This window comes from Phaseolus vulgaris, chromosome 1 (assembly GCF_051622355.1).
Source record: "Phaseolus vulgaris cultivar YP4 chromosome 1, ASM5162235v1, whole genome shotgun sequence".
Taxonomy (NCBI): domain Eukaryota; kingdom Viridiplantae; phylum Streptophyta; class Magnoliopsida; order Fabales; family Fabaceae; genus Phaseolus; species Phaseolus vulgaris.
In genome coordinates, this window is record NC_143498.1 from 4,153,868 (window position 1) to 4,225,355 (window position 71,488).

The window sequence follows — 71,488 nt, forward strand, 5'->3', positions numbered from 1 at the left end:
ATAGTGCCTTTGACACATAAATATTCATTTTTTTTACCTAGATAATTATATTCCAAGGAAGAATTTAAGATTTTCAAGATCTTTTAACCTAAAATGTTTATGAAGAAGAGTATTTTTTTTAGATAACATCATTTTTGGGTATAACAATAATAATATTATTCACATAAACTAAGACAACAACAAAATGCGAATTGATTCCTTTCGTAAATAATAATAATTAGATTTAGATTGTTTATAATTATGAAATACTTAATTTGGTAAACCAACTCCTTGAAGCTTGTTTAAGATAAGATATAAACTTATTAAGTTTACAACAATAGGAGTAAGAGAAGTTCTTATGACAGTGAGTTTATATCCTTGAGGAAATTGCATATAAATATATTTCTCAAGGTTACCATTTAAAAAAGCATTATTGATATCTAGTAGCTAGATGTCAATGTTGAGAAACTGATGTAAGACATTAAATTTGTATGTAAAACATAGTTACATACGGATTATATATGGACAAAAATTCATATGTAAAACTGTTGTAGGTAATTATGACATACGCATTCAAAATCTGGATGTAATTACATACCGGAATATTCGTATGTAAATCTAAAAGATATTACATAAAAATATATCTTTAGAAATAAAGATCTTATTGGTGGAAAGGTCAAGAAGTCTGTAATTTTATATCCCTTGGGTTAACTAAGAAAAATGGCAACAATAGTCTTACGAGTGGGTGAATTGTGTCAGCTAAATAATAAAGTAGATGCATAACATAAAGAACTAAAAACCCTGAAATCAACATAGTTAAGTATCTTGTCATATAATTTTTTTTAAAAAAAACTTAGATTGCATAACTAAAATGGAAGTTCTATTCATGAGAAACACATCAATTTTGACACATTCACCCCAAAACTTCAAAGGAACACTAGATTGAACATTAAGACACGAGCAATATTAAGGATGTGCAAATGTTTCCTTTCAACCACAATATTTTGTTGTGGTCTATTTGCACATGAATATTGATGAATGATACATTTCCTATAAAATAAATCAATGAAGACAAGTTCCTTAGCATTGTCAAATCTAAATTTTTTAATAGTCTTATTTAATTAAGTTTCAATACATGAGATAATTAAGGTATGACACCATCACAATTAAAATTCTTTTTTAATAAAAAAAATCCAAGTAAATATACTTTTATCAGTCAACCAAAGTTCCATTTTGTTGTGTTTATTATGATCAATAACAAAAAAAATTGTTAGTTTACTATTGGAGTTTATTGAGGAAGTAGGAGGAAGACCAAAACCAATTTCACTTTGTGCTTCTTCTTGAAGAACCAAGGAAAAGACATTACTAATTGGAGGTAAGGGATCTGATAAAAGAATTTGGCATCAAATTTGGGAAAACAAATCATTAAATCCCGTCAAGAAGGACATAAGATATTGTGATTCATTATAGTCTTGAAGATGTTGTAAGTCACCACATGTGCAAGGAAAATGAGGTTTGTATCCTGGTAACTCTCTCCAAATGAGCTTCAACTTGGTACAATATGTTCTTACATCATCAGTCCCTTGTTGCATATGTAGGATCATCCACGACTAGTTTCAAAAGAAAACCAACAACAAACAAGATTTTGTTCTTCAGGGATAGAGTGACCAACATAACACGACTCCAAGTAGTGTAATTTTTGTGATCAAGCAACTAAAAGATGAGAATAAGACTAAGATCGTTGAAATGATGAAGAAAAAGGAAATAAGTGGGATCTAGGGTTGGATATGTCAATTATGGAATAATAAAGAAAGCAAAAGCATAACAAACAATAATGGAAGGAGAAAAGAGATAACGCAACTGAGACAAAAATTTAAGAGTGAGAGTAATATCCTTTTAATACCATATTGATTTTATCACAATAAAAAAAAACATGTAAGAACGAAAGAAAGAAAATAATGAGCATATATTTAAGATAATAGAAAATACTAATAATTAACTAGAGTAAACCAAATATGCATCATTAATATATTTAAAAGGGATTCTGATTAAATTAACTTTCTAAAATCTAATTTATACACATTAATTAATTAAATAAGTTAAGTTAATCCTAAAAAAAACAATATCTAGTTTTAAATATATTTTAGTTACTTGGTTTATTTATTATTTGAAGATAACTTTAATTTTGTGTTAACGACAAAATTATAACACCAATTTAAAATTGATAAAAATTGTACCTTATATATTAACTATTTAAGTATTTTAATGTTCAATTATTTAGATTTTGTACCATTCATTCCCATTGGTGAAATATGGTCCCCTTCCAACCCTAACCTTATGCATTAACACAAGAGTAAGGACCACACTTTTACCCTTACACACAAATGTTCCATATATTCTAAGAAAAGTGGACCATAACCTTATGTATTAACACAATAAGGACCACACATTGCACATAATTCAAGAAAAATGGACCCTCATAGTGATCACCATGAATGATATAAGCCATAAATTATGCTAACAAAAATTTCTATGTCAGGTTATAAATCCAAACCTTGTTGGTTGATTGATGCACCATTCTTAGATATACTAAATTTCAATGTCATTTCTTAGATGTTTACATAAAACATTTGAAAACTAGACTAACTACTTAGTTGGTCCATTTAAATAAATAAAAAATAAGAATAAGAAATTATCGGTTTGAATAAATCAAAATTAGACAGCTAATCTATAAACCAGAAAATTACTTAATGGAGATTTTATCTCAATCATCTTGCTTTGGTAAGTTTAAATCTCTACTATAATTGCTTTGAAGATTTAAAAGAGAGTTTTTTTTATCATTCATGATCATTCTTATTCAATCGTTAGCATTTTAAAGAAAAATAGAGATATGAATGAGTTTACTTTATCATTAAATTGCTTGTGTTTGGAGTTATGAGAACGTGGGCATGTTGGTTTTGCAAGTTGAAAATATTTTTCATTTTAGAAATTTATAAATATTAGCAAACTAAATTTGAGGAATCTTTACATTATCCACCATTATTTCTTTCAAATGTCATTTTTTATTTTTTTCTATCTTCAAATTGAAATATTCAATAAAACAAATTCGCAAACATTTCATTGACGATTGTTTTTTTAGTAAAAAAGGGTTCGTGCTATTTAGCAAAGTTGCATTTCACATACGGGTTGTATTTTTGTTTCTTACACTTATAAAATAATTGATAGCTGTTTCAGAATTCAGTAAAATAACCAATGAAATAATCATTTAGACTTATAAGGTTAAAACTGCAAAATATATTCATTTTTTTCTTCTATTTTTGTAATTTTTATTCTCTTTTTCATATTTAAAATGACTTCTAAAAATACATCTACACAAAAAATATTCGTGAAGTAAAAACTAATTTTAAAGATATAAAATAATTAATTGTTATATTACTAAATTAAAAACTATTTTATAAACTAAAAAAATTATTAATTTTTATATTAGTTTTTATAATGATAAATGTTTATATATTGGTATTTAATTAATTCACAAGATTTCTTGTTATAAGGAAGATAAAATACGAGTTTGTTGTTTTAAGCTCAATCTATTTACTTGTTTAAATAATATTTTTTCTTAAACGGTGATACAAGATAGCGAATTTTCTTGTTTAAAAGATACAAAACTTTATTAACGAAACAATGAAGTTATAAACTGAAATTTAATCATTCTAATATTCTTATGAATTTTAAAATTGATTTTTTTTTTTTTTTTTTACTGTAATGAGGCGTTTCACCATTTTTAAAATTTCATTCTTTTAGCAAGTGAACAGAGAAAGTTGAGAATTCCAGTTGAAAATAATGTGTAACCATCTTAATTTTTTTTTCACTTAAACATGAATAAGTTGTTATATTTTTCATATCACTTTATATGATGTTTGAAGATGCTAATAACATATGACAAATAATAAGTATTCAATATGGTTTAAAAATTGTCTTTGTTTTTAAATCCTCATTATTGGAAAAAAATATTATTTATTATTTGTCGATCCTTTTGTACCTGGTAAAAGGTATGTTAGCTGGATCTATGCAGCCCCTTGGTTTCACTATTTTTCGGTGGTACACGCAGCCCCTTGATTTGCGGCCTCTGTTTGTTATTTTTCTCTTCTGTAAAACTTTTGTTATAATAAAAAACTAATATATATATATATATATAAATGATAAATTAATTAACTTTTTTTTTTGGCTTTTCTTATTGTTCAAGTTTTTCTTATTCTATTTGTGGTTTTGAGATTGGAGTGTGTGATAAAGTTCACATTAAAGTTATGATTCACTTGATGGTAGATAAAAAAAATTAATGATTTTACCAAAAAATTCAATTGCTTGAAATGAAATAGATAAAGTGATTGAAAATGAAGTTTATTTATTTGATACATGAAAATTAGTGTGGGAAGCAAATGAGTGTGAAACTATACTCTTTCTTTTTTTCTATTATTATCTTAAAATAGGAAATTAAAGAAAGAGTGAAGCATTAGTTTGTATATAAAAATTGACCCTTAATATTATTTAAAAAGTTTAAAAACTAGTTTTATCTTTTAAATAATTACAATATACTTCATTGAAATAAAAATGAAATATATTAAATAAAGATAAAATCAAAAAAAAATTATGTACACCAAAAACTTATTATCAAAATTAATTATTTTTTTATATGGTATAGATTATTTGCTATTATTGTTATTATTATTTATTAAATGCAACAACCAACAAATCTAAACGCATGGGAGAAATTAGAAATTAAAGAATAAGCCACGCTTTGCACGCAGAACGCGAGATCAACCCAAAAAAAAAACTCCTTCGAGAAATCAAGTAACCAATGTTTGCTATGACTATTTAATATTTTGAAAAAATTAGATATCAAATAACACAATAAAATTTTATTTTATTAATATGTTAAATACTTTTACTAATTCATGGAACATTTTAAAATTTCTCTTATACACTAAAAACTTTAAAAATAAATTTTAATCACGTTTGTCTTTAAATATGTATGGTCGTATCTAGTGTAAGTTAAATTACTATAATATCGATGCTGATGTTGTACATGCTCTACTTGTACCTTTAAAAAAGTTATCAAGAATTTTCATAAAATATTAATATGTATTTGAATGGTCCACATCAAATTTATTTCCATATATTAAGAGTAGATTTTATTATTATGAATGGATCCAATGGAATTTTCCATTTTATTATAAGCTCTCGTGTCGTTTTCTTTAACGTAACTCTTCAAAGGTACATTAACAAAGACAACAAATTAACTACGTAAGAACATGCACACAAGTAATCAACATGCCCCGCTTCATTGGTATGCATGCTCGAAGTATGTTGAGTAGGATTTGACCTTTTTTTATTTTGAGTATAAAAAATTATTGATAAAGATAAAACCATTTTAGTGATTTATCGAAGGAGTTACGTATTATTGATCAGGAATTGAAAGATACTTTTAATATTGTAAAAGATAAAAACTTATAGTCGAATGTGACCTAATGGTTAAAACAATAATCTTACAATTTCTACTTTTAAAACCTCTATCAGAGAATAAAATAATAATAATAATAATAATAATAATAATAATAAACTTAATCTCTTATCTAATAAAAAATGCAAACGGGAAAAAATAAATTATTATAATTAAAAATCAATATACACGTCAATATCTAATAAAAAAATCATTATTATTATTGTTGTTATACTGGTAGCCTAAAACCGAGAGGTATAGGCCGAGAACTACATGTCCAATAATCAAAGTGATAAATTAGAACCGAAAGGTCTGGACCGAAACCTGAAAGGATAATAAAAATCATAATAAAACCCAATTTAAATAAGGAACTTGCACAAGGGGGTGTAAAAGTAATAAAAAGGTGTGATAAGAAAGTCCAAAAGTACTGTAGAAGGCCCATCAACGAAACTCTATAAATAGGAGGTCAGCACAAGAAAAAGGTAAGAGTGATTTTATCTGAAAAACCATTACATTGTTTCTGACTTTGGCATCGGAGCGACTTGCAGGTACATCCCCCCACCTGTGATGAATACCAACCGAGAGGAGTAGCCGAGTGGTGCAGCCGAGAAGAGCAGCCGAGATGAATAGCCGAGAGAAGCAGCCGAGAGGAACAACCGCGAGCCTAGTCCAGTTGAGAGTCCAGCCCAAGAAGTAATCCAGCCCAAGAAGTAATCCAGCCCAATAGAAACCCGAGAGTATAGCCCGAAATCAGAAGATTTGTGTAAAAGGCCATCTTGTTTTAGTTCGAGTGTTCTTAGTCCCTTTTTGTAAGAACATTTTGGCGCCCACCGTGGGGCCGAGAACTAGTTAGAAAGAAAGGTAGGAGACAAGATGGATCAGAGAGAAGGACAAGGAGAGCAAGTAGATAACGTCAGTATGCCAATGACAATGTTGATGCAGCTGCAAAAAGAGTTCGAGACGTTAAAAAAGAGTAATGAAGAAGAGCTGAGTATGTTAAGAGCCGAAAATGCACGCATGAGGAGAAAACTACAAGAGGAGACGGTTTTGAATGCATCATTTGAAACTGTTCAGCCAAGAGCACAAGTCAATGAGAGGATTTATCATAATGAAAGTTCCCAAACGAAAAGAAGATTCCTTGGAGATTCTGAAGTTTTTGCAGGAGCATCTTCAAGAAAACATCCCTTCTGTGATGTTATAGTTGATACTCCATTGCCTGACAATTGGAGAAGTTTAACTATTGACAAGTATGACGGAAGCACAGACCCTGATGAACATGTTGCGGTATACACCACGCAGATCAGTCTATATACGTGGAACGATGCTATTATGTGCAGAGTGTTCCCTACAACGTTAAAAGGGACAGCGTTAAGTTGGTTCACACGCCTTCCGCCTTTGAGCATAGATTGTTTTGATACATTGGTGGAAAAGTTTGGAGCTCAGTTCGCAACTAGTCGTCCCCATCGTTTAACTTCGATTGCTTTGGTGAATATAAGGCAAGAAAAGGGAGAGTCGTTAAGAATGTTCATGGAACGCTTTGGGAAGGTTGCCCTGGGAATTCGAAACCTCAGCCCAGAGGTTACCATGCATCATATGATAACAGCACTAAAGCCGGGACCGTTTGCTGATAGTCTCTGCAAGAAACCTGCGACTAGTAGACAACGAGCGTCAAAGTTCATGCAAATGGAAGAACTGAGAGAGTTCCGGAACCAGGCAAGGATGGATGGAGGTGAAAAAAAGGTGATAGAAAAAGAAAGTGGACCTATGGCTAGAAGAGCCAGGGAAGAATTCAGAAGCCGAAAGTTCCAGCAATACACACCCTTAAATACAAACAGAACAAGAGTCTTACAAGAAGCCATGGCGGCAGAGATAATACCACCAACTAGAATAGTGCGAACACCGGAAAGGGCCGACCACACCAAACATTGTGAATATCATAAGAATCATGGCCACCATACAGAAGAGTGTGTCGGGTTGAAAGATAGAATAGAAGAATTGATTCAGGCTGGGCAGTTGAAGCGTTTTGTTCAAGGAGGAAATGTTAGACTGAGGACCAGTCCGGAGAGAAGATTGAAAGGAATTGAAACAGGGGGAAGAAGGGCAGACAGATTTGAAAGAGAAAAAAGAATAGAAAAAAGAGATGATAGAAGAGGTGGAAGATCAGAAGGAAGAAATGACAGGGTTTATCAAAACACACAATCAGTAAGGAGAAGTAGGGAACGAAGCTTGGGGAGACCTGTCAGGGGGTTTATAAACACTATTTCAGGTGGTTTCTCTGGAAAAGAATCATCATCAGCAAGGAAACAACATTAGAGAAGTATAAGGACCATTAACCACATTTTTAAAAGAAGAACTTTGTCACCAATGCTTTTTACAGATGAAGATTTCCAAGAAATTGATCCCGATCACGACGATCCTATGGTGATAACAGTTGAAATAGCCGAATATGCCGTCATGAAAACCTTGGTTGATCAAGGCAGCTCAGTTGATATTCTGTTTTGGGATACTTTCAAAAGACTGCATCTGAAAGAAGAAGACATTGTACCTTTCCGAGAACAAATCATTGGTTTTTCAGGGGAGAGAGTCAGCACGAAAGGGTATGTGGATTTGATGACTACGTTCGGAAGAGGAAGTAAGACTAAAAAGATTAAAATCAGATATTTGGTGGTGGATGCTTCTACGTCGTATAATGTGTTGTTAGGACGTTCTTCTTTGAATAAGTTGGGAGCAATAGTTTCAACGCCACATCTAGCAATGAAATTTCCAACAGAAAAGGGGGAGATAGCAATAGTTTATGTTAATCAAAGAGATGCTTGAGAATGTTATGCAGCCGGTCTAAAGATGAATTTAAAAACACACAAAGATACCGAAAGAATGGTGGCAATGGCGGATTTGGACCCGAGATTAAATGATGAAAGGTTGGAACCGAAAGAAGAGACTACAGTCGTGGTATTAGGCCGGGATGAGAAGCAATGCACTTATATAAGTGGAAGTTTGCCCGAAGAATTGTTAAACAAACTTGTCACATTGTTACGCGACAACAAAGACTTGTTCGCTTGGACACCGTCTGATATACCTGGAATTGATCCAAAGGTAATTTGTCATAAGTTGTCGGTATGCCGAGAAGCAAGACCGATATCTCAGAAACGAAGAAAGTTGGGTGAAGAGAGAAGAAAGGCAGCAATGGAAGAAACTGAGAAGTTAATGCAAGTCGGTTTCATTAAGGAAGCTCAATATACGACATGGTTGTCCAATGTGGTGCTCGTCAAAAAACCGAATGGAAAGTGGAGAATGTGTACAGATTATACAGACTTAAATAAGGCTTGTCCGAAAGATACATATCCATTGCCCAACATTGACCAATTGGTAGATGGGGCGTCTGGACAAGAAATGATGAGTTTTCTTGATGCTTATTCAGGGTATAACCAAATACAGATGTATGAGCCAGATGTGCCCAAAACAGCTTTTACCACAGATACGACAAATTATTGTTACAAAGTCATGCCTTTCGGCTTAAAGAATGCCGGAGCAACGTATCAGAGATTGATGGATAAGGTGTTCAAAGATCAAATTGGAAGAAACATGGAAGTATATGTGGACGATATGGTTGTGAAGTCAGAGAAAGTGGAGAAACATTTGGGAGATCTTGAGGAGGTGTTTTCACGCATAAGAGAGTACAATATACGTCTCAACCCAGAAAAATGTGTATTCGGCGTCAAAGGTGGAAAATTTCTAGGCTTTATGTTGACCAACAGAGGGATTGAGGCTAATCCTGATAAATGTGAAGCAATTATGAAGATGGGGAACCCGAAAAACCTGAAAGAGGTGCAGAGGTTAGTGGGAAAGCTAAATTCATTGTCAAGGTTTTTACCGATCTTAGCCGAAAAAACTAAACCGATAATAAGCCTGTTAAAAAAATCTGAAACCTTTGAGTGGAATGAAAAATGTGAGCAAGCCTTCTCTCAAATCAAAAGCATGGTAGCTGAACCACCAATCCTAATCAAACCTGAGTTGACCCAACCCATCATAGTTTACTTAGCAACTTCCAATGAAGCCATAGGAGCAGCGTTAATCCAAGAGAATCCAGACTAGAAACCAATATACTTTGTAAGTAGATCCCTCCAAAATGCTGAAACCAGATATCCCAAAGTAGAAAAAGTCGCCTTAACCTTGGTGTACGCCGCAAGACGTCTTTGGCCATACTTTCAGAATCATCAGATAATTGTGAGGACAGATTATCCAATATAAAAAATCTTAAGAAAACCAGAACTTGCAGGTAGGATGGTGACATGGTCAATGGAGCTTTCCGAATATGGAATCAAGTATGAACCGAGAGGACCAATCAAAGCTCAAGCCCTTGCAGATTTCATCATCCAGATGCCGACAACAGCACAGCAGGAGCAGTGGATATTGTATGTAGATGGCGCGTCAAGCAAAAAAGGAAGCGGAGCAGGGATAGTACTTGAAGGACCAGACAACTTCCAAATAGAGATGGCATTGAGATTCGAGTTCAGAACATCCAACAACCAGGCCGAATACGAAGCTCTTATTGCAGGACTACTACTGGCGAGAGACATGGGAGTTGAAAACGTCATTTGCAAAAGTGATTCTCAGCTCTCAGTGGGACAGGTACGAGGAGATTATCAAGTAAAAGATCCATTATTGATGCAATATTATCATAAGGTATTAAATGTCATGCAATGTTTCAAACAAGCTGAAATAAAATATATTCCGAGAGAGCTAAACATGAAAGCAGATTCATTATCCAAATTGGCAAGTCAACAGCGGCAACTCCAACACAATTCGGTTATACAACAAACCCTCAGTCACCCGACAGTCGGTTTCGAGGAATGTTGCAACGTCACCACAACAACAAATGAATGGATAGAAACATATTTGGAAGCCATAAAGAATCAAGAGCAAGGTGTTCAATTGGATACAAAAATGACCAAAAAAATAGCTAGTTTTGTGTTAATTGGAGATGAACTCTACAAACGCGGATATTCGATACCTTTGTTGAAATGTCTCTCAAAAGAGCAAGCTCAGTATGTAGTGAAAGAAATTCATGAAGGAATATGTGGCTTACATTGTGGAGCCCGAACAATGGCAACAAAAGTTTGCAGAGCTGGATATTATTGGCCAACACTCCGAGAAGATTGTGAAATTTATGTTAAAACATGCAAGAAGTGTCAAGAATTTGGAAGTTTGAACCATATACCAGCACAGGCGTTACAAGGAATTACTTCTCCATGGCCCTTTGCAAAATGGGGAATTGATATACTCGGTCCATTTCCACTTGGCCGAGGACAAACTAAATTCATGATAGTCGCTGTAGATTACTTTACAAAATGGATAGAAGCAGAAGCACTGACTAAGATAACAGCTCAGCAAGTTCAAACATTTATATGGAAAAATATAATATGTCGATTTGGAATCCCACACACCATAATAACTGATAATGGCCGACAATTCATTGACAAAAAACTTATGGAATTTTATGCAGATTTGGGAATCAAGTCAACAAGCACTTCAGTTGAACATCCGCAGACGAATGGACAAGCGGAGGCTGCAAACAAAGTTATTTTGGGACAATTGAAGAAGAGGTTAGGAAATGCCAAAGGTTTGTGGGCAGAGAAGTTACCAGAGATCTTATGGGCATATAGATGTACACCACAAACTTCAACTGGTGAAACACCATTCAACCTCACATATGGGACGGATGCAATGTTACCTGTAGAAGTGAATGAACCAACGTTACGAAGGCAGATAGAAGACTGGAATATTAACAATGAATGCTTGAGAACCGACCTTGATCTCATTGAAGAACTTAGAGAACGAGCAAAGATAAAAGAGGCAGCAGTAAAAAGAAGAGCAATGAAAAGGTTCAATGCGAAAGTAAAATTCAGAGATTTTAAGGAGGGGAACTTAGTATGGAGAATGCGAACTGATGCACGAAAAGATCCGCGACATGGAAAATTGGCCTCTAATTGGGAAGGTCCATTCAGGATACTCGAAAATTTGCAAAATGGAGCATACAGATTAGAAACTCTAGAAGAAAAAATAGTACCGAGAACATGGAATACAAGTCATTTAAAGTTTTATTTTAGTTGAAATTCGAAGATGTACAAAGAAGGTTGTATATATATCTATCCATCAATGAAGAAGCATTATCCATTAACAATGTGTCGTTCATTTACATAACTTTCGGTCTTGGATGATTTCACTCTAAGTGAAAACCCACCCGAAAAGAAACGTATTCATAAATCTTTCGGTCTTGGATGATTTCACTCTAAGTGAAAACCCACCCGAAAAGAAACGTATTCATAAAAATTTCGGTCTTGGATGATTTCACTCTAAGTGAAAACCCACCCGAAAAGAAACGTATTCATAAAACTTTCGGTCTTGGATGATTTCACTCTAAGTGAAAACCCACCCGAAAAGAAACGTATTCATAAAAATTTCGGTCTTGGATGATTTCACTCTAAGTGAAAACTCACCCGAAAAGAAACGTATTCATAAAAATTTCGGTCTTGGATGATTTCACTCTAAGTGAAAACCCACCCGAAAAGAAACGTATTCATAAAACTTTCGGTCTTGGATGATTTCACTCTAAGTGAAAACCCACCCGAAAAGAAACGTATTCATAAAACTTTCGGTCTTGGATGATTTCACTCTAAGTGAAAACCCACCCAAAAAGAAACGTATTCATAAAAATTTCGGTCTTGGATGATTTCACTCTAAGTGAAAACCCACTCGAAAAGTAACGTATTCATAAAACTTTCGGTCTTGGATGATTTCACTCTAAGTGAAAACCCACCCGAAAAGAAACGTATTCATAAAACTTTCGGTCTTGGATGATTTCACTCTAAGTGAAAACCCACCCGAAAAGAAACGTATTCATAAAACTTTCGGTCTTGGATGATTTCACTCTAAGTGAAAACCCACCCGAAAAGAAACGTATTCATAAAAATTTCGGTCTTGGATGATTTCACTCTAAGTGAAAACCCATCCGAAAAGTAACGTATTCATAAAACTTTCGGTCTTGGATGATTTCACTCTAAGTGAAAACCCACCCGAAAAGAAACGTATTCATAAAACTTTCGGTCTTGGATGATTTCACTCTAAGTGAAAATCCACCCGAAAAGAAACGTATTCATAAAACTTTCGGCTTTAGATGATTTCACTCTAAGTGAAAACCCACCCGAAAAGCAATGTATTCATAAAACTTTCGGCTTTAGATGATTTCACTCTAAGAGAAAATCCACCCGAAAATTCGTATATTCATAAAAACTTGTGATCTCGAACGCTTCCATTTCCAATAAAAAATTCACTCGCATACCATACTTTTGTTGATAATAAATTGGATAAAACCACTAATAAATTATGAATCAATACCCATTATGATATTTTACATAAATTTGATTTCATGCGTTCATAGATTACAAAATCCGCAAAGAATCCGTTATTTCGAAACCACTTTCGGATAAAAACCGACAGATACTCGGCGTATGAACAAAACATCATCGCATTAAAAACAGTACAATTAACTCGGTAGGTGACAATTATGTAGAATACGACCAATAATGCAAAACAATATAACAGTTGACAATCTAACAAACTTTATATGTATTAAGACTTTCAAAAAGACAGTACATTTAACAAAACGAATCCCCCCACATGGATTAGCATATCAAAAAGCATCCATACATGGATTTGTAGTTCAAAATAAATCTACTTTCGGCAAACACACCTACGCCTTTCTAGCTCTCAATATTGACATCTTCAGCATCTGTGTCTGGGATTTCATTAGCCGGCACCAATTCACCCTTGTAAAAATCCTTTTTAACATCAAAGTTGCCTTCATCAAGTGGAATCTTATAAAAATATTTGGCTTGTTGAAGCGCTTTCTCAAAACCAAGTTGATGTTGTTCAAATATAAAGCTTTCGGCTTCAAAAACGTTGGTCCTCAGCTGACTTATCTCTTCATCCATGAGTTTGATGGCATTTTTGTCGGCTTCGTTCGTAGACAATAACGCTAACACCTTCTCATTCAGCAGTTGATTCTCTTTACGGAGTTGAGCGTTTTCTTCACTTGACCTCGAGCTTTCATTCTTCAATTCAACAATTTCTTTTTTAAACTCTTCCTTTGCAACTTCTTGTTCACCTTTTTGTTTCTTCATTTCTTCTAGTTGCTCGAACAAAGAGCTCGTTTTCTCCTTGTATTCAGCAAGGTCAGTCCTCAATTTCTCAAATTCAGATAAAGACACACAATTTCCATTTTTCTCCTTCATCATTTTTCCAATCAACAAACTTCTACTCGACAATTCAATAATCGAATCAGCCAATGAAGCAGCATCCATATTTTTCAACATATTGTAAGACGATTCATTAAAAGAAGTTTGGACAAACTTCGCATACTTAGTTGATGCACAAAAATGGTTTCAGAAAGTGGTTCCGATGACACATTCTCAACACGACGATGACGCCGAGAAGAAGAGTGTGATCTCTTGCTGCTTCTATCTCGTTTCTTTGATTTTTTCGAAGGCCCAGCAACATCAACATGATGCGCAACTTCAACCACTTCAACAGGTGCAACACGCTCTGCTTCTTCCGTTTCAACAACAGGATTCACCACATTTTCGCGTCGAGGAGTTACATCACCTACTTTGTTTAGCAGCTTCGAAAAATAAGACCGAGCTTTCGGATTTGTGCTTGCCATCAAAGCTGAAAATCAATAAAAAACTTAGCAAAGTTAAAAAACACATCCTATCAAACAAGTACATGAAGAACAACCACCTACCAATAAGATCTTCTCGTGGATGGGACGAAGTGTACAATTGTAGCAAGGCGCGAGTGGGAACTTGGTACGAGAGGTGACTGAAAACTTCAATAACATGACAATCGGCCGCCCCCATTGAGTGAAAAGATATTGAATTAAACTTCACCGGATCTCTTGTCCAGTAAAGAGGAAATTTTGGAGACTCTCCATTGAAAAAATACTCTTTCCCTATCGGCTCTATTAGAATTTTGAAAAAACCTCCCTTAAAATCCTTATAAGATGATGTAAAAGGTTTAAGGAAGCAAACGTTGGATTTACTAATAAGAGAAAGCCATCCTGGTCGTTTACCAGGCCGAGAACTATAATAATACAGGAACGAAGCTGGACTAGGAGAAAGCGACAGTAATTTACACAAAATACTAAAAGCTTGCATGGCAGCCCAACCATTAGGGTGAAGCTGAGTAGGGGCAACATTAAGAAAATTAAGAACGCCTATTTGAAAGTTGTTCAAAGGCAATCGAATATGAAGGTCTCTAAAAAAGCAAGCATAAAAATAGAAAAATTCATAACTATCATCTTCTCGGCCATGGCAAACATTATCAACATCCCCAACACGCCGAAAGGAAATAATATCGTTTTTAATATCAGAATAATAAATCTGAGAATGAGAAAGAAAACTACGAAGTTCGGTAGCAGAACGATACTTCGAAAAATATTCCCGAACCCTAGGGTTAACCCACTGATAACCTGGACGAAGGTTTTTCCGAGGCAACATAAAATCGACTTCTTGAGGAACATCAACAGTAGGAGCTCCATTAGAATCATTCATGCAAGAAGGGGTAGCAGATGAAGACTTTGAGTCTGGATGATCCTCTTCCCGAACCACTCGCCCAGTTGATTCACCACCCGCGCTCGAACAATCATCACTAGCAGAAAAGCTTGAAAGAGACATTACCTTTCCAGAATCAACTGAAGATGAAAAATGAGCTTCTGTTAATAGCGATAAGTTTCACAATCATAAAAAGACTCAGAAAGGAACCTATTTATAACCCACGCGAACCCTAGAATTTGAAACGTTATGATCGCACAAAATTATTCAAAAATATATATGATCTAACGGTTAAAATGGACATCTCGTGTCAAATCATGTATTTTCAGAAAAGTATATTACGAAAACCAAGGCATTAAATACCAAATCAAATCAACACACAAAACTATTATATTATATTAAGACACAAATCATTTCAATCTAAATCAATTATTTTTGTCTCGGGGGCCAGTGTACTGGTAGCCTAAAACCGAGAGGTATAGGCCGAGAACTACATGTCCAATAATCAAAGTGATAAATTAGAACCGAAAGGTCTGGACCGAAACCTGAAAGGATAATAAAAATCATAATAAAGCCCAATTTAAATAAGGAACTTGCACAAGGGGGTGTAAAAGTAATAAAAAGGTGTGATAAGAAAGTCCAAAAGTACTGTAGAAGGCCCATCAACGAAACTCTATAAATAGGAGGTCAGCACAAGAAAAAGGTAAGAGTGATTTTATCTGAAAAACCATTACATTGTTTCTGACTTTGGCATCGGAGCGACTTGCAGGTACATCCCCCCACCTGTGATGAATACCAACCGAGAGGAGTAGCCGAGTGGTGCAGCCGAGAAGAGCAGCCGAGATGAATAGCCAAGAGAAGCAGCCGAGAGGAACAATCGCGAGCCTAGCCCAGTTGAGAGTCCAACCCAAGAAGTAATCCAACCCAATAGAAACCCGAGAGTATAGCCCGAAATCAGAAGATTTGTGTAAAAGGCCATCTTGTTTTAGTTCGAGTGTTCTTGGTCCCTTTTTGTAAGAACAGTTGTTATTATTAGTTGCAGCTAGTAATAATAATGTGAGTTTTTATATTACAAAAATGTTGACCAAAGATAAATTTAGGCTTATGTTTTTATATTTACTTGCATGATTCTATCTATCATATATTTTCTTCATCACATTATTTTATAATATAAAAACTCACATGATAAAAAAAAAGTAAAAGTAACAAATTTAAAAAATTAGAGTGAAAGGTTTTATAGGAGTGAACAATTTGAACTTTATACACGATGAAATGTTTAATTTCTTATATCTATTATTAAGTTAAAATTCTATTTACTTGAAACTTGTAGTTTGAAATCACAACTCATCTCAACACAAAATGAGAGTGGAATTGTCACAAAGATTTCTTTAGCCCGACATATGAAATTAAACATGTTACATGCTACCTGATATCTGTTATTTGTTACTTCCTACCTGTTACTTGTTACTAAAACTGTTTTTGATTTTTTAAAAATTTGTTTTGTATCCAAAATTCAGTTTTGTTCACATATTCTATTTTTAAATAACCAAAGGTTGGTTATGTTAACATCAAGTGCATTTTCAAAATACAACCTTATATTTTAAGCTTTAACGTATTGTTTTATAACCGTTTTCAAAATTGTTTTGAGAAATCTGTTTTGATTTGAGTCCTATAAAAAGGATAGTTATATCACAATTCAAATCATTCCTACAATTTGCTTATTAATTTCAAGAGTTTTCTTGTGAGGTTCTTAAGTGAGTTCTGTTTTTTAAAGTTTTTTTTAAAAGCTTTTGAAAGTTCCTGTGTTGTTTTCACATTGGCTTGAGATTAGAAGTTTCATCAAATTGTTGCAATTGTGGAGATCCGGTTTGAGTTTCTAAAGTCTGCATAACACGGTGTTTTCTTTCCTTAAACTCATTTCTTTGTAAAAGTGCATTCATATGCTTTTTTATAGAGTTTCTTGAAGTAAAATTTTTGCTGAAATAGAGTTTTTCAGCTTGTATCATTGGTTCTTGAAGGGTTCAAGAACTGGTTTGTTTGTAATCTTTTGTAAAAGATTGTTGTGTTTTAGTGGAATCCATCTTGGTGTGAAATGGGATGGATGTAGCTCAATATTGAGTGAACCAATATAAATCTTTGTGTGATTATTCTTCTTACATAATCATTGCATCTAAGATTGAAAAATCTGCTACCTGCGTATTCAATTTATTTAATTTTATTTTTTATACATTTTTTCGTTTCAAAATTAAAACAAAAATTGTATTAACATATTTTTATTTTGTGATGTTATTTTTTCATTAATTCATGTATTTATATACCAGTAAATTAATTATACTAATTTTTTACATGAATCATACTGCTTCTTATTACATTTTTTCTTATAAAAAACATAATATTTCAATTTTTTTAGACGAATCATCATAGTACCTTTATGTATTTATTGTTGGAAAGCTCTATGACTATGAACATTTCCATCATTGGCAGTAGAAGACAACGAGTGAAGAAAGAAAATCATAATTATGCCAAGTTGCATCTCTTTCCAGCAATAACAGCAGAGGGCTGCGAATCAAAAATAAAAGTAATAATGGTGTTTACATCAATCTTCTTATGTTTTTGAAGCTGAGTTATTTCAAATTGTAAGAAAAAAACACATGAAAGCTACTGCTATAGTACCTTCCACTCCCATATAAAAAATTAAACTTATTATATTAGAGAGAACAAAACCATATTAATTTTGTGAACATTGAAATTTGGTAGGTGATAAAAAATCAAAGTAATATTATAAACTTTAGTGCTTTGGCTTGACTATGAGATTAATTTAGTCCCGTTGAAACTTTTATGTATTTTTAAAAATGCATTTTATTGATAACGAAATTTTCCTACATATCAAACGTTAATGGTGATAAACTCAACAAACAACAAACTCTCCTTATATGTCTATTATATTAATAATTTTTTTATTAATACTATATTAAAAAAATTAACTTTAAGTTAACTTTATAAAATCAATTTATATTTTTTTAGTTCGCATCAACTTGTATATAAAATTTTCAACAAAATTTTAAATTTATTTTCTAAAATTAAGTGTTATATACTTTATATAGTTTTATTAGCTTACTATATTTAAAAAATTAAAAAACTGTCGTGGTAAAATCTTTTAAATAAATTAAAAAAAATAAAGAACTTATAAACAAGTTACCAAACTTAAGTTTACATTTAAATAGTAGAGCGTTATAATAAAAATAATAAAGGAACAATAATGGTATAAATATTATTGGCCTGAGTTTTAAATGCTTTTAAATTATTTGATAAGGAATATTAAGTTAAATAATTTTTAACATATTTGAAGAAGATTTATTGAATAGAAAACCTTTGAAGTTTCAACCCCTATTAATCCCATCCACAAATGATGTGCAATTTTCTTTCCGTCTTTGACGGGATGAACAACGAAGAAAATTAAAGTAAAGCCAAAATTATTATGCATGAGTATAGTACACGTAATAGTGAATTACCACTAATAAAAATAAAAATCAACCGAATAAAAAAATATACAGAATACTTTCACGTGTTATTCTTTGTTGAATTATTTTATTAATGAAAATTATGTTATATTATTTAAAGTATTTAGTTTATCTGGTCTCTTTTTTATGTAGAGGATCGTCTAATGAGAATGTTTGTTGTGTTTGATATTGAGATTATCGTTAATTTTATATTTTGTTTAAAGTATTGGTGTCAGTTTGTGATTGTTGTTATTATGTAGTTATGGTATGCTTTTCTTGATCTATATATACACCAGTGTAACTATATTGTATCCTTATAATTTACTTATTATTGTGTAAGTGTTTGTACTTTATTATTTTATGTAATCGTATAAAAATATTTAGAGAAAATAATTTTGTTTTCTTATCTCTTTTTTTTAATTATGTCTTAATGATGAATTTTAACTAGATAATTTATTTAATATATTTTTATTTACGAGTTTTTATTATTATTAACAAATTAGTATCATAGATTTGATTCTGATTTGTTTCATATTAGTAGGTAGTTAATCTCTTATCAAGATTAATCTTTTTTATTTGTTTTTTTCACAAAAAAAATCTCCAAGAAGATAATCAACATGATAAGATTGAGAAATTTATGAAAAAAAAACAACTTCAATATATGGTGTATGAAGATATGTGTTATGTTTAAGAAACAAATTTAAACACTTATTTGACAATATCGAAGAGACAATTATAAAAACTCAATTGGAGAAATTATGTTCCTTAACTCTCTTGTAGAAAATATTTTATGGGTTGTAAATGAAATTTTTTCTTATATTACTAAATTTATTACGTATAAGTTTCATTTAGTCGTTAAAGAATATAATTTAGTAGCAGTAGTAGACTATAATAAAAAAAATTATCACCTTAATTGATTAAAGATCGATTAAAATTTTATTTACTCTTATTATGTTCATGGATATAAACACATAGTAGCTTGGTGTAAAACCATTATCCTTTATGAAAATATATTTGAAGACAAATATTAAGAATTTCACATGACTCTAAAAAAATTTCAACGACTCATTTCTTATCGCCATCTATATATAGAATATCTATTTGAAGAAAAAAGTTTGACGAAAATCACGACAACAAAACTTTTATAACCTTTAGTAATCCTCAAGCCTGAGTTTGTGAACAAAAACATTGTTGTGTTCATTAACAACCTAAAAGAGTATTTCCAATATTGTCTTATGACGTTAATTATCTTATGGTAGTCAACAAACTCGTGATCGTTTAGATCACACTTTTCATGTAAACAAAGATTTTAGTTAGGAGTGATAAAGTAAAAAAATACTCAAGTTTTAGCTCAAAGTGAATGCATGTTTAAAGAATACTCAGTGTTTAACTAAAAATGGTTGTGTATTCAAAGAATACTCAGTGTATAGTCAGTAATGACATTGATCCAAATAATACTATGTGTTTAGCCAAGAGTAATTGAGGCTAAAAAAATACTCGTCTTGTATCTTGCAGTATTAGCCTGTCAATGAAACTTGATCATATTGATCAAGAAGTGAACGTAGTCGGAGACAAACAAGTATAAACCGACCTAGTATAATTTTATCTTTAATCTTATATATTTTAATTACATAATATTAATACGCAATTAATTATAAAAGGAGAATTTTGCTAAAACAATTTTTTTAAAATACTTTTCACAATGTTTATCAAATTTAAGTTATATTTGATAATCTTCGTCATATTTGTTTTTCTTACAAAACTTTTAGTCCATCTATCAAATCACTTTTATCAATTTTCAACAATTTTAAGCACACAAGTAATATTTATAATTTTTTTAAAATACACATAAGAAAAGAAAAAAATGAGAACCCATTTATTTTATCTTAAAACATGTTTTTAATGGTTGAATTTCACATACTTATCTTTATTCCTTAAAAAAGTGCAAAAATTAATCTTCCAAAAATCATAATTAATTTTAAATCCTTAAAAAATCAATAGATTAGTCCTCTATAAAAGCCCATGCTCTCATTCATTAAACTACTCCAACTTTTAGAGTAAAACTCACGATTCCTTATGCAAATAAAACCTAGCTAATAGAAAACATGATCTTCACACTCATCCAACCATTTTCTGTTTTGAGAAAACAAATATAGTTCTTTTCTTTCTGAACATTAGAAATGTAACAAGAATTATAATAATAAATCAAAATTAAAAACTGAAAAGGTATATAAACACGCACTTTCAATGAATTGATTAGTCACAAATGACACATCGTGACTTGTTATCCGTCTTTTCATGCAAACAACTAGTTATAAATGACACTTTATGACTTGTCCGTTTTTTCATGCAAACAATAATATCAATGAAGTAAATATATAAACAAACATTTTTTTTTCTTAAATCTAACTTTTACAGATTATTTTAAAAAATAAAAAATATTACATTATGTAAAATATTAAATTCTATATTTTTATTTTAAAGCACCAAAAAATAACCTTATATTATTGCATATTTAAAACTTTTAAAAAGCTATTATCTTACTACTAAAATTTTACTGTATGATAGAAATTAAAAACATATTTAAAAGCTATAAGAAGTTAATTTTTTTACTACAAATTTTTTATCTAAACTTTCACGGACGCAAGTGATTGCGCGATGGGAGGTGGAATCGGAAAGAAAGGAGAGGAGTCAAAGCAGGGTGAGTTGCGATCATTGTTCAACGCCCACGCGGCGCAAATTAGCGGAAAACCATTCTATTTTATTTTCCATTATTTTTATTCCTTTTAATTTATATAAATTTATTATTTTTTTGGAGAGTTGTTTTGTTCGGAAATACAGCTAATGTGAGGTACCGTAGCCGTTGTAAACAACGAGCCTCATGCCTCGCATGGCCCTATAAAAGCCTCACCTCTCGTTCAAGTTCCGTTTTCTCTAACTGAAACCGTTCCAAATTTCCTCTGCCAGATAGGCAGAGAGAGAAAGTAGAGCGAGAGAGGAGAGAGAGCGAACAGAACCACACGCATATCTTTGTTCTTCCTCCGTCGGGGTTCGCGTCAGCGTCGCCGTCGTTCTTTTCTCCGATTTGTTTTTCCGAAATGGTGGATCCGTACGTTCTCGGCTGGATTCTGTGCTCCGTTCTGACTCTCTTCGCGCTCTACAGCCTCGCCTTCAGCGGAGAGAGCCGGCGTCGAGCTTCGCCGAAGGCGGAGAAGAGCATCGAGCTTTCGGAAACCGTGACCACCTCCACGAGTGAATGCAGATCGGAGAAACGCGACGCCGACGTTGACGTCATTATTGTCGGAGCCGGTGTAGCCGGCGCGGCTCTAGCGCACACTCTCGGAAAGGTAGTTTTTGATCTAAAACTCGCGTTTCGATATTGCTGATCCGTTCTTATTGCATGTGATTATTATGAGTAACGAACATGAGCACAGACACGGCATATTATTTACTGGACAAATTATTTGTTGTTTTTTTTTTTTTTTTTTTGCGTTTGTGTTATTTAGAATTTTGTATTCATTTGAGAGGACAGAGTGGTGTTGAAAGACCTGTTTCACCAATGAAAGTGTGAAGCTGCATGTTCTATCCCTCTCACTTTTTCTATCTGTTTTGAGAAACGGAAAACTAGGATGTTACAATTCGTTGCTGTCGTTTGTCACGTGGTTATAGCATGGTTATGTAATTGAACATTCTGAAAGCTTTTATATCGGAGTTCTGAGTTTTTCTCTTCTAAGCAGCGGAAGTCTGAAGATATAACATGTTCTGATTTAAAACGAATAAGATGTTTAGTGCTTTATTTTGTTTTTTTAGAAATAATATATTAGAGGACAGAGTCAAAATTGAATGCGAAATTTTATTTCGTTAATATCTATGCGTACAACTGCAGCCTGACAGTTCCAGCGTTATAATGATATGTATTTGTTGAAACTTAGAAATCAATTGTTCTCTGTAAAATATTTATATTTTATATATTAATTTTTGTGCAGTTAGTTGATTTGTTTCTACGATTCGAAATCACACAGGAGTGTGTGATTTTTGGATTATTTAATCAAGTAATTGTAGGTATTTAATGGAAAATCGTTGATATTGTAACATCTCTATCATTTGTTATGCTTGTGTAATATTTACCGTTTTTTCTTCAAAGTATGAGATTACACATTATCTTATGAGTTGTGTTGCTCACTTTTGAGGACCCGGATCAATGATTTATAGTGTTACTTTATTGTGTTTTGGATATAAAAATGAGGTTAGGCAGCAGATCACTGTTTAAGGGAGTTTTTACTATTTGATTATTCTGTTTACAATCTTTGCGTGTCTGGTTTGGTTTTTATCCTCATACCTTTTAATTATACTGTATGCTAAGACAACTTGAAAATCGAACTTCATATGGGTAATTTATTCGGCCTTCGCCGTTTATATTGTGTGTTGTGTTGTTTATCAGTGAGATTCAGGACATAAATATTTTGTGGAAGTTTTTAACATACGAATGCCGTAGAGGTTGAATATTGTTTTCCGATAGATATGGGTATTGACTACATAAATATTTTGTTATAGGATGGGCGTCGAGTACACGTCATTGAAAGAGATCTGAGTGAGCCTGATCGTATTGTTGGAGAGTTGTTACAACCAGGTGGCTATCTCAAATTGATTGAGCTGGGTCTTGAAGGTAATCTAAATATTAACTTTATGCATGCCGTTTATTGTACTTCTAGATTGCTGATATGTACTGGAGATTCTCCCTAGAATTTTTCTAAAGTTTTCTGCTGTGTTTAATTGCAGACTGTGTAGACAAAATTGATGCTCAGCAAGTGTTTGGTTATGCCCTTTTTAAGGATGGGAAACATACTCGTCTCGCTTACCCCTTGGAGAAGTTTCACTCAGATATCTCTGGCAGGAGCTTTCACAATGGTCGCTTCATTCAGAGGATGCGGGAAAAGGCTTCCACCCTTCCCAAGTATTGATTTCTTCCTTTGTGGATTAGACCTTGTAGCATATGCTTGTATATCCTTCCTTTAATAGTTCTTGTTTGTAATATATTAAAAAAGTTTGAGATCTGGCGCTGATTTGGATTCTAACTTGGAATGTTGTGGTTCCTGGCGATCTAGATGTAGGATAATCAGGAATAGAGGGCTTCCATGCCCTCTTTTTTCTACCCGACTTTTTCCTCTTAAGAATATTGATTTTTTAAAATGAGTGATTGTCCTTCTGAGATACTACTGTCTGACCTAGGAGCGGATAACAAAAGCGTTCTGCTTTTCGAACATGGTTCTATGGTGGATCCGCGTTATGTATTACATTAATGCTATTTAAGTTGATTTGGTTAGATGTTTCAGTCTTGTTATATGAATCAGTAATTATTGAATTTATGCTATTAGCTGATGTTTCCTACAGTGTATGATCTCATCATCATACAGATAGCCAATTGATATAAATTATAATAATACTATCAGAATTCAGAAGTGATATGTGAATTAAAATGTGATTTTAGTTGTTCAATTGAGGTTGAGATATTTACATTGTGTTTTTCTTTTTAAATATTCTGCAGTGTGCGATTAGAGCAAGGAACAGTCACTTCCCTTGTTGAAGAGAAGGGGACAATTAAAGGTGTGCAATATAAGAACAAAGATGGCCAGGAATTGACAACATTTGCACCTCTTACCATTGTTTGTGATGGCTGCTTCTCAAACTTACGCCGTTCTCTTTGTAATCCTAAGGTGAGAATCCCTTCCAGCTTAATTCTAATAACAAATCTCTCAACTTCCTATCAAATCAATAACCATACCGTAAAAGATATTTTGCTATAATTTATTCAGATATATTTTTTGGTTTACATTATTCAGACTTTTTTTCCTACCAAGGTTTTATTCATCGTGCTTGTAAGAAGAAATGCGTAGAATTCTGAATTACTAATATTTCATAATGCTGTATTTGCAGGTTGATGTTCCCTCATGTTTTGTTGGTTTACTTTTAGAGAACTGTGAGCTTCCATGTGCAAATCATGGCCACGTTATACTGGGAGACCCTTCACCAATTCTATTCTATCGTATAAGTAGTACAGAGATTCGCTGTCTGGTCGATGTACCTGGTAAGAAGGTTCCTTCTATTTCAAACGGTGAAATGGAAAAGTATTTGAAGACAACAGTAGCTCCCCAGGTACTCCATTTATGATCTAAGTTCTATAAATTGTGTTTTATTCTTTGCATGTGAATAACCTTTCACTCTGAATTTTATTGGGCTGTTTGACGATGAAGTGACAAACTATTGCAGATTCCCCCAGAACTTTATGATGCCTTCATAGCTGCTGTGGACAAGGGCAACATAAGGACAATGCCAAACAGAAGCATGCCGGCAGATCCCCTTCCTACACCTGGAGCCCTTCTGATGGGAGATGCATTCAACATGCGGCATCCACTAACTGGAGGCGGAATGACTGTGGCATTGTCTGATATTGTGGTGCTGAGAAATCTTCTAAGGCCCTTGCCTGATCTGAATGACGCACCCACTCTCTGCAAGTACCTCGAATCCTTTTATACCTTGCGTAAGGTATTGTTAGCTTTACCCCTTTTCTGTTATCTAACTTCTAATGTATGATGGAGCAGAACTTCACCGTTTACTCTTTAATTTTCAGCCTGTGGCATCCACAATAAATACATTGGCAGGTGCTCTTTACAAAGTTTTTTGTGCATCCCCTGATCAGGCAAGGAAGGAAATGCGCCAAGCTTGCTTTGATTATCTAAGCCTTGGAGGCCTATTCTCCGAAGGACCAGTTTCTCTACTTTCAGGATTAAACCCTCGTCCCTTGAGTTTGGTTCTCCATTTCTTTGCTGTTGCAATATATGGTGTGGGCCGTTTATTGTTACCGTTCCCTTCACCTAAGAGAGTATGGATTGGGGCCCGACTAATCTCTGTAAGTTTTAAAAGCTACTTATACACCCTTTAACACATTCTCTACTATTAAAATTTCATGAAAGTTACAAAATTGTGCTGTGGGTGAATTCTACCACTGAATTTGTAATTTTCAAAAAAATTTATCCAACTAATAAAGTAGTGTGTAGTTTTATATATTTAGTTCAGTTTTAACGTCTGAATAAATATCATGGAAGTTAACTCGGTGTGACCAAATTTTTTCTTTTGTTAGGGTGCTTCTGGAATCATCTTCCCCATAATCAAGGCGGAAGGGATTCGTCAAATGTTTTTCCCTGTGACTGTTCCAGCTTATTACAGAACTCCCCCGGTTGGACAATAGTGAGTATGTTTTTATACATTTTCAGAAAATCAAGGTGCTCTCTGGATGAACAAGTTAGCTTTCTTTGTCTTCCATTTTTCGGAATTTGAGGAAAGGTTGAAGTTCCTATTTCTTTAAGCATTTTGGTTTCTTTAGTGTGTATTCTTTGTAGTCTGTCACTCATACACTGTTTAAGTGCATGTAATGATATCTCTTTCCCTTTCCGCTCCTCTAGAAATCAAATCCTTCATTGATCTTAAACTAAACTACCATCCAAGTGAAGCAAATGAATTTAATTATAATCTCCATTCTCATATTATCATTTAGATTTAAGTACATTTAAATATGTATTTAGTATCTATTTTTTTTTAATTTTATATTTAGTACATGACAAAAAAAATTTCTTGACCTTTTACATCTCGTTTCTGAAATAATATTTACTCATAATTTATCTTTACTACTACTTTAATTTTTTTAAGTAATTTTTCAAATATTTTTATATGTTTTTTGGTGTATAATTTTTTTATCACGATAATTTATATCTTTTTTATGATAGTATAATGATGAATATGAAAGCCAAATAAAAAAAAATTAAACACTGAGAATAAAGAAATATCTTTAGACTAGATATAAAATCCTTAAATTTTTTAGGACCCGTACATATTTAATACTACAATATATATGCTTGCAAAATGGTGATCCACATGAAAACTAGTTTTACGAAGTCACGTGCAGTAGGCTTTGCTTATTGATATGCACTGTTACTTTCTTGCAAACTGCATGTGATGCATACAAACAAATTAGATAAAGTTGGTACTGAAAATAATGTTGAATATATTTGGGATGTGTAATATATTAACTAAGATCAACTAACTTGTAATCACGTCGCTGTTCATCCATGCCAATATCCACTTTGTTTGGGTTGGCATTGATAGTGACATGTTGGTTAGGTGAGTTGCGATTTGTCTAACTAGAGGCCGAAACACCTCATTAAATTTATAACATTGGTGTAAATTTTTTCTATATTTACCAAAATAGATAAATAATATTAAAAAGGTTAACTAGATGAGTAATCATGCTTGGATACAAACAAGGAGTGCCAAACTTATTCATTTGTCCTGAATAATTAAGTTCAGATACTTGTAGTATAATTATTTATTATAAATAAAACTAGAGATTTTTGGAGTTTAAAATTTAAAATAGACGTAGAAGATAAAGTGACTTGATTTAAATTAAAAATATAAATAAATAAATAGGTATGTAATTTAAAAAATAATTATTAAGATGACAATTCAAATAAATACAAAATATAATATTATTAAAAAAAGTTTTCAAATTTTGACAAAATTTATCAGTATTTTTTAACTAATTCTTAATTTAATAGGATTCTCAATTTCAAGTTAAAATTATATAAACATGCATTAAGCATAAAATAGAACACAATTATGTGAATTAGTTTGTTATTTGAAAAGAGGAGATGAATTACATAAGTTTAACAGCTCTATCAACCTTTAACAATAAGGTGATTAGTTACTCACGACTTAAGAATTACACCATTCTTTCTATTTGAAAAATAATTAATTGAATTAATCAATTTATATTAAAAAATAGGTGAAGAATTAGTTGTTCATCACTTAACAATTACATTAATCATTTTGTTATTCTCTCTAACTTTAAATGTCCGACAATTTTAGTGTCTGTGTGAGCCCAATAATTTTGACTTGTTATTTTAGAGATACATGACTCTCACTAAAGTGCTCTCCAGGTTCAGGTTTATTTATGCTCTTCAGGTTCGCTCAAACACTCTCTAAGCTCAGACGAAAGTCCTACTTTAATCTTGTTCGGTTTGTTTAAGTTCATTTGATCAAGGTTAGCTCAAGTAAGCTTAACTCTCATTAAACAATTATCTTGTATGCTTTTGAATTCTTTAAATTACTTCGCTCAACCGACTCCAATTTTTCTTAAGTAAATGCTTATAATTTTTATGTAATTCTATTAAACAAGACTAGAAGAAAAAGTAAAATTTTAATATACTTATAAAATTTAATAAAAAACTAATAAAAGATAATGGAAAAGAAGGGTAAGTGGTCCAAATATTACTATAAAAATATATAGCATTTATCTATTGCAATATACAACTTCGATTTTTTTTAAAATTTTAATAAAGAATTTAAGCTTTGATTTACCATTTAACCTTTTTTTTATATAGACTACGAAGTTGTGTTTGATTCGCAGTTTATCATTTTTTAATATAAAGTACAATTTAATCTTTTATTTTTTATACATATATGAAAATGGAGAAGAAAATACGAACTCTATTTTTTTTTTCTAAACCATGGAAGTCATAAAATTTCATACAACTTTTAATTGTTTATTTATTTTTCATATAAAAGTTATATTTAATCGTACACCTTCTTTAACCATTTTTTAAATATTTGAAATTTGTATATCTAAATATAACTTCCCTTTATTTTTTTTAATTGTTAAAGCTAAATTTGCATATATAGCTTTATTATTTTTTTGTTATAATTTCAAATGTAGAATCACTCCCGAAATTAAAATGATATTTTTTTAAAGATATGATCGTGAATATTTTACGTTCGTTCTAGGACCAACCAACTTAAATTATGTAACGTTGCAGACATTCTTCTTCATTAACGTTTTTATAACTACGAACTTATTTTCTATAAAAGGTGGAAGAGAGATTAGTTAATATGTTCTTGAATTTTTATGTCATGTAGTCTAGCACTTATAAAGTTTTCTTCCTACATAATGTACATTAGTGAGAAACTTATAGTTAGCACAATAAACTTGTTATTCTCACGTATTTATAATACACTAGATTACCATAATAAAGCATCTCTAATGCTATTAGTTTAAGATACATACTTTATCTTATACTATACAATTTCATATTAAAAGTAAAAAAATTAATTATATTCTACTTTATCTTAAATTTTTATATTTTTCAACTAAATTGTCACCTGGCGTAACTATTACCTCACATTGTCATAGCTTATGTTTCTACATAAAAAATAAAGATTTTTTAATATATAATACAAAAATTATTTTAATAGAAATCCCATTAAAAATATTCAAATCTGTAAAAAATTTTAGAAATTAATTATATTATTTTTCAATTTTTAAGTAGAGACACTTAAACAATGACAACAGAAGACGATGACCACCTCACGCATAAATTTTTATTAGAGACTCGATTGAATATATTTAAATTAATGAGGAATTTAAAACTTAATTAAGTTTATATTTTTATAATTTTTATTTATGTTTAATTTTGTATTAAATCAAAATATTAATTTCACATTTGTAATTAAAAAATAAAAGAACTTTTTATTTGTAGGCAGGAGTATCTTAATACTAACTTTATTAAGACACAATAATATTGAACTTGATCTCTTTTATTAAAGTTTTAACTTTGGGAATTGTTAATACAAAAAAACAAATAAATAAATTCCATGTATATAAATTTGCTCTGATGAAAAAAAAAATTACTGCATTTTAAAATAAGCTACAACAAAGATAATCTTATCTAATTAAATTGTATCTTCTTTTTTATTGAATACATTTCCCATAGTCTTTATACAAATATCTACGAGATTTTAATAAATTCAATTAGATTATTGATTGCTTATAAATGAGATTTATATTGATTGGTCAGAACTCAACACAACACCTCTTCTTTACTATGAAACTATAGACCAAATTTGTTTTCTAGCAAAGTTAAACAGTACTGTTTTAATCTATCTAACCGACTGCTGGATTTGGTTAGGAGGAAAACAAAGAAAGAATGGCCGTAGAGAATAAACATAAATAATTTTAAAAAATGTAAGAAATAAAGTTAAATTTGGAGTTTTTTTATTAAAGAAAAATAGGTAAAAATTAAGTGAGAATAAAATTTGAAAATGATTTGGTTTGAATAATCTGAGAATAGAGAAGTTAGTAAAAAGAATAATTATACTATTCGTTTTGACACTGAAAACATAGAAGTATATCCTATTTAAATAATTATATAATTGATTAAGACAACAACATAATCAACTGTACTGAAAATAATTGATTAATGAATTTTTTTGAAACATTTAGTTGTCATTTAATAAATTCAAAATCAACAGTTTATTAAATAGGGCAGATAGTGAGGAAAAGCGGATGAAAAAATAATCACTGAATCGATTAGTGCAAATGAATGATAGATTAAAGTTTAAGACCAACTGGAACAAGATTAAAAATTAAGGTGAAATTAAAGGTTAAAGTGATTTTGTAAAGGATGAATGGTTTAAAGAACAATTAAGTTGAACCAATGTTTAAATATCTATTTATAAAAGAAATAAAGTTTAGATAATCTTTTCCTCTATATATGTACTGTGACTTGGTTAAACTACACCCGCTTCTACAGCATTGAATGGAGAAGTAATATCAAAGGTTAAACTAAGTTGGTTGATGTTAATAATAGTGTTTAATCCACAAAATGTGAACTTCTCGTTGCAAGTAAAAGTTTCTCTAAATAGTTCCTATCAGAAGTTCTATTGCTTATACTTTTATACATTAAGAAAGTATTATTTTAAAGTGTTTTTCCTAAATTGTGTTAACTCGACTTCTCATATTAAGAAGCGAAGTTAAAAATTTGGTAGGATATAGTACCTAAATCTGCTACTGACATCAGCTATTAATGCAGGTAGCAATGCTGTATCCTCCATTGAATAAAGAATAAAGTGAAACAAAGCAAAACTGTCATGGCTTTAGCTTTTAAAGCTGTCAATGTTCTGTGCTAAGTTGAATTTTTTTTATTGCAATACATTTAGACCATGAAACAACAGGCATGCCATCACTTTTTCTTCCTCAATCCTATAAAAATAATCTATACCTGTTTTCAGTATGGTAGGTCAATTCAGAATAAAGATTTTACAATCAAAATTACTCAATCCAACATATAAAGGACTATTTTTTTATAGGATACAAAGAGAAAATACCTTAAATATATTGCAATTATCAAGTCATGCTGCCTAACTATTAATATTTAATTATGAGAAGGGGACAGGGAAGTGTATTTGTAATAATCGGTATAAAGATATACATCTAACTAAAGTTCTGACTCTTTTTGAAGCCCATGGGCACAGTACATCATCCTCCGAGAAAAGGGCACCAGGAAAAAATCACTAGAAAAGAAAACACACAATGTTTTTTCTTCTTTTTACATATAATAATAATATCCCTTTTACCACCTATCCTTTTATTAAGGAAGCGAAGTAGATACTTTTAAGGAATAGGAAAAACGTTTCAGATGGTAGGTGGTAGCTCGTCTTATTATTAATCACTATCAAAGCAAACATTAGATAATGATTTGGTCACATTCAAAATGAAGGGAGTAACTTATGAGTTAGGAAAAGATTAGCTGAGCGGGAACAGTTGAATCACAGCTCGATGGAACTTATACTATGACAAACACTTTCGTAAGTATTTAGAAGACCTCAAGAAATAGCTTACGATATGTTCATAAAATATTTTTAGCTTATATCAATAAGCTCCCTAAAATAAATTATGAAAGCAACTCGTTACTTATATAAAGAACGGTTTAATCTTGCTTCCTCTTTGATTATAAAAATAACTTTTAAATGCAAAGCTTAAGTTGTGTTAGCAAAGTGCTATTAGTATTTAATCATGCTTCCTATTGTTTTATAAAGAGCTTAATTAATCTATTTATCTAAATGCACTTAAGTTGTGGTAGCAGAGTGGTATTACTCCAATAGTCCTTTCCTTCTAATGTTCTTCTTTTTTAATTATTCTTAATTAATCCATTCAAAATCATTGTTAAGATACTAATAGAAATTTGTTCACTCTGTCTCAAATAGTTTTAGTTTTTAATTTTGTAAATTCTTTTATTCTAATTTTTTTTTTAACTCTTCTATATAAAGTGTATTTTTATTCTTTTGTGGCTTCTCTCGTACATATAATAACATGTTTATATAATTACTTTATAACTAGTTTTATTGTAGTTACTTTACACATAATACCATTGGGAATGGGGTATAAAATGGCCTTTGGCTAACCCCAATGAAACTAAGCCTATAAATAGCACACACTGTGTGATTAGAATATTTGGTATGGTAAGTCTCTTTGCTATATTAATAAAAATGTTTGCGAAGTTGTGTTGAACAACTTTACAGAAGAATTTCTCCGAGAAGTTCCAACAGTATTCAGCAAATGAATTAATTGGGTAAAAAATAATTTAAAAGACTTTAAAGAGGCCATTGACGTCTGATTGCAATGCTTATTTATTAATTAAATATGTCCCTGGACAATCAATTTCACAGGAAAAAAATTCAATGCATCCAAGGACAACAGCCTTATAATACAACACATCAACACCATCATTATTAATTTATCATGCGATAATTACCCAAAATTTACAAGCAAGAGAATCATATTTTAGCTGGATGATAATACTATTTTAGAAAAGCTTAAGAGGACTTTTGATGATTAATTTGAATACCTCATCTGCTTCAATGTTCCTGGATTGTTGTGCGGAGTTGGGCAATTACAGATTCTGGTTCTTCCTTTCCTTTTGTATAGCCTCATATGAACAAATTACTTCTTTGAACTTGGCCTCAGAAGCCTCTATCACATTTTCACATCCAAGAATCAATAATGCTATGGTTGGAGTTAACAAGATCTTATTAATGACTAGTAAAGGCATACCTCTATTATCATGGTTCTGATCAGGATGATACTGCATTGCCTTGGTTCTAAATGCTATCTATGAAAGAGATAAGATAAACTTTATAAAATGAAACTAAGATCCAATAGAGCAATATACATAACAGAATAAGCAATTTACATTAAGATGTTCAAAAACTAAGGCAAAAAGGTATGAACGCTAAGTACATCCTTGCAGCAAACTAGATGTTACAGAAAGAGTTACACTAGGGTTTATAGTTAGCTGTTGGCCCATCATAAATATAATTTATAGTTTGAATATGTGTGATACAAACTCCTTTATTCGATAGAGCTTTCCAAAGGAATTTTTGCAACTTATCATAGGGTTTTGCTAGATCAATATCCATCATCTGAACAAAAATAGATCACAATCTCTATAGGGAGGCCAATCGAAATACTTGATAAAATAATTGCAAATGAAATTAAGGCAGCCTTGTAAGTTGTAACTTTAATTGATCACAAACGATAATGATGTTTTTTTTCACATGGTTTCACTAATTTCCAACAAAATGATTACCAAACTAACTGTTTTAATAAATAAGAAGGGTGCAAAACCTACCACCCATCAAATAATATCTTAGCCCTTTTTAGATATCCGAAGCTAATAAGAAAAATACATAAAGATTATCACCACCATAATTTATAAATCAATCTCTTTATCAATACAATGCGGTTGATATAGTTTACAAAGCATACAGTAATATATGAAATGTGATAATAATAATAAAATGGAAATTTACCTTAATCTCAGCATCTGTATATGGTGTTGTTCTAAACCTGATATCCATAAAAGGGAACCGTTAATGACTACTTGAATGCAAAACAGACATGCTATTGCTAACTTATTATGTAGACTGTACAGGATTCATGCATGGTTTTCCTTAACAAATAATGTTCAAACAGCTATCAACAGTTACCAAAATTACATCCCCTTTTTATCGGGTCATAATCACATACTGCTCCAAATGAGACATATTACTCTTACCCTCCTGTTGTATCATATTATATAATATCTTCAAATATTCTAGTTATAGACATCTTCTTCCTAACACGATTCTCATATTTGCGCTATCTTGTGCTCTTTCATGTCATATAAGTGAGCTCGGTACTTTCTACCATAAATTGATAATCACACCTTAAGCAATCCAGTATCTGATATTACAAAGGCAAAGTTCCAATGCCTAACACTATATGCTGTAGGTGATTTTAAAATAAAACATGAAAGGACATTACCTTAAGAATTATGTGATTAAATATTAAATAAAGAATGTAATTTTGATAAACTAAGAGCAAACAAGCGCTGGATTATTCTAGCAACTATGATCTCACATGTATATAAGCGTTGAAATATTTTTTCAAACAAGTGCAACAACATGGTCTGTTGATTGTTTAAATAAGATCAAAGTTTAATCATTGTGAATATCAATGAATAGCTGAAAATATGGAATATATTCTATAATTATTACAACATGATGTTAGGCTCATATCTTGATTTTTACTAGAAAGACACAGAAAGGAGCTTGGGTTATAAATAAGGGGTCGAAAGGGTGGTTAATTAAGATCCAGGGAGGGAAAGATGAGTCAAATGATGAGGACATTGAGCTGGTGGAAGAAAGACAAAAAGTAGGAAATCTTAACAGAATGGGTGTCATGTCATAAACGGGATCACCAGTGAGAAGAGCAGAGGGTGGTTTCAGTGGGGTTTGCCATTCCTAAGGATGTGAGGTGGCTGTTCCTAAGACTGGGATTCTCTTGGTTTTCCTCTGACATGTTATTTCTTGCTGTTTTTGTTTTTTAATGTCCCAGAATTTCATAATACCTAATGGTTGTAAGGAGCTTGGCTCTATGTTCCTATTCAATAAATCCAGTACCTATCACATTCTGATATATCTATCTCCTGCTAATACAGGGCGTTAAATACCATAAAAGCTATACTATCCTAGACTCCCAGTGTCAAAGTCTCCTCAAATGCAAATGTACAAGGGAGGGCCGCTGTGCACGGCCTTACCTTTTCATATGCAAAGAGATAATTCGGATTTAACCACGTGATTAAACAATCACCACCAAGACACAACTTACTGTTGGGTCAGAGCTCACTGAATAAAGTAACACAATATTTCTGTAAGTACCTGTCAAGACCCAAAACTGAGTAGTGATGTGATAGCGAATAGTTTCTGCTCTCTCCTGGAGTGTGTTGATAATTGGCCCACTGCTCTCTGAAGGATTCTTCGGCCTTCCAGTACCAATCATCTCTTTGAATATGTTGATGATGTGAACCACCACCATTTCCCCTCCAGCTCTCGTAGCTTCTTCTACGCTTATCCCTTTCTCTATTAAACACACTCTGCATACGCTTTATACGTTCCTACAAGAAGCAACTTAGAATCAAGACACTGCCTAGCATCAACCAACCGATTAAAAATCTAAGCAAGCAAAGAAAAAACACATTTTCTTTGTCACTTACTATAATCAATAAACTAAAAACTACACACTTCAGTCAAATTTGCTTTCATCACAAAGTACTGTGCCTCAGGATCGTCAATCAGAAGGATCACATCACATCTCCCATTTTATTTTAAAAGGAAATTTTAACTTAAAAATAATATAAAACAAGAACAAAAGTAATCGATACTAGAAAGAATAAATAGTCTATGCAGAGATACATCCAATAACAAATTGTCGTGTATGCTACATTTGTTGATTTTTACTGTAACTATTTTCAAAATCACCAGTACCATGATTTATGATTTCTACAATGACCATACATAGAAAATAAACTCTACTAGAAAACTCACCACCCTCTCCACCTCCTCCTCATACTCCCCTTGCAGTCGTTTATGGTACCTCTTCGATGCTTCTTCTTGAAATGCTGATCGAAAAGAACTGCCACTCCCTCCTCTTGACTGCGACCTGGACAGCTACAAAGAGTTCAATAATAGCATGCACCATCAGTTTTACTATGATTCCTGTGTATCTCGAGCTTGTAGTTCAAACACACACAAAAAAAAGAAAAAAAGGGCTTTTCATACAAAGCATATTCTCTAAATACGTAAGAGGAAATATATGTCATCGAATAATAACATTACTAAAACAAATCTGCCACCCAAAATCAAAGCGATTCTGGTGAATGACTCATTCGATCAACTTCTTCACATGATGCCACCAAAGGCAACCATCACGAAAGCACAGTAAATTATTTCACAGTGGGGGATCACCAACCAATTTCCATGCAATACGATGAAAATTCTAATTATATGTCACTTAAGGATTGTTTAGAATGATACGAAGGAGGTAATAATTTCTCAAAAAACAAGGTTCGTGAGAGAATGACAACACAAACTAAAATTGAGAATAACACTGAACATGCAAACCCTAAGACCATTATTCTGTCAAACAAAAAATAGTAAAATAAAATTAGAATGAAAGTTTCACCTAATCTCTGACAAAAGTTTGCATGAAAATCAACATATATTATACATCATCGAAGTGAAATTTCAACTCTAATTAAAAAACAACGGTAACAGCAGTTAAGGAACAGCACGTAAGTTTTCTAATTAAAAACAGGAACATGCATACGATTCGAAGAACAATTTTGAAAAGGAAAAAAACAAACTAATGCGGAGAACTTACGGAGAAGGCAGTTACGGCGGCGCCGACTAATCCGAATAGGAAAACTCCCCAAAGTTTGATATCATGCGCTTCCTTGTCGTTCCGATCGCTCTCGTCTTTGTTCATTTATGAATCAAACTCAACAATATCACAATTCAACGACTCCAATCACCAATTTTCCACAATCCAAACACATTTCTCTCTCAATTTCTCACAGTTACAAACTCTGAACCTCTTTTCTTCTCTCTCAGCATCGATTGCCATCTATTTCTCCTCTCCTCGCTCTCCTCCAATTTCTGTTTGTCAAAACCACCAGAATCGGTCCGGTTCAGTGACTATTAATCTGAATCATCACTATGACGTGGCACAAATCATCCGGTTCAAATCAACCTTTCTACTTAGGCAGTTTCTTCCTGCACCCCCACATTTTTCTTCCTGCACTCCACATTCTTATGAAAAGACAAAATCGCCCTTATTAGTTTTTAAAATTCCAGAAATATTCTTAACCTAAAAAAACCCTAGAGAGGTGCAGGCAAGGATGTTCTTGCGCAGCCGTATCTTTCATGTTCTAGGCGTGCCTTTCATGTTCCAGCAGCAGTGTGACACCTTCAAATCCTTCTCCTTCAATCTCACATTTTTTTTTGTGATTTAGAGTGCTCTTGACAAAGGTAAGTAAATTTCTTTGCTTTTGAATCTGCACATCCGTTTTTTTTTTATGGATTTTTGTTTCCGTAAGTGTTTTCAGATTATAGAATCCGATAGAATTTTGGATTACAAAATACGGTAAAATCTTGAATTTTTGCTTCCGGTAAAATCCCAGATTTGTGGTTCTAGGAATATTCCGAATTTGTGGATCCAGGAAGGTTCCGAATTTGTGGATCTGAATTTGTGTTTTTATGGTCATCCTTTCTTCAACATATAAAACTTCATCAAAAGATTTTTTCTATCTTCAAATATGATTTGCAATGAGCTTCTTTTTTTCTTCTTTTAATATTTTTTTTTGTCTATAATTTATTTATATTTGTTTAGTAGAAATCATACAATGTTTTTTCTCTCTCTTTTGGTTTCAATAGAATTTTATATTTGTTGTTTTTTGTTTGTATTGGTTCAATATCTTATTCGTTAGTTTGTAATTTGGTTTAACTTAAATGGTGTAATTGAACATGGTGAAGACTAGGGGAGGAGGTTCACAATGTGATCATCTACGTCCACAACCTCTGTTAGAAGAAAACATGTTAATGAAGATGGAAACACACAAGAACATGGATAATGACTTCTCAATATCATCATCCCATATATCAACCCCATCATATAATTCTTGATAAAATTCATCAATATTGTTCATACTTCTACAAATAAAATAAAAAATGAAACAAAATCATTGCATTTCGAATCCATGAATCCATGAGTCAAAAACATTATTCTAGATCCAACAATCCATAGTTCAAAAAGACAATTCCGGATTCATAAATTCATAATGTGAGTGATGCATTCCGGATTTAGGAGTCCGTAATACAAAAAAAACAGTTCCAGATCCATCAATTTGTAATGCAATTTAGGCTTCCAGATTCAACACTCCGGAAAACAACAATTTATGACCTTTTACCTTCCAGAACACCCTTACCGGATCCCGATATCCGATAGCCCCTTTTGAAATTATAGGTCAAAGTTAATGTTGAAATATTTAAAATTGTGGGGTGCAAGAAGAAAAACGTGAGGGTGCAGGAAGAAGAAGCCTTCTACTTATTGAGCCACAATTGGCCATATCCAAAAAGGCATGACCCATTATAAAAAACTGGTTTGACACCGTTGAGACTGTTTCTTTCTGTACCTCCATATGTTTTTTCTGTCACCCCATACAAAAACATGAAAATATTTTTTTATCCTTCTTGTACCATTATCATATTCTGGATTACATAACTTGAAAGTTAATATGAGATTTGAAAATAGCTTACGGATTATGTAATCCAGAATATACTTTTAAAAAATGGTATTCTAATTTATATAATTTGGAAGTCAGGATTTAAGATTAACTTCCTTATGTAATCCGGATATACATTTGAAAAAAAGGCTTCTGAATTACATAATTTGAAATTTAATTTAGGCTTCCTGATTATGTAATCCAGAAAACTAATCATATATCTAAAAAAAAGTTTATGGATTAATAATTAAAAAATTAATTACGAATTTGAAAAAAGATTTCTGAATAATGTGGGAATATTACAAAAAGAATATTTTTGGAATATGAAAAGTTTATGGAGGTGGGAGAAGAAAATAAGGAGGTGTAGGAAGAAACAGTCCACCGTTGGATTCCACCAACCGACACCTCAACATACTCTTACTTTTTTTTGCATCAACATTGCCATTGCTATTGCCACGACAACAAAAAAACAACACACTCTGTTTTTTTCTTCTTCTGATTCTCTCTTTTCTTTCTATTTGTATTGCGTGTAACTCAGATCTAGCGTTTGCAGAATGCAAGTTCTGTAGGATTGTTTCATTTACCGGTAATTCGAGATTTTTGGTTCCTAACGTGTTTTCAGTGCATTGATGTAGCTGCCTTGCTTTCGTTGTGTTTTCTCGTCGGCATTGTGGTGAAACTGTGAAAGCGTTTTTCATTAACGTTTTCTGATTCGTTTGATGCAGATTAGTGTAACTGAAACTACGCGTTTGTGCTGTAAGAAGATTCGACAATAGAAAAGTTATGTCGAGGAGACCGGTGAATTCTTCTAGAAGGTTCGGTGATAGCGGCGGTGGATTGTTCTCTTCGAAATCTAGGTCGCCGCCGGTTTTGTCGATTGCACTCGTAGTTTTGGTGATTTTTTATTTTATTTTAGTTGATTTAATGAGGTGCTTTCACTTTCGGTGTTTTTTTTTCTGATTGAGGTTTTGGTAATTCTACAGGGAGGTTTGTTTGTCGTTGGCTATTTTTACCGGGGCTCAGGTTTGTTCTACTTTTTTCGTTTTGTTACTGAGATGTACTTCTGGCTTGTTTTGTTTATCTATGCAATTCAATGTCACTTGGTTTTTTGACAGGTGGATTTGGCAGCCGTTTAGATTCTGTTAGCAGGATTGAAGGTAAGTTCTAATTTCTTACCCCTCTTACTGTGAGAATTCATTACTGGTCCTAGATCACTATGATCTTGAGCAATTTACATGTGAGAGGCACCTTCAAATTTAAAATTTTGGCTAACTATTACTTTGAAACCGGTCGTGGACAGGTAATAGTCTTGGACCGTGTAATAATATCTCCTAGATTGTGGTTTGTTTCACTGTCAATTTCTTTGTCTATTTAAGATTCGAACAAAACTTGTATAGAGTTTCTTAAGTACTAATTGTGCTGATATCTTAATTGGAATGGAAGTTTTACCTAGACAGTTTGCGTAATCCTTTAATGCAATCCTTTATCATGTGAATTATGTGATTGAGTGAAGAATAACACAAAAAGTACCTAAAGAACTGTATTTTAGTTTAGTCTGAAAGGTATTGTGTTGGTATGCTATAAGTGTGTAGAGCGCAGAAGTACGTTGATGATTATGTGAGGTTAATTCCTAGTTAGCAGAGAAGTTTTCTTGACACTAATTTCATTGAAGTTGATATCTTAAGCAACAAGGCGAGGTTTTGTCATTTAATTGAACATGGTGGAGCTTTGTTTGTCACAAATTATCTTTTTCTCATTTCGTTTGAGGTTTGAGGTCTACGCTTGACTGATGGCTCTGCTGCATCAAATATGGTTTTGTTGTTCTTCTTGGGTTTTTTGTTATGTGATCAAGATTTCAAGAACAGTTTCTGCTCATTGGAATCGGAGGTGTTTGTGGTAATCATAAAATTTTTATGGTGTTAAGTCTCTTAATGCTTTTCTCTTATTTCTTCTCTGATTTGCGTTGTGATATAATATAACTAGTCACATGTGGTTCTTTTTGGGGAAAAAAATAGTATATATTTCTTTTTTATCAGACTTAATGCTTCTAGCAGATTAAAGGTGTTCAGTTGTTTCTCTTTATTGAAATGTAATTGGCTTTTATTCGTGTCTCCAAAGGTTGAAAATTCCACACCTGTACTTCCTTTTTTCTTGTGGTGGCATACATTTGTTGAGTTGTGATTCTTGAAAAGTAGCAATTTATCCCATAATATAAATTCCATATTTCTTGCTTGAAATGCATTTTCTATTGTCTTTTTCGTTGTTTCTTATTTGCATTACCGGGAAAAAAATGTTCATTTTGCTGGTGGTACCTTTTTGTTCTAGTTAGTTGTTTTATCTTGTCTTCTTGTTTAGTAGTAATCATGTGTTACTTTTGTCATGTGTCAGATGCCATCCTTTGAATTGTATTATAACTGTGACACTTCTAGTTGGGTTCATACTGGCTGTGTATAACTTATTATGACAACCATCTTCGTACAGTTAATGTAAGCAGTCCAAACATGTATACAGGATTAAAATAGTTTTAGCTGCTGACACTAACTGGATCTTACGTAATGGGTGTTCTATGCATTTGTCCTACCATGTAGTAAACATTGTTTTTCAATGATTTGCATCTTATCTTTGTGGTTTCCCTTTTTCTTGTAATGACATTATTCTAAAGATTTGGGGGTAAGTAGAATAGGTGTGATGACAGTTATTTTTGTATTACTCCAGTTTCCTTTGCTATTCTAATTTGTTGTTTACAATACCTGCAATATACTGGAACAGTGATAATTTTGTTAGAATTTGGGTTTAGTGTTTGGATGTTGGAGATAAGGAGAAGGGAATAGATCAAAGGAAGAAGAGAAGGAGGTGAAGAGCATGACAGATAGTTTTGATTTTCCTTCCTTTTGTTTGGATGATTAAAATCCTCCCAAGTTGGGGGAAACCTTTGAAATGTTCATAAAAATTGAATATACCGGTTAGAGGATCACATGTTAATCCCTTTCTCCTTTATCCAAATATAACTGAAAAACCATGACGTAGTAGTATCTATCATTCGTTTCATCCAGTGATCTTTGCCGTGAATGCACTTCTAGATATTCTTTTTCTTTTATTAGCAAAGAATAAATAAAAGAAAATGAGACACTTCATGAGTGTCCCAACACTTCTATATATTCTGTTATAATATACATTACTTCCAACGAAATGCAGGTGATTATTTGTGCAGTGCAGAGGTCCAACAGTCTATTCCCATTTTAAAGAAAGCATATGGAGATAGCATGCATAAAGTTTTACACGTTGGTCCTGATACTTGCTATGTGGTCTCTAAATTGCTGAAGGAGGAGGAAACTGAAGCCTGGGGAATCGAACCATATGATATAGAGGAGGCTGATAGTAGTTGCAAAGCACTGATCCGTAGAAGCAGTGTGCGTGTGTCTGATATCAAGTTTCCTCTTCCGTACAGGCCAAAATCTTTCTCTCTTGTAATTGTTTCAGATGCTCTGGATTACCTATCTCCAAGATACCTCAATAAAACTCTACCGGATTTAGTGAGGGTATCATCTGATGGTGTTGTAATATTTACTGGTAAGAGCATTTTATGGAATTTAATGTGGGTTCCCATCTATGAATTAAATTTATTCTTCTGTTTTAAGAATTTATTTTTATCTGAAACTTGCATTAAATGGTGTTAGTTGATTCATGTAACTGATTCCACTCCCATCTAGCTGTTTTTAAGTCCAAAAGTTTGGTTGTTATTGTTGAAGTCTGAATCACCTAGTATGATATTAATGTTTAGAGCATAAATGTTGTTTGAGGTAGTGTATTTGAGCTTATCTGAACTCGTGAACTCCCTCCCATTTATTTGTCTTAGAATTATGATTTGCTTTTACCGGTGTTAATGTTGATGAGTTGTCGGGAGCTTGCGCTTTAAATATACTGCTTGTGCTGTTGCTTAAAAGACTATCTTAGCAATAGTCAATAATCTCTTGGTTCTGTCACTGACTTCTGATAAAATCTATAATGAAGGTTTTCCTACCACTCAAAAGGCGAAGGTGGCGGATGTTTCTAAATTTGGAAGAGCGGTGAGTAGATTTTACATAAAGAATAATAGAATGTTATCCATATTTTTGTAGATGTATTGATGTCAATTACTGAGCCTGGATGAATAGAAGGTCTTGATCCTAGACTCTCAACCTTTTTGAAGCTAAAGATACTATCACCTGGATATATACACCTTTCATTTTTTTATATATAAAAAATGGGGAAAAATTAACTGATTCGTCTTGCTTCAGGCCAAGATGAGAAGTTCATCCTGGTGGGTCAAGTTTTTCCTCCAGATTAACTTAGAGGAGAACGAAGATGCTTCTAAGAAGTTTGAACAGGCTTCCACTATGAGTTCCTATATTCCAAGATGCCAGATATTCCACTTGAAATCACTCCATTGATGTATGGGATGGCACAGCATTGGAGATCTCTCTTAATGTTTCTTCTCTGTTTTCATTTGAAACAATTCATTCTATAAAGGTAATTTAATTCTTTGAAATATACTCGCCTTAGATGGTGTATCAATTCTGTTGATAGATTTTTATTCTTTGAATTCCAGCCCCTGGCTGCAAAACACAAATCAAGTTAGTATTTAACTAAATTATTAGTTGAATTAGGCTATCTATAAGTAAGTCGCAAGTAATATTGCTTCTTTTGTTGAGATATAAATTAAATGTCGTCATATGTTCTTGTAATTTGTCAAAAGGTTGGATACACCACATTGTTTTCATTTGGTTTAGGTCTATCTATACACCATCGCTGCTGTAAACAGTAAGAAATAATTCGTGATGACAAAATCAATAGTTTATATTCTATCACATATGTAATCATGTACCCCTAATACTTAACTAATGATTTTTCTGTCATCAATTGATTATTACTTTTTCTTATTTTGACAGATAATTCGAGACATAGTTCGAAAATATGAATAAATGGTAATTTTTTTCTTATTTTTTATAATATTTTTAATCGAACTGGTTCATTAATATAGTTTGATTGATTATGATTGGAGAAAATTTATTTATAAGCATAGGTTAGAGAAATACAAGGAAATCATGAAATTGGTTTTTCATGTGTTGAAAATTAAATTTAGTTTTACATTTTATATGAAATAGTTTATAGATTTTTTTTTTAAACAATGCATGTTGTGATCTTTGTTTATTTGCTTTCTCTAAATGTTTCTTTCCTTCCTTTTCAATAAAAAGACAGAATGGTTTTTGTATAATTTTTATTAATAAAATGCTTTATTTTGTTAACTAATTAAAATAAACTGCGCAATGACTAAAACAAATAGCATAATATTAAATCTTTAAAGCTTAAAATGTCTTGTTTTGTATAAATAATTTTTTGAATGACATTTGTATACATTTTTTACTTTTGTTAAAATTTAAAGTAAACAGTGCAATGACTAAAACTAATAGCATAATATTAAACGAAAATTCAAATAACTAGTTTGCGGGAAACTAATGGTGGCATGAGTGGATGCAATGTTATTGTTTGTAAAATAGTTTATTTGATCTGAATATAAACTTATTATTCTTCTTTAATATTATTTTTTTAAAATTTAAATAGATATTTTTAGGTTATCGTTGAAATGCAATTTAATTTTTAAATAAATGAACCAAAATCTATTTTAATAATATATAAAAACTAACTTTTAATGATGATATACATAAATTTATCTAGAGTGAAACATGTGAAATATGAAAATTCTTTTAATAACTTTAGGTATGTTTGATAAAATCAACTTCTAGCTGAAAGGTTTTAAATTTAGTTGTAAGCTGAAAGTTATTACTATTAGTTTATTAAATAATAAATGTCTGGTAAAACTCTTACTATATGTTAAAGTAACTTAAAATGTAAAAAATAAATACGGACGTATTTGTATGATATTTTTTACATTACGTATACGTTTATAACTTTTGTGTATTATAACTTTTTTTTTTATTTCTCTTCCAAACCGAATATGAAAAACTGAAGGAATCATCAAATCACAATACTTAAGAGTAGGATTTTAAAAAGCTACTTAATCAATCATGTCCATTTTTCTTAAACAAAATTTTAGGTACCCAAAACTGTTTTGTCAAGTCTCACCATTCATATTTCGTGGATTCATTAAAATCATAACAGAGGAATCGCTCAGAATCTAATGTCTCGAATTTCAGATAAAAAAATTCAGCAGCTTTAGAAATGAAAACAAAGTGATATCAGATCTAGATTGCATTAAAATAAACATGTATGAAGTGAATGACCTAATAAAACTGTCATTTTATTACATTTTTAATCAACTATAACATTATATATAAATTAAAAACATTATTTGTCACTTTATCCTAATTATATGAAATAAAATTATATAGTAATTTATGATATATTCCAAAGAAATGCAAAAGTGTTTGAAATAGACTATTAACCGATACGAGACTATGTTAATGTTAAATGAAATGAATTATAGAGGGAATTGAAGTTTGTGGTACTTATTATTATGAAACCTTATATAGAGTAACCCTTACTTATAATTTATCATATATTTACTATGTTTTTGGATGAATTTCTTTTATTGGATAATTTTCTTATAAAAGTTTAAGTTGTTTTATAATAATATATATTTTTTAGACACAAAAAATTTAAAATATTGAAATATTAAGAATTTTTTAGATTAATTAACTAAAAATTATAAATTCAAATTTCATTTAAAAACTAAAAATATCTCAAATTTATGTCTATTTTAATATTTTCCTTTTGGCTAAACCTTAGTTGGGATATTGTCATTTTCAATTTAATTAGGATGTCATTAATTCGATTAGGTTAGAGGACTTATAGACTCACTATTATTTTTTTCAAATAATATAAAAAATATATTTCTTTTAAGTTAAAGTTGGTTATAGTTTTTTTTTTCATCATTAATAAATTTTCTTTTGTTGATACAAGTCATTGTTATTATTTTTAAAACATTTTAATCTATTATCACTCATCATAATCAATTATCACTAATTAAATAATTAATTATATTTATTAAGAATCAATTATATTTCAAAATATACCTACCCAATTAATCAATTATTTATTATATAGTTAATTATCTCATTCCTGTAATGTACATTTAATCAATTAACTGATAACATAATTAATTATATATTGTTTCAATTATATTTCCATAATGAATAAAAAAAATCATCATTACCTTTAAATGTACCACAATAAGAAAAAGAAGAAGTCATTTCCATCCTTCACACATCCTTTACTATATTTTTTATTTCCATTCATATCAAATAGATAAATTTTCTCGAAAGTTATTTAACATTCATCACATTATGACCCTATTCTTCAAGTGGGAAAGGTCGTTGCCTCTTATGAAAGCACATGTTATCGTGTGTTGATTTATTTGACTTTAAAGTGGTGTGTGATTTTGGACACAAGAATTTTTAGTACATTTGAACCAGATGGGTTCATTATATTTGACTTAACGCCATCATTATCCTTAGATTAATTTTCAACAACCCAATCACTAAATAAAATATTCTTTCGTTCAATGAATAAAAAGGTTTTTGTTGAACAACCATTATTCCCACATAAAAAGGTCTAAAGACACATAAAATAAGGGTCCTCAAATTTCCCTCAAAATTTTTAAATGCAAAGTAGATAATTCTTATCCAAGTTATGAAATGTGTACAATCCAACTTACTCTAATTTTTTTTTATTAAAATGTGTATTACGAATACTATATTATATTATAAAGTGAACTTTAAGCTTGACTCAACCTCATTAAATCAGTTCGTGGGGTGAGGTTTGCACCCACTTATATATAATGAAATATTTTTATCTCTAGTCGATGTGAGATCTTCAACACACCTCTCTCACGTCCAGAGTGACAGCTCGTGCGTGAGACAACATATTATGGATGTCTGAAAGCGGGTGGCACGATAGGTCCAACAACCACTCGTTAGGATAGGTTTTAAATGACCCTGATATCATATTACGAAGTGAACTTTAAACCTAACTCAATCTCATAAAACCAACTCATGAGATGAGGTTTGCACCCACTTATATATAATGAACTGTCCTCATCTCTAATCGATATGAGATATCCAACCATTTGAACTCATCGTAAAGAGATAATTTTTAATAAAATAGAATAATAATTTTTGTGTTCCATGATTTTATGAATAGTTTAGGAATGTGGAGAGCCACCGAATTCTTAAGGTGGGGGGAAAGAGTTCTAAACGAACACGAAAGCCCATCTCCTCTAATTTGTTCACTAGTGGGCCCACTGGAAGCGTTTATGACCGACCAACATGTGTTTTGAGCCCACAACTTAGCCATTAAAAATAAAAAGCACTACGCTACGAGAAGGAACAACATTTTTAACCAAGGCCAGAAGCAAGAAGCCAATAGCATCATCAAGATCCACGTGGCAGATCAGTGATCGCGCGGGTGTATCGTCGTGTCGTGGTTTGCGATTCATCGAATAGAAAACGTTCTTCTCTGTAGCATGTTCGAGTGGGTTAGTTACACACTCGCGTCACGCACTTGGGGTTGGCATCTTGGTGTCCGCCACGTGGCGAAGCCGTTACTCCCGCTTTCGAATTTCATTCTTTTTTATCTATCACAATCATTACAATACGCTTCCCAAACGCGATTTCGTAACGTGGCTTTTTCTGATTATTACGTCTGCGCATTAAGCTATTTACGTGTTGGGTGGCTGCTCAGGAAAAATAGAGAGAGAGAAGGAACCAATTATGCACTGAAAAGCAAAAAAGGAAGGGAAGAGAAAAAGAATAAAAGAAAAACAAACAAACACTCCCCCAAAACTCAGGGATTCATTTTTGTTCGTTGCCTTGGAATCAAACCCTTTGTTATATTATTGTAAACGTGCGTTCTTGTGAACTGGAAGCAAAAGCAAGGCTCGCGGCATTGCTCTGCGAGTTTTGACTTTTAAGCGTCCCCTAACCTTCTTCATCTTCTTCATTTTGCTTCAGCATTTTCTCGATTCTTCTATTATTCCACCGCTGTGCGTCGCTGTTTGATCTTCGTTGACGAATTGCTAATGCGCATCGCTTTGCTGGTACATTATGTCTCTTCCTTCTTCGGATTCAGATTCGGTTTCGGAATGTTGCTTCCTTCTAGAATCGTTTCGATTTATTCTCTTTCACCGATTCATTTAGAGTTAACCGTTTTCGTTTTTTTTTTTGTTGCTATGGATTTTTGTTTGATTCAGAGTTTTTTTTTGTGCCTGTTGTGTTTGGTTTGAAAGTTGTATTGGCTTTGAATCTGTTTTGGCGATGTGTGTGAAATTGTGAATCTAGTATTGTTGGTTAGACGGATAATAACTGTAGGATTTGAAGTTTGTTTTATTTTACTAGTTAGCGAAACTGATAGTGATTTAGTGAACTGGTTTTGCTTCTTCTCTTTTTTTTTTCTCTGGCTTTTACACCCTGCGTTTTAGTTTGTTTACTATTCATTTTTATCTCCTCTAGCATGGGAACTAAGTATGGTTTTGCGAATTTGATATCAGATAAACTAATTAAGTAGTAAAATTGAGCATTCAGAAGTGTGTTTGAGATAAAATATTTTGTGAATTGGTCTGATTTAGTTTTAATTGTTAGAAATGACTTATTCTCCTCCTCTTTTGTTGCTAAGTCGAGTACTTATTGTAAGTACGGGTAATTAAGTAAAATAACTGATATAATATCAATTCAAATTGTTTGTATTGTGCATTTGTTTTCTGAAGAACAATGGAATTTTATTTGTAAATAAATTCAATAATATGAGTTGCAATTTTTAGTGATTCTAAAGGCAACTTTTAAATGACCTTTTTGTTAGTTTCTGTTGTTAAGTTGGAAAAGGTATTGAGATGTTTATGAAGCTTCACTCTAAGTTTGCTCTTCTCAAATCCTTCGTAAATTGCAAACGGATAAGGTTATGGAGGTTGAATGTCATTCAGCACTAGTTCGTATTATTGTTATTTTTAATTGTTCCCTCTCAAAGAGCAAGTAATGTGCCAAGATAGTAGAGTGTTGTCTAAATAAATAATTCTTGCTTGCGGTTATTTAAGGTTCACTTCTGAGAGTGAGTCTGTTTCGATAGAACTTTCAATTCAAATGGTTTATCCTTTTTTTTTTCATTTCGATCTTTTGTGTCTATGTACTGTTGCATATTGTGGAATAGTGAAAATCTCATAGTTATAGACAGATATCATTAACAAATTAATAAAAGAGATCTTTCAATTTTGCATTGTTGATCCTGCTCAAAGAAATTCATTTCTTACCGAGACAATGGTTGGAATATATAATATTTCAGGTGATAGGAATGATTTGGATTTCTAAAGTCTTTCTTACGGGGTAACGAGATGCGTCTAGTTTTGAAGTACAGTGAGCAGGGATGGACATCGCTGCTCTTTTAACTTCTGCTGGAATTAATATTGCTGTGTGTGTGGTGCTCTTTTCATTTTATTCTGTATTAAGAAAACAACCCAGCAATGTTAACGTGTACTTTGGAAGGAGAATAGCCTCTCAGCATTCAAGACGCATTGATCTCTGCTTGGAAAGATTTGTTCCCTCCCCTAGCTGGATCTTGAAAGCATGGGAAACGTCTGAGGATGAGATACTAGCTATTGGTGGCTTGGATGCTGTGGTTTTTGTGAGGATGCTTGTGTTCAGGTTGTTCAGTCCTTCTAAGATTCGAATAGCTTTATTTGTGTGCCTTATATTATTTTGATGAACGTTGTGATAGCGTGAATTGTTTTATTATTTCTTAATTTTTTAATCTGAAATCTACCAAATTCCAACATACCAATTACATTGAAAAGTGTATCAAGTGAAAAATGAAGTCTAAAGGAATTAGATTGTCCATTTCTGTAACTTTACTAACTGTAATGTTGCCATTGTCTTCTACAGTATTCGAATATTTTCCATTGCTGCTGTCATCTGCATTACTCTAGTTCTTCCTGTAAATTATTTTGGTACGGACAGAACGCATACGATTATACCCTTTGAGTCGCTGGAAGTATTTACCATTGAGAATGTCAAAGAAGGTTCAACGTGGTAAGACTTAAGAGTTATATATTACTTCTCAATTAAAGTGTTAATTATGTTAATTCAATTCGAATGGCTAATAATGCATACAAGTTGAGAAATACAATGGAGAATATATATTAAGTTACTTGAAGTTTCATAAGCAGTAATGAACTACGCCCTCAGAATAATGTGGATTTGCATTCTCATTAGACTTTTCCTCCTCATAGATGAATAAACTAAACTTTTCTTTATTGGGAAGTTTATTTGTATTGTTTTTTTCTCCAAAAACAAAAACATGAAGTGTGTGCAAGAATATTATGTTTTTTTTTTTCCTTTTTAAGATGTTTATAAAGTGGTAATTAACGACTTTATGCAGAAATGCACCCCCAAACCGGTTACTTATATACTGTTTTTATTCTTTTGCATGTTTTCAGGCTTTGGGTTCATTGTCTTGCGCTATACATCATAACATTCTCGGCTTGTACTCTTCTATACTTTGTAAGGATCTAAATTTATCTACAGGATAAACACCTCTACCTTTTTTAGTTTTACTTTCCCATTTCTTAAATACTGATTTGTCAGTATTTATGTTTAGGAATATAAGAGAATTACTAATTTGAGGCTACTGCATATTGTTGGATCACCTCCAAATCCAAGTCATTTCACAATTCTTGTCCGATCTGTTCCCTGGTCTTCTGAAGAATCATACTGTGAAACCGTGAAAAACTTCTTTTCACATTACCATGCATCAGTATATTTGTCACACCAAATGATTTATAAGTCTGGTACAGTTCAAAAACTGAAGGTGGGCTTCCTAACTCCTTTAAATATTTTCGATGTCATTTGAGCTTCATACCAATTTTAAATTTATGTAAAGTTTATTGCTTAGATTTCCATCACTTTGTGAAGTCATAACTGTCAATACGTTTTTTCCAGTAGTTTATCTGTTTAGGATGATATTTGGTTCCAGGGTACAGAGAACCTATGAAAATTAGTATCTACGTTTCATTCATGATCTATGAAAATTAATGTTAGGCTTTAAAGGGATAAGGAAAAAGTACGTGTAACCAAAAATAAGATGTTAAGATGATGTGTGGTTGGTCACACAAGAAAACACAAGATATGTTTTATTTAGGGAGATATGGTTGTGAAATTCAAGTATTAAAGTTTGTTGTTATTATTTTATTTTATGATATTTAGCGTCATTTTTTTCAAAAATATAAACTTGTAGTACTCTTGTTGACAGAACAACTATTTATACTTTATTCTAATCTTCTTCCCTCAGGATGATGCTGAACATGTCTGTAAGGTACTTAAAAATGCTTCACTGGAAAAGACTTGTAAGCCTAGTTTTAGGCATTGTTGTTCTGGAGCAGGAGGAACAAATTCTTTCAAGAAGATTTCTAATGAAATGGATATTGTTGATGGTAGAATGGGCAATAGTGACATGCATTTAGAAACAACAACGAAGGTAATTTTTTTGGCTGGACTGGTTTATATACTTATGACAGAATGCAAACTTTGTTTTTCATTATTTGACGTCGAAATGCCATGTTTGGAAATTGACAATGTGATCAAGATCCATTAACATAGTTGTATGAATATCAGTCATTACTATAATTCTTTATTTTTTCTTTTTTGTTTTCAATGATAAAACGTAATTATATTTATTAAAAGAAAAGAAAGAATAGGGTAAATCCCTTGTGTATATTGAACACATAAGGTTATGCTTATATAGAAAAAGAACCATATGGGCTAAGCCCATAAAATAGAAATATCTAACAATATCTATAATATCTCATAATATTAACCTTCTCCCTCAAGCTGGTGCACATAAATCATGTACCTTGCTTGTTACAAATGTAATCAATCCTAAGCTCTCGTAAGGGTTTAATAAAAATATTTGCTAATTAATTATTTGAATTAACAAAGTCAGTCTTGACTCTCGATATAATCTCTTCTCGAATGAAATGACAATCAATCTCAATATGTTTGGTCTTTTCATGAAAAACTGGTTTTGAGTTAATATGAGGAGCAACCTGATTATCACATATAAGTGTCATTTAAGTGACCACTCCAAATTGTCATTCTTTAAGTAACTGTTTAAGTCAAATAAACTCATAAGTAGCCGAGGTCATAGCTCTATATTATGCTTTTGCACTAGATCTCGCCACAACACTTTGTTTCTTGCCCTTCCAAGAGATAAAAATTATCACCAATAGAGACACAATAACCTAAAGTTGATCTTCTATCAGATGGAGATCCTGAGATCCTGCCCAATCAACATTTGAATAACAAACGACTTTAGTATGGTTATTATGACCATATAACAAACATTTTCCAGGAGAGCCTTTAATGTACTTCAGTATACAAATGACTGCATTCCTATGGTTTTCACATGGAAAATTAAGAAATTGACTCACCACACTGACTGCAAAGGAAATATCAGGACGAGTAACAGTGAGATAGTTCAATTATCTAACTAATCTTCTGTACTTCTCAGAATCTGAAAGAGGCTCCCCTAATTGGGTAGAAGTTTGACATTGGGATCCATGGGAGTATCAAAAAATTTTGAATTCATCCTGATTTGATTCCTTATCAATTCTATGCTAGTGATGGTCATGCTGAATGACAGTTTCATTCCTTTGGAGGACATTGTCAATGTGGGTCTTAAGGGATTCTAAAGCTGATGGGTCCATCTCCGTGTCTGATGTTGACGCAGCTGTTAGGCTTCTGGTGATACCATAGGAGTTGTGGTCCAGGAAGAGTTTTACCAGGATCTCACAGTGGGCACCGAATGTTCTTACCAAAGATGAGTTGGAATCATTTGAGGTGGATGTTTGAGCCATGTGAACGAACAAACTTCTATTCTAAGGGTTGTCGAACTTTATGATTGAAAACCAAGTGGTGGTCCACCGGTGCTTAAGTCAGTGAGAGTTTAAGAATGAGGAAGTAATGAAAATATATAGTGAGTCAAGAATACTCCTGAGGTGATATTTATAGGCTTTTGGCCCTGGAACTTATCTTAGTAACCGCGACCCTTATTGGATATTAAGCCGATTTTCATGTAGACACGAAATGATTACTTTCCAGTATTAGTGAGATAAGTGGCAACTACAGGTGGTTAATTCCCACTATTGCGGGTGAATCTTTATTGCTCAATGCTTTTCGGTATTGGGTAGTACATTCATGTTTCTTTTCTAAATGATTCCTTCGTGAATGATTGCGCTACAGACACCATTCATGTTGCTACTTAATAGCTGGAAAAATTAAAATTTTGGGAAGAACAAGTGATACTTACTAGGTCAATTGATGTTTTCCAAAATCAGGAGACATGAAGTGGTACATGCCTACATGGTGAAAAATATCTGAAATGTTGGTTTTTTGGGGTTGAAAGTTCACTTTATATTGTGGATTGATTTGTGACTCTTTCAATCTTATTATTTTGATTTTGAATTTATCTCAAATTTAATTTCTTGGGAGATTCAAAATATGTGTGATGTTTCCTACTTGTGTGTTAGCCTCATATGAAGCAGTTGCAGTTGAAAAAAATTCGGTCGTCTCATAATTATTGTTCGGTTCTTCTGTTACATTATTATCATTGTTTGTTATTTTAAGTGATGAATTCCATGCTATTGTTTTTTGTTTTCATTTTGTTGCTGTAGAAGTATTTCAGGTTGTCATATGTCAACAAAGTTTTTGTGTCCACTAGTTTGTGATTCATGTTTGGATCTTTGATACAGGAATGTGCCTCTGCTTTTGTGTTCTTTAAAAGTCGGTATGCTGCTCTTATGGCTGCCAAGGTACTGCAGACACCAAATCCTATGTTATGGGTGACAGATGTAGCTCCTGAACCGCATGACATTTATTGGTCCAACATTTGCATACCATATAGGCAACTTTGGATCCGTAAGATAGCTACACTTGTGGCCACTATTGCCTTCATGCTTGTGTTCCTTATCCCTGTTACATTTGTACAAGGATTGACTCAACTAGAGAAACTTCAGAAAATGTTCCCTTTTCTGAGAGGGATACTTAAAGAGTAAGATGTTGCTGCATCTATAAAGTGAATAATATCATGGAATTCCATATCTTAGAACCACTAATTTTCTTTTTTCTTTATTATGCATCATACTGCTTTAATTTACTTGATGAATGTACAACTTCATTTTAATAAGAAATAAAAAATTTAGTAATAAAAAATACAAAAAAGAATTTGATAGAAATATCTGCACTTTAGGAACAAGTAGCCTCTCAACTAGTAAATTATGTTGAGATATGTAACCACTTGAGGGGTCAATTATTCATAAACTAAGTATTTTTTTCGAAAAATGAAAACTGTTTGGAATTCCACCAAGCTTTCAAATACGATATTTTATCAGGGTTTAGCCTTTAGGTTATTATCATGTCAGCTGCTTGTTTGGAGTGATAGTGTAAGTTATTCTGGTCATTGATTATTTTGTATTTACATATGCCATGCTTCCTTTTCAAAATTGAAATGATCACAAACTAGTATAGTGAGAATTACATGGAATATGAAATTGTTGGTATTTATTTATTGTCTAAAATGCTATGAAGTTCAATGTAAATTGACTCTTTTTTTTTTGTAGGAAATTTGTGAATCAGGTGGTGACTGGCTACCTACCAAGCGTGATATTGGTTTTATTTTTGTGCGCAGTTCCACCTGTGATGATGATATTTTCTTCTATGGAGGGTTCTATTTCTCGTAGTGAAAGGAAGAAGAGTGCATGTTGTAAAGTCTTGTACTTCACAATTTGGAACGTGTTTTTTGTTAATGTATTTACTGGTTCTGTTATCAGTCAGCTCTCAGTTTTTTCTAGCGTAACTGATCTGCCTGCCCAACTTGCCAAGGCAGTGCCAGCGCAGGTGATATATCTTATTTCCTACAAAAATAGTGTGATTTTTAATCTTTCAACCTTTAGTCAGACTTATTCTCATGATATTTTAGAGTATTGTTATATTGTATTTGAAATTATTTGTATGCATTTGGGTATATATTAGGGGGATTTGAGCTACGCTGAATAGCGTATACACTTGTTAACTCGATTCGCTTTCTACCCATTTTTGGAAGTGATAAATTAGTAACTCCTCTGTAGTTAGTGACTCAGTTTGTTTCGACCTTTTCATGGTGTACAGGCTACTTTCTTCACAACTTACGTTTTATCGTCTGGTTGGGCTAGTTTGGCATTTGAAGTTATGCAAGTTTTCCCTCTTCTATGCAATATTTTCCAGAGATTCATACTCAGACTTAAGGAAGATGCACTGGATAGCAGCCTAACTTTTCCGTACCATACAGAAGTTCCAAGAGTAATATTGTTTGGATTCCTCGGCTTCACTTGTTCTATTCTGGCACCCCTGATGTTGCCCTTCTTGTTGATCTACTTTTTCCTTGCTTACCTTGTTTACCGAAACCAGGTTAGTAGTAGATGTACATCTATCACGTGTTCGTCTTGTCTTTTGCCATTATGGAGTTGATTGCATTTAATTATTTGCTTTGCATAAAAACTCAATTAATTGGAACGTTTTTAGTTTTATTTTTCTTGTATTTATTTTACGTTTTATCTAATAAGCTTAGCCGTACATAATTACTAAATTTGAGTAGTGACTGTTTCCTAACAATTTATATGATTTGAGTGATTAGTTATTGGAGAATAGGTGAGAAGTTAATTGGTTGCAACAGAGATTTTATTGTTGTTTTGTTTCGAGGAAAAACAGAGGGGGCGAGGGTCTACTTAGTCCGGATTCTCATATGAAACAATTATAATAAAAAGGAATTGACTAAGGAAGCCGAGAATTATAATAACTTGATGCTCGTATGAGATCTTATTAGTAAAAGATTTGTCTCTTGAATGAAGAGATAAGACCGAACGATGTTAATTATATTAAGAATTTTTATCATGACATTATTTGCATGTAAAATTAAAAAATAATTTACTTAATTGTAGCATGTTTTTTTTTTTAAAAAAAAAACATATAAACGTGATTTAACTATCGATATTTATATTTCTCATTTTTTTAAAAACAAGAAATGTTCTATTGTGTGTGATACTCAAATCCTCCTAGTTTCGTCAATTTTTTAGCTACTTGTGTAACCCTACATCTTTACATTCAACTGTATTTAATTTGTTTCTAAGATGCTAACCAAAATAAATAGTGCAGTTCAATTTATGACGTCAAATTATGCTTATTTTACGTTCCGATTAATGAGAAATGATAGAATGGAATGGAATGTGAAGAAATGGTATATAGGTCATTCCATTTCATCCTCTCCCTTTCTTCCCGTCAAACACTTTCAGTGGTTCCTTGATTTTTTTTTAACCAGCACAAAAACCTTCTATTAAACATAACTTTTCTGTTCAGATCATCAACGTGTACATTACAAAATATGATGGTGGGGGACAATACTGGCCTATTGCTCACAACACCACGGTGTTTTCGTTGTTATTTTCTCAACTTATCGCGCTGGGGGTGTTTGGACTTAAACGCTCATCAGTTGCATCTGGATTCACCATTCCGTTGTTGATTGGTACGCTTCTGTTTCATCAGTATTGTAGGCAACGGTTTCTCCCAATATTCAAGAGCAATTCAGCACAGGTAAAACTCCCATTCTCCCTGCCCCAGTCATCACGATCGCCCTTGTCTTTCAATCAACGCTTTTGAATTAATTAGGCTTTCTTTAGACTGCAATTGACATGGATCTGAGAGATGAGCACTGCGGGAGGATGGAAGAGATTCATGAGCATTTACGTTTAGCCTACAACCAGCCCAGATTAATAGACGATGCCTCCACTCCACCCCAATCCGTCAAACATCACGAGGACATGGACAGTGGTCAATCTTCATCAGAAGATATGGAGAAAGGTTTGCTTTATTAAGAGTAAATTATATTTAGATACCTCAAATTGCAAACCATGTTCCTCATCTTGGGAATCTATGTGTTAACTGTTTTAGAAACATTGACATTCCTTTTTCCTATACATTGACATTCATTGTTAAAAAAACTTTACATTGTGTACTTCCATTAGGAGTAAATGTTATAAACAAGATCATGTGCAATCTAAAAAACTCGTGGAATGTCAGTGTAATCTACTGATGTTATGAATTCCCTTTTTGAATGATGTTTATTAACTTAACTTTTCTTGGTAGAAGGGAAATAAAGTGGAAAGGAAAGAAATAGATGGAAAATAAAATGAGTTCATTTGATAGAGAAGAAATAAAAAAGCAGACAAATATAGGTGAGATTAACTCATTATATTTCCTCTATTTCTTATCCATTTCCATTAACCTATTTACTTTTTATCTATTTCTTTTAGCTATCTTCAAATCAAAACACTTATATTTTTACTTTATTTCTTAATTTTGTCCTTCCGATTTGTTTCTTACAATTCCTTTTCTGACTGTTTGTTTTTCACTCAGGCAATGAACTTATTAAAAAAGATAGACGACGCCCCGTTCAACCCGTTCAACGCTCACTGAGTTTGAATTCGGATAAATCTGTACTTGGTTTAAAGCTATAAGTACTCCCAAAATGCTGTACATTGTACAAGAAATTTCATGACGCGCACTAAAGGTGCCCCTCCATGAACAATTATTCAAATCATAGATGAAGATGAGAGTCCCTTGATATATATATAAATATATTGTTCATTAATTTTTTTGTTGTAAATAGAATTCTTTTAAAATGAGTTCAATTAAATGTAAGTAATGTAATAATACAACAATATAATCAAAAGTGAAGTAAATTTTAGGAATCTGTGAAATTTAGATACAGAACATGGATATATCTTAAGGATTTAATTTGTATTAAGAAAAGGGCTTCAAAATTATATTAGAATTAGTCTCATGCGAAATTTGTGCGCCTATTTTATTGATAGATTAATTTGTGAATAAAAAAATCGTGGATAAATGGTAATGAACTATAACTCCCCTCTGCCTGTAGCATTACACTACTTGGTATGAAGAACAGCAGAAACAAAAAAAAACTGGAGTTTGCACGTAGAAAAGGAAAACCCAATGTCCCAATCTGTAGATGTGCCAGTTACTTAATTTTTTCATCCATCTATCACGAAGTTTCCAAATTAGAGAAGTTACTCGTTTCTTGTTGGTTCTTTGCATCTTCAATCAAATTTCTCCAATGCCACAAAACCTGCATCAGTCCCCCACTTGCGACATGCAATAGAAACACACGAGGTAGTGTTGCAAACCATGAGGACATAATCTTGACGAACACAAAAATAAAGTACATTCCCAGAAGATGCCATTTCAAAAGCTTCTCCTGTCAAGTATCCATGAGCAAACGCATCAAAACCAAGCTCATTAGAAGATTGTGAGAAACAAGGAAACAAATCAACTGAGCATACAACTGATGATGAAAAATACACAACAAATTCAAAATATACCTCCGATCTAAGAAACAATTCTTGTGATATCTCCTTCACGAAATCAGCCACAAGACAGCCAGCAAAGAGGCCAACAGGAATTACGAGTTCACGGTTTATGGACAAAGTATATACAACGTCTGATACAAAACTAAAAATTAAAAACAAAACAAGAGACCATTTCACTGCCTCTTGTGCTAGATTAAGCAGTCTCTCTAGAAGTATATGCTCAGCTTTTTTCCAAGGAAATTCTTGAACCAATTCTGGCATTGTTTCTTTGAGTTTCTCCCTCATGATTCCAATCTTCATCTTAACCTCATTGGGTTCATTATGGTCTGCCATCGATACTTTCAATGATCTGGTTCGAGTATAACTTCTTCGACGGGGAAGGTATATTTCTGAACATCTGTGGAATTGGCAGGGTTGGCATTGAAACAGCTTTACCTAAACAAAAGAAGGGAAACTAATTCTTACAAATGAAGGAAAATTTCAGACACTTACGTTATATCATAATTCATAAATTTTTGGGACTGCAACTTCAGTGGAATGCTTCCCACATAAAAATGGAAGGCCACTCATGAATCGTGACAAATATAGCACATACATTTTTACAGGGACAAGAACCAGTTTTGAATAAATATTGAGGAACCTAGAACAAACACATTTTACCCTTCAAAAATCTTTGGTATCAAAATTAAACGCTTAACAAATTCCATCACGTTTCAGTTAAATTTATTCATCATATCAATGCAGAACCCATTATTCACCTTAATCCAAATCTGAACAGTTTCTCATCCCTTTATAGTTTCTATTTCACTATTTCTTTCCCTTCTGTTATGTCCACATTCTTCCTCTGAATGAAACCAATTTTCTACCGAGCAAAACTCAGTATCTCTCTAGAATCAAAATTTTCAGCCTTAGAAAATCTTTGTCCTAATTTCTCTTTCTAGAATAGTAGTTCTGAAACACAGTGCCAAAAAAAAAAAATCTGTTCAATCACATTCAAATAGATAGCACACAAATTTCCTTATACACAAAGAACATCACAACGCAACGAACTAAAGGTGACTTCATCACAACCGCGTGGATCATTTCTATCGAATTGGGAATAAAAAAGAAATTGAACATTGATTGATATTGAAGACATAATTTAATGTAATTTACACATGAGACGATGTTTTAGTTGAAATCAAGGACTGCAATAAAAGCATACCCGAAACATTGGAGTTGAAGGAACTGCAAGCGAAGGCAAAATCGCCATGCTTCTCTGCTTCAGCTGCAACCCAATCCAGTCCCCTGCAATGCAATAATTCATCAACCTTTCGTGTGTCTCTAGGGTTTTGCGTTCAGAGAGGTTTGGGCCTAGCCCAACATATTTGTTGCAAGGCCCATCTTCGGGCCCGTAATTAAACTTGGCTCTTGCGCCTCTTTTCCTTTACCTCTCCTGCTTCTTTTGTTTTTGAGAAATTACTTAAAAATGAATGATGAATAGTTTTACACTTCATCACAAATAATCGTTAATTAAACTTTTAAAATATTGTTATTAACTCTCATTATGCATTGAAGTGTCCTTCATCAATACTATCTTTAGAGTCTTCCAAACACTCAATCAATCTACCTACAAATTTCCAAAAGATAAATTTCATATCCACAATATTTCCTCTCCTGAAAATCAAATAATGAAACAAAAACTAATTTTAGAAATAAAAAATAATTAATTATTAGTAACTAAATTAGAAACCATTTTAGAGACTGATTTTTTTTTATTTCTATTATTGTTAACTGGTTTTTAAATTGGTATCTAATTTCCAACCAAGGTTTTAACTACCAATTATTTAGATTCTAAATTTTGTAGCAAAAATCTTGGTTGCTAATTAGATACCAATTTAGAAATCATTTAATAATCCTATAAACTAATTTAGAATACAAAATTTTTTTTAGTCTCTAAAATAGTTTCTACTTTAGTCACTATAGCAACTAATTATTTTTTGTCTTTAAAATTGATTTCTATTTCATGATTTTCTTGTAGTGTCTTAACATCCACCTCATATATAAAAATAAAAAAAAAATAAAACACTAAAAGGTTTAATAAAATTTTTTATCGATAATAAAAAGTAAAATAGAATAAAATGAAAGTATTAAGAATATTTCAACTAAAAAAAGAAGTGAAATTAGTGTTCTTAAATTTTACACTATACAAAAAAAAAAACTAAATAATTGAGAGAATCCAGAAAAAGTTTGAATAAACTTAAGAAAATTAGAATTCAATCAGTCAATATTATCTAATCCTCTAGCTCTTTAGGATCTTGATTTGACAAAAATTTAATAGTCAGAAACTCCATTAGAGTTAGAGGGAATGTAAACAAAGATTTTAGAAATTGAAAATTTTAAAATCAAAACTAAGAAATTACATTAAACTTATATTTTTAGTAAGCAAGTTACTTAAAATTGTTTCTTTAGAAAAAGTAATTTTATTTGAATTATACTTTAAAATTAAAATTTAAAAAATTAAAAAAAAATAAAATATCCAACATGTAATAAGACAATTTTTTTAGGTTGAACACATAGCTAACTATTATTGGGTTTGTGGATAAACCAATCTCACAGTTACTCACTCTAAATCTTATAACCACATGTGCTTAAACCCTAATATAAAAATAAATAAATAAATAAATAAAAGATTATGACAGAAGGTCTCGTTTGGCTATTGTCATGGCTTGAATCACTGACCAAAGTAATATATTATTATTTTGAGGCTTAATTATGATTTTATTGAAGAAAAGTTTTGATGTGTTTGGTCTTATATCGTAGGATTGTTCTCCATCATTTCTTGTGCTTTGAGGATATTCCCTTTCACTTTACAGACTCAACATATTCACACACACATTAACTTTAGTACTTTTCCCTTAATACAATATCTAACTATGGATTAAGCTAACAAGTTTTTGTTTTCCTCCATCTGGCTCCTTTCACTTTCTGCACCTAGCTACCATATGTAACATGCTTTATCACTTTAATTAATCACTTTAATTAACCTAAAATTAACCATTTACATTACACATGCACGCGTGTTAATTACTTTTCTTTGTAATTGTTTTTTTATCAACCACAAATAATAAAATTATATGAAATACTTGATAGTTTAACTCATATACAAAACAAAACCTGTATAGTATTCATGTTTTTTTTTAAAAAAAATGAGAGTTATCACCAATGGTAGATATGACCTTAACCATATATAAGTAAAATAGGATTTTTTTTTCTAAAAAAAATGGGATAATTTTTTTTTATTAAATAAAGTTATTTTTTTAAAATTATTGATATTAAAAAGTTGTATCAACATAACATGATTTTTGACATATTTAAGTGAAACAGTGTCAATATAACTCGACTTTAATTTAAATTGATTACTTCGTATTTTTTCACATTATTTCATCTGTATTTTTAATAAATCCATGTCATGTTGATAGAACTTTTTCATATTTGTAATTTTTGAGAAAATAATCTTATTTTAATAAAAAAGCAAAAATTACCCCTTTTATAAATATTCAGCAAAATAACCCTTTTAAAAAATTTGGTCCTACACATTTTTCTATCCTACCACAGATATTATAGACACCCCTATTCCTTCTACCACTCTCATACAATACAATCCTTCTTGCTTGTACATAAAATTCATTGAGCATAATAATGTAAAATGTAGACATAACCTATAAGATCAAACCCAGATCATACTCTTTTGTTAGTCTTCAACTTTGACACAATTTAATATGTTTATGTGTTAAGAAAGTGATATTTTTTTATGTATTTGTAATCTTTGTAATTGTAAGGTTTTAGGTTGTATAAGGATTGGAACATCCTTAAAATATTTCACTTTAATTTATTTTATTTTTTTTAAAAAAAAACCTTCAACTTTGACACATTGAAAATGGTATTTGGAGGAAGAGGTTTCACTCAAGACAGTAAATTAAGTTTAGATTAATCATCTACAAAAACAATAACATTTTTAACATAAAAAAAGGCAAATCTCTTCCTTTTCTTCTAAAAAGCACCTTGTACAACTGCATACACTTATTTTTCTGGATATAGAGAGCTTTTCATATCTGGCAAGTGATCAAAATAAAACCATAAAATATGTTCCAAGCTAATTATAATTATGAGACCAACATGGTTTTATTTGTTTACTAATACTGTACTATAATTGAGGTGCCTAAGTCTGTTATGGACCCCAAATATATTATATCATATTATGTAAATATTTGATGCAATTATATATGGCAAGATATAGTGCTGTAATCAGCTATAGTGGCCAAAGTTTGAAACTACTGAAAAAAAAAATGATTATAGATAAATAGTGAGTGTCAAATTATGTCAAGTGTCAACAAAACCCAACAAATAATGACCATGGCTTACCAGAATATCCTCATAGTCAACTAAAATTCATCTAAAATATTACACCTATGATCAATTACACACACACAGTCAACATATTATCTTATAAATAACAATGAATAATTAAGTTTATCTAACAAAGCAAGTAAAAAAAGGGAGGTCTATATATTACACATTTTTTTGTAGGTTTGGAAAACCTAATTTTTTTTATCAATCTAACCCCTTTTGATCTTTTCTTTGTTGTTCACATTAGAGTATTAATTCTTCAGGTTAAGGCTTATTTGGATATTTTTTTATAAACATTTTGTGAGAGAATAGCATATAAAAATGAAATAACTTTATTGTAAATCAATTACATAGGTTAAGAATATATATTTTTTTTAAAAGCTAGTAGAATGTTTTATATACCAATCAACATATACTTTAAGAAAAAATGTTGACTAATCAGAAGAGTTCGTCCAAATAGATGATGTAATTGAAAATTAAAAAACAATGGTCTTTATTATATTAATTATATTGCATTTTTTAATAAAATAGAAACTAATTTGTGACGATTTCACAGATAATGACAAAAATAATTTGGTGAGAAATATGTAATAATAAATTATGAACATAGATCGAAGCCCTAACACATTGGATTCCATTCTAAATAAAAATTCTAGCATTGAAGACCGTAAGAGGACTTTGGTCCATATATTAATTTGTAATTAATTTAAGCAATAAGATAGCATGACATACATTGGTGCAACTGAGATTTAATCAAACTTGTCGTTATGATGCATGCCAACTACATTTGACCAAAATTCACAATCCTAGTACAAATTCAAAAACAATATTATTGGAATATATATTATAGTATATCTTATTGATGAATAATTAACATTTTTCATAATGGTTATGGCAGTTCATTTTGACCATGGTGTTAAAGGTTAAGGGTTTGTCAATTAATTACAATACTTTAAGCAATGCAAAGCTGGCTTTCGTTAATTTGTGATATTGATGGAAACCAAATGTTAGTTCAAAATGGTACTTGTGATATGATTATTATATGCATTACTTTGATTTTAGGGTACTCACTCAGAATTTTTGCAAATAGTAATTCAATATATACGACATTTACGTGGAGAAAAAACTGTTTAATTAGTGTCTACAAATTTTGATAATATACATATGAATTATTAAAAGATAAAATATTAAATTTAATTGATAAAAAAACCCCAAAAATATGATCCATTAAATAAATTTCATCTTTTGAATATTATTATATAGTTTGAAAACAGAAAATAATTTACAAATAAATAATTAAAGTTTTTCTTTGCATCTATTTTTATATATATATATGTAAATGTATAAGACTATCTTATCAAAGTTTTGTTACAAAATATTTTAATGAAAATGACTAATTTTTTAACTATCCTACTGAAATCTCTTCTTTATATTATTTTTTTTATTAACAAATTTTAACTATAAGACTTTACTTAAAACTAGATTCACTGTGATTCTTTAATATTATGATTAAAATAAAATATTCATTTTTTTAGTACATTAAATTCAATTTTTTTAAAATAAAATAAAATAAAGGTTACAATGCAATAAATGATGAATGGGATATGTTTTTTTTTACAAAAAAATAATTATTATTTTATTATTTACGCGGATCAGTGGGCCAACCCACCTCGTTATGTGGAACGGGCCAAAGCGGGTCATCGGCTAAATTAGTGAGCCTGTCCCGCACATTTTGGTAGCAGACCACGAGTCAACCTGCATGACCCGCCCCACATCATCACCCCTAAGTTTTTTTTTGGTGAGATATAAGGAATACATATGCTTGGGGAAGTTTTAGTTTGCTTGCCTATTTTCATGCATACGCATTTTTGTATAAGAGTTGAAACATTCCTCAAATATTTTAATTAATTAAATAATTTATTTGTTACCGATAAAAAAACTTATTTTCAAAAAATAACAACCAACACTAAATGATTTGATATTTACTAGTAACGTTCTATATAATTGCATTAGATATGTAAATTTGAATTTAGTTATACATATGTAACTTTATTTTTGGGTGAAAACAAAAATAAAAGTATATAAAGGACTTGTAATGTGTGTTTTACGGCCAATATTATTTTTAACATGCTTTTTATATTCTTGCTTTAATAATTAAGGATATATTAAGTATGTATAAAAACATAATAATGGAAATTTCATTTATAAGGGTTACCAATTTTTTTTATTAGCTAAAGCAAAAAAAAAATATTATTATTGAGTTATTCTAACTAGGTATCATGAATTATTCTAATTATATTAGGAATAAAACAATCTTATGATTAGCAACATCATGGTCATTTCGCTGTAGGGTTTTTAATCTTTCCAACAACCTTAGATGGATTAGGTTAAGAATTTTGTATGAAATTGGTTTCTTTTATATGTTGCTTAAAGATTGAGGAAATTTTCTTTTTTAATTTAACAACCTATTATTTGGTCTTTATAGTTGTTGAGAAATGATATACTATTTAATGAAGGGAAATACGATCCCATTGCTACCTTAGACTTTAATTAATGTCAGATCTTAACACTGTTTTTTATATGTTTCTCTTGAAATTGCTCAATATTAAGGATCGCAATATATTAACTTAATTTCATAGAAGGGTTCATCCATTACAAAATATATGTATACGTAAATATAAAGGATAATATGTTACTTTTAAATATAAGTTTCTTACACCTATTCTTGTTTAATTAAAAAAAATAAACGAATCTTGCTTTCCTCTTTTCTCTCCATCTTTTCTTCAAAATAAAAATGTAAAATATATGTATATATAATCAAAATTAAAGTGCAAAACGTACAGAAACTAGGGATAAAAAAACAGTACATTCTATTTAGGATGAACTAAATTGAGAAAAAAAATAGATAAAAATAGTAATGTAACATTTTTTCTTATCAGCAAGAAATAATAAATAAAGATGAATCATTTCAAGGATGACTCAATCCTTATACAGAATATAAGAAAGAAAAAAAATATAGAACTTCACTCATTAGTCTATCCCAAACTTCCAACAAATACTACTTACAAAATCAAATAATAGTTGTTGATAGGCTCTTGAACATGTTGGCTTTTGTCATTTTGTGGATAAGGGTTGGGACACACTGTATAAGAGTTGGATACCCATGAAGTGTCTCATTTTATTTTATTTATTCTTTGTTGAGCACAAAAAAATTGAGTGATGGGGTTGGTCTTTGAATTTTAAATAATTTTTTAGCTAGTTGTGGCCGTGTATGTCTTGCTGTTGTGGCTATTGGGTTTTTTTTTAAGTGTATGTCTCTTTTGTTCTATAAGAGAGTTAGATCATCCTAAAGTAGGTCACATTTATTATATTTTTTTTACTGATAAAAAAATAATAATATAACTTCACATAACTTCAAAATACATACAAACAAACATAGACAACTCACCAAATATAAATCTCCAAAAAAATAATAATATTTTTTTAATCTTATTTAAAAAGCACACACCTTAACCTACCACAAACACAACAAATATAGTAATGGACATAATATATAATGCAAAGAAATAAATATATATATATATATATATATATAAAATAAAACAAGAGAGAAGAGAAAGTGAATAGTTACTTATGCAATGTACTTCCATTGATCATTTTGAACAGGATGACATTATTCAATGATTTCTTAGAAAAGAACCATGGACCATGACTTTTGGTTGCTTTGACAAAACCCACTTCTAAAGGTTTCAACTAATTAATATATAGGACCCATGATCCTTATTCCTACCTAGATAGAGTGAAAGGGGAAAAAGTAGCACAAAGGGAAATCTTAAATCAAACTTAAAGTCTGCCTCAATAATAATGTTTCAGTTTCATATTATATATATATATATATATATATATTATGATGTATGCATGATATATTACTGTTGAAGAGGAACTTAAATCTATTCTAAGTACCACTGTGATCCTGACAAGTGACAATATAGAATCACTTTTCTTTGGATAAAAAAAGAAAGAAAAAAAACCATCTATTTTGAAGTGTTGTCTAAAATGGAAAGGAATCACTTGGTCAGAAACATATACTGAACTTTTTTTTCTTCTAATAAGACTACAAATATTTGAATCTTATATAAGTGAATGAGACTGCATGTTGGAAGGAATTTTCTTAAAAAATGTTTTAGATTTTTTTATAAGTAAAAATAAACTTATAAAAAAATAGATTATTTCATTATAAGTTTAATTAAACTCATACAAATTAAAAATAAAAATTTAGAGAAGTTATATAAGGGAATTTACAAATTATATATAAACTCTTGTTAACTCATAAAAAACTTAATTTTTTATTTTTTAAATATATGTAAGAAACTTGTCCAACATCAATAAATTTAGGTGATAATTCTCTTGTTTTTGTTTGGAAGACAAAAAAGAAAAGAGAGTAAGTGAGTATTTTCATTAAGATTACATGTGAAATTAATAGTTTCCATGTGAAAAGCGAACCACGAAAGCACTGGTGGAAATCATAGAGACTCGAAGTCAAGTTCTTTAAATAAGAAAAAAACATTTAACCATTACTTTATTTTCATTATTATTATTATACTTATTAATATTATTATCAATATTAATATAATTAATAATATAAAAATTATTAATATTATTAACACTTTCCTTCCATGCATATAGGAACTCAAACTTTGAAATATTTTGTATCTAGTAGTTACTTTTCTTTGGTAAGTTGGATGTAGTTTAATTTGACAACATGGAAGAATTGAACAGCTACATCTTTGAAAAGAATGTTAACTGAGTCACGTAAAGAATCTATCTCTTTTAAGAAACTATATAGGTCCTAGCTAAAGTAGCTTTCTTATATATATAGGGAGTAAACAAAATGCACCCTATTGAAACATGTCATTTTATGCTATTAATGTTCACTTCCATCTACAAGACAAATCTCTCACCATATTATTAGAGATATTTTATGCATATTTTAGGCATGTAGGAGTGACTCCACATTGCCAAACATAACACTCATCAAAGAGAAATGATTCTGATGGCAGGTGCCACTTCTTTTTTAAGAAATTATAAGTCTATTATACGTCAGTTTTATACAATATTCTCTTACAAATAGTAGAAAAAAACAAGAAAAAAGAGAGATGAATGTAAAGTGAGGTGAATACTGTGATTAAATAAAAATAAAACAAAGCTAAATAGTAAAAAAAAGACACAAGAAATTTGCCTAGACACAACACTATAAATAAATAGTACACGTTTTGTTTTCGAATTAGATTTAGAGTTTTGTATTTGGTAATATACAAGGACATTTAATAAACAAAATCATAAGGTTAAGATTTGCACCCACTTATATACAATGAAAGGCTCTAATCTCTAGTCAATGTGGGATCTAAACCGGCTCTGATATCATGTGTTGGAGATCCCACATCGACTAGAGATTAAAGTATTTCATTATATATAAGTGGGTGCAAACCTTAATACTATTAGTCGGTTTTATGGAGTTGAGTTAGACTTAAATTTCATTTCGTAATATAACAGCAATGCTGATTAGCTTTCTTTAATCACTTATAAAACAAAAAAAAATCAAGAAGAAGTAATGAAATCAGATTTTTTAAACTAATTTGTCAAAGTTTTTTATACTGTGTTTTTTTACATAAGTAATTAACTTGTGGAATAGTTTTCTTACACATATATGATTATATATATACATATATAAAGTTTATCATCATGCATGTAGTGGTTCATCCTACGTTTGTCTTAAAAGTACTGAGAATTTATTGTATCTCTCTTCCTTTTTCTCTTGAAAGAGAAATCTACACACACTCACCAACCACATTCAGTGCTGCCGCAGACTAAATGGCACCCTACTCAGTGCCTTTTTCTGAGATTGCATAGAGTTTGACTGGTCTTCTATGCACATCATAAATCATACATCATATACAAATCAGTTAGAACACGAAAGATACTTAAATGATAGCCAAATTAATACACAAAACAATAGTCAGAGAAACTACACTGCCACTAGCTTTTGCAGATGATCAACATTCAACACTAGCTATTATGGAAAACACTAACTTAGCAGAAATTAATATAGCTACACCATAGCTAGTTATACATACTGTATGTATATATATAACTTATTTTATTGTCAATTACCCCCTCCCCTTGTGACAAATTGCTAGCAGCAGTGGTTAATTAATAATAGTAATAATAGTGAAATTAACAATGTACAAAAACATCATGTTATTGTGCCCCGGGGTAGCTAAACTCTTGCAGAGCACATTCTTGTGCCACACCTTGACCTTGAAAATGGGAAGCAAGTGAATGATGGTGATAAATGGAAGTGGTGGTTTCACCCCAATTTGTGGTGGTGGTGTTGGTGTTTTGGTGGCAAGTAGTTGTAGTTGTAGTAGAGTCAGCTATCTTATGGATCATGCCCTCATTGTACAAGAACTCCAACCCATCTGAATAATCTGAAGAAGGAACCATTTCCTCAAATGAGGGAGTGAAATTACCACCTTGTCCTTGCACCAAGTCATCAACTCCAGAGTATTGACCAGTTTGTGCAAATTGTACCTCGTTGTTGGCAATGCAGGCTGAGGAAGAAGAAGAACCGACATGGACTTGCTCTTGGTAAACTTGTTGCCCTTCTGATGAGAATTGAAGATTCAACCCCTCAAGGGTAGGCTGGTAATAATCACCTGAAAATCTTCCTCCAAGTTTGATGAGGAGTTTCTTGATAGAATCTTGGTCGTTGAAACCTGGGCCTTGGTCTGTGTACGGCAAGGGTACTACTACTGGTGGTGGTGGCACAGGCATGTTAATGTTCTGTGGCCAACATGGTTGTTGTTGTTGTTGACTGGTGCTACTGTTTTCCTGAACCATGGATAAGGAAGAAGAATCACCATCACTACTCCTTCTATTAGCATCACTAATTTCTTGCCTAACACTGTTGTAACTGCCTCTATTACGTGGCTCTCTTCGATGCTTCCCTAGAAGCTTCTTTTTCAGCCTCGTGTTCCAGTAGTTCTTTATGTCATTATCAGTTCTTCCTGGCAATTGTGCTGCAATCACCGACCACCTGCGATCACACAAACCAAAGGGTTTCACGAAACAAGAAACACGTTTGAGATGTCAAACCTGTAACCATCAACTTCTTAGTAAAATTATATCTCAAAAAACCAAACACGCATTATAACTAGTTACACATTAGGTTGTATCACCCTGTGGTTCATAATAAAAGAACTAGTTACACGTATATATTGTAGCAACACAGTCTTAATTAACTAGTAAATTAAGCTAAGAGTGAGATGAACACACATATATATGTATCAAAATGAATGTATAAACCTGCTTCCGATACTGATGTAAAGACTGCAAATAATGTTGTCTTCTTCTTCGGAGAAACCACCGTGTCTGAGATTAGGGCGAAGATAGTTTAGCCACCTAAGACGGCAACTCTTGCCACATCGCTTAAGGCCTAATTCACAAAATCAACAACACTGTCAAACACAAAAAAAAAAAAGAGACCAAACCTATCTTCATATTGATCACGATGGTTGTTAAATCAGTGAGAATCACCGAAACCAAATGATAATTTTGATTGAAACATAATCTTATAATAATTTTGACACTGTATTTCCAAAAGGAAATTTGAAGTGTTTATTGATTGAACGAGTCCTTGTCTTGTAATTACACATAGTGAATGGAATGAATGAAAGAAGGAAAGAAAGAAAAATTTAGAAATAGGGTTAGAAAGAAAGTGGTATAATATACCTATTTTTTGAGGCAAAGCAATCCAGTTACCACCAGTGCCATGTTTTTCTATGTAGGATTTGAGCTTAGCATCTTCTTCTGGTGACCATGGACCTTTCTTCACGTTTGCTTTGTCGCAGCAAGGAGCCCTGCCCATGTTGTCTTTTTGGTTTTGGTGTCTGCTTTGAGCTTTTTGATTGATTGGGGCAACTTCCACTCTTTAATTACAACCCCAAGTCAGAATTATGGGAGAGAGAGAGAGAGAGAGAGAGAAAGAGAGACACAGAGAATGAGAATTATTAATATAAAAACTTGGAGGGGATAAACATGATTCCAAGACAATCCATTGCACTATTTTTATATAGTGTGTGTGGCAGAAAAAGAAAGGTATATATTTATTTGTATAGAAAATTCCTGAAATTTAGTATTGCCAGAATAGGAGAATAAGGTTTGTTCTTCTTGTCTTTCTTAGACTGGAATCAATTTTAAGTTGTATATACTATGGGCTCTAACATTTTTAAATTTCCTTCCAACTTTTTGGACTCCACTCCTTTCTTGCCTCACTGTCCACCCACATATGCATGCATCTCACATAATGGGGGCACTCTTCTTTCTTACACTCTTTCTTCAAATTTCAAATTTTTTCCTATTACAAAACTATTAATGCAATTATTTGTCTTTGTATAGTTTTAATAACACATTTTTATCACTCTTTTATTTTTTAATTTCTAATTTTTATCATTAAATTAGTTCACCACACCCATATTTACTCATTATATTTTTAGTTTTCGTAACACGTTAATACGGTTGTACTATAAAAAAAATCACTAAATAAAAATTAATTTTTAAGATAAAATAATCAGTTGTTATATTGACTAAAGACTGAAAAAGTTATTGATATCTAAATTAGTTTCTATTATTGATAAATAACCTTTAGATTAGTATCTAATTAGGTTTTAGCTACCAACTTTAGAATCTAAATAATTGGTAGCTAAAATCTTGATAGCTAATTAGATACTAATTTGGAAACTATTAATCAATAATAAAAATTAATTTATATATAATAATTTTTTTAGTCTATCATAAATTAGTAGTTAATTTAGTCAATATAAAAATTAATTATTTATTGTCTTTAAAATTAGTTTCTATTTAATTATTTTTTAGTAGTGTTGGAACATCCTAAAGTCTTTCATATTTATTATTATTTTTTATTCATAAAAGATTATTTTTAAGTTTTCATTCATGTTATTGACATGTAATTAAGAAGTGCTTGTTATTGTAAAACAGTGTCAATTTATCACCATTTTTATGAAGTAACTTCGTTTATTATAAAAACTGAAAAAAAGATTATAATGAAAATATACAAATTGGAAACTTAACTATGAATGAGCGACATAAGGATGACAATTTGGTGATAAAACATGCCATTAAACTTTTTTTTAAACCTTATCAATAAAGTTCTACCATGGAAAGAAAACTATGAAAAAAGTACTTTTAAGTTTTTAGATTTTCTTTTGTTTAGGAGTTATATCAACAATTAATATTGGACATTATTTAATTGTGATGTAGCTTTTGTCAATGCTTTGAAATTTGTCTGTGAAGGTTGTCTTATATTAATGTATGTTAATATCTTTCCAACTTCTAAGTTGACCAGTTTTATGATCACTTTAGGGCAAAAGATAGTCTGAAATACACGCGAAGGACATAGTCTAGGCATGCTTCCTAAACTCAAAGACCGTTCAAAAATCTATGTTTAAACTTATTTTCAAACCAGATTTTTTAGAAAAATAGCTTCTAAATGATAA

General features: G+C 31.5%; 7 protein-coding genes across 15 annotated transcripts; 4 read left to right on the forward strand and 3 right to left on the reverse strand.

Moving 5' to 3' along the window:
- The first annotated feature begins 7,840 nt into the window (after positions 1–7,840).
- Positions 7,841–8,293, forward strand: LOC137815344 (uncharacterized). The gene has a single exon (XM_068618489.2). The coding sequence runs from the start codon at positions 7,841–7,843 to the stop codon at positions 8,291–8,293; it is 453 nt and encodes a 150-aa protein (XP_068474590.2).
- Positions 8,294–21,387: 13,094 nt separating this feature from the next.
- Positions 21,388–30,703, forward strand: LOC137816591 (squalene monooxygenase SE1). Of its 5 annotated transcripts, none has more exons than XR_011081831.2 (10): positions 21,404–21,931; positions 23,139–23,250; positions 23,364–23,538; positions 24,130–24,298; positions 24,519–24,737; positions 24,852–25,127; positions 25,213–25,491; positions 25,723–25,829; positions 27,575–27,688; positions 30,503–30,703. XR_011081831.2 is itself a non-coding variant. In XM_068619789.2 (8 exons), exons 1-8 carry the CDS (start codon positions 21,683–21,685, stop codon positions 25,828–25,830), a joined length of 1,587 nt encoding a protein of 528 aa, XP_068475890.1. In that variant the 5' UTR covers positions 21,388–21,682; the 3' UTR covers positions 25,831–26,075. The 5 variants fall into 5 exon arrangements, 1 of the variants encoding a protein (XP_068475890.1); XR_011081830.2 differs by having other exon boundaries at positions 27,575–27,678; XR_016518491.1 differs by having other exon boundaries at positions 21,407–21,931; positions 25,723–25,925.
- A 1,380-nt stretch (positions 30,704–32,083) lies between these two features.
- On the reverse strand, positions 32,084–36,466 carry LOC137816592 (uncharacterized). The gene is made up of 6 exons (XM_068619790.1): positions 36,172–36,466; positions 35,337–35,459; positions 34,671–34,906; positions 33,282–33,318; positions 32,524–32,581; positions 32,084–32,442 (listed from the first exon to the last, which is right to left on the reverse strand). The coding sequence occupies exons 1-6, from the start codon at positions 36,274–36,276 to the stop codon at positions 32,363–32,365; spliced, it is 639 nt and encodes a 212-aa protein (XP_068475891.1). The 5' UTR covers positions 36,277–36,466; the 3' UTR covers positions 32,084–32,362.
- A 1,939-nt stretch (positions 36,467–38,405) lies between these two features.
- Positions 38,406–42,795, forward strand: LOC137816593 (putative pectin methylesterase CGR3). Of its 3 annotated transcripts, none has more exons than XM_068619791.2 (7): positions 38,406–38,657; positions 38,797–38,965; positions 39,055–39,094; positions 39,187–39,228; positions 41,267–41,641; positions 42,083–42,138; positions 42,349–42,795. In XM_068619791.2, the coding sequence occupies exons 2-7, from the start codon at positions 38,855–38,857 to the stop codon at positions 42,499–42,501; spliced, it is 777 nt and encodes a 258-aa protein (XP_068475892.2). In that variant the 5' UTR covers positions 38,406–38,657; positions 38,797–38,854; the 3' UTR covers positions 42,502–42,795. The 3 variants fall into 3 exon arrangements, with proteins under 3 accessions (XP_068475892.2, XP_090154463.1, XP_090154466.1); XM_090298337.1 differs by having other exon boundaries at positions 38,512–38,657; positions 38,797–38,928; XM_090298340.1 differs by having other exon boundaries at positions 38,546–38,657; positions 39,187–39,967.
- Positions 42,796–46,619: 3,824 nt separating this feature from the next.
- Positions 46,620–56,788, forward strand: LOC137816594 (hyperosmolality-gated Ca2+ permeable channel 2.1). 3 transcript variants are annotated; one of them, XR_011081834.2, is made up of 13 exons: positions 46,620–47,165; positions 48,401–48,759; positions 48,997–49,143; positions 49,551–49,614; positions 49,712–49,921; positions 50,402–50,587; positions 52,860–53,158; positions 53,727–54,003; positions 54,274–54,552; positions 55,498–55,731; positions 55,818–55,998; positions 56,284–56,372; positions 56,554–56,788. XR_011081834.2 is itself a non-coding variant. In XM_068619792.1 (12 exons), exons 2-12 carry the CDS (start codon positions 48,482–48,484, stop codon positions 56,652–56,654), a joined length of 2,256 nt encoding a protein of 751 aa, XP_068475893.1. In that variant the 5' UTR covers positions 46,620–47,165; positions 48,401–48,481; the 3' UTR covers positions 56,655–56,788. The 3 variants fall into 3 exon arrangements, 1 of the variants encoding a protein (XP_068475893.1); XR_011081835.2 differs by having other exon boundaries at positions 56,287–56,372; XM_068619792.1 differs by lacking the exon at positions 56,284–56,372.
- Positions 56,789–56,977: 189 nt separating this feature from the next.
- On the reverse strand, positions 56,978–58,871 carry LOC137816596 (uncharacterized). The gene is made up of 3 exons (XM_068619793.2): positions 58,729–58,871; positions 57,537–57,959; positions 56,978–57,412 (listed from the first exon to the last, which is right to left on the reverse strand). Exons 1-3 carry the CDS (start codon positions 58,828–58,830, stop codon positions 57,200–57,202), a joined length of 738 nt encoding a protein of 245 aa, XP_068475894.1. The 5' UTR covers positions 58,831–58,871; the 3' UTR covers positions 56,978–57,199.
- Positions 58,872–67,876: 9,005 nt separating this feature from the next.
- Positions 67,877–70,026, reverse strand: LOC137816605 (uncharacterized). Its single transcript, XM_068619807.2, has 3 exons — positions 69,705–70,026; positions 69,279–69,408; positions 67,877–69,009 (listed from the first exon to the last, which is right to left on the reverse strand). Exons 1-3 carry the CDS (start codon positions 69,838–69,840, stop codon positions 68,172–68,174), a joined length of 1,104 nt encoding a protein of 367 aa, XP_068475908.1. The 5' UTR covers positions 69,841–70,026; the 3' UTR covers positions 67,877–68,171.
- Between the last annotated feature and the right edge of the window lie 1,462 nt (positions 70,027–71,488).

Coding starts and splice junctions, on each gene's coding strand:
- LOC137815344 (XM_068618489.2), top strand. CDS start 7,841: ATGCTTTTTACAGATGAAGATTTCCAAGAAATTGATCCCGATCACGAC.
- LOC137816591 (XM_068619789.2), top strand. CDS start 21,683: ATGGTGGATCCGTACGTTCTCGGCTGGATTCTGTGCTCCGTTCTGACT. Junction 23,251..23,363: donor GATTGAGCTGGGTCTTGAAG/GTAATCTAAATA, acceptor GTTTAATTGCAG/ACTGTGTAGACAAAATTGAT. Junction 25,128..25,212: donor CCTTTTATACCTTGCGTAAG/GTATTGTTAGCT, acceptor TTTAATTTTCAG/CCTGTGGCATCCACAATAAA.
- LOC137816592 (XM_068619790.1), bottom strand. CDS start 36,276: ATGAACAAAGACGAGAGCGATCGGAACGACAAGGAAGCGCATGATATC. Junction 34,907..35,336: donor AGGAGGAGGTGGAGAGGGTG/GTGAGTTTTCTA, acceptor TGCTTCTTGTAG/GAACGTATAAAGCGTATGCA. Junction 32,582..33,281: donor ATACAGATGCTGAGATTAAG/GTAAATTTCCAT, acceptor TCTCTTTCATAG/ATAGCATTTAGAACCAAGGC.
- LOC137816593 (XM_068619791.2), top strand. CDS start 38,855: ATGTCGAGGAGACCGGTGAATTCTTCTAGAAGGTTCGGTGATAGCGGC. Junction 38,966..39,054: donor CGATTGCACTCGTAGTTTTG/GTGATTTTTTAT, acceptor GTAATTCTACAG/GGAGGTTTGTTTGTCGTTGG. Junction 41,642..42,082: donor TGGTGTTGTAATATTTACTG/GTAAGAGCATTT, acceptor TCTATAATGAAG/GTTTTCCTACCACTCAAAAG.
- LOC137816594 (XM_068619792.1), top strand. CDS start 48,482: ATGGACATCGCTGCTCTTTTAACTTCTGCTGGAATTAATATTGCTGTG. Junction 49,922..50,401: donor GTACAGTTCAAAAACTGAAG/GTGGGCTTCCTA, acceptor TTCTTCCCTCAG/GATGATGCTGAACATGTCTG. Junction 54,553..55,497: donor ACCTTGTTTACCGAAACCAG/GTTAGTAGTAGA, acceptor TTTTCTGTTCAG/ATCATCAACGTGTACATTAC.
- LOC137816596 (XM_068619793.2), bottom strand. CDS start 58,830: ATGAATTATTGCATTGCAGGGGACTGGATTGGGTTGCAGCTGAAGCAG. Junction 57,960..58,728: donor CTTCAACTCCAATGTTTCGG/GTATGCTTTTAT, acceptor TCTTTTGTTTAG/GTAAAGCTGTTTCAATGCCA. Junction 57,413..57,536: donor AATTGTTTCTTAGATCGGAG/GTATATTTTGAA, acceptor GATACTTGACAG/GAGAAGCTTTTGAAATGGCA.
- LOC137816605 (XM_068619807.2), bottom strand. CDS start 69,840: ATGGGCAGGGCTCCTTGCTGCGACAAAGCAAACGTGAAGAAAGGTCCA. Junction 69,409..69,704: donor TGCTTTGCCTCAAAAAATAG/GTATATTATACC, acceptor TTTGTGAATTAG/GCCTTAAGCGATGTGGCAAG. Junction 69,010..69,278: donor TACATCAGTATCGGAAGCAG/GTTTATACATTC, acceptor GTGTGATCGCAG/GTGGTCGGTGATTGCAGCAC.